We start from the raw sequence: 72,089 nt of genomic DNA, 5'->3' as shown, positions 1-72,089 counted from the left end.
ATGACGGCGCCGCGGCACAGCGAGCCGCGGATGCGCCGTCGGCCCCATGGCCGCCGCAAGGCGCCAGGACCGGCGGCGCACCCGCGCCTCACCAAACCGCGGATGAGGAAGCTGCGCTAAGGGCCGAGAACAAGAGCCACCAGAGCCGGGCTTTGGCGGCCGAACCCGACGCCGGACGGCGGCCGGGCTCCGGCTCACCCGCACCCGCCATGGCGGGGCATGAGGGGTGGCCGTGGAGCGCCGCAACCTGCTGGTGAAGGGCCGGCGCCTCGCCGGGGCATCGACCAGGGGCCCCTTCATGAGAAAAAGAAAGGGCGCCATGAGAGACCGGCTACCGCTTTTCTCGGCGCAAAGAGAGGAGTCGGCCGCTGCTATGGTTGAAAGAAGGGGAGGAGGAAATGGAAATGAGCTAGGGTTTCCCGTGAGATCCGGCCGCCCTTATTTATACCAGCAAAAATCACTCCTGTCCGTCAGATTAAGGGTTTGGAGATCTAATGGCTCAGATCATCCGGTCGTTGGGGGAGAGCCGCGCCGGGCCGAATCGGCGGCCCAGCCATTGGCTGTTGGGCCCGCAGCCCAGGCGGGTGAAGGGGAAGTCAGTTTCATCCCGCATCCTCTTCATTTTATGGCTTATTCATTTCTAAATTGCATTTTCAGTGTATTTTAGTTTAAATTCATATGAGCATTGAAATGAATTTAATTTTTAGCATGTTTGCAATGAAAATTATGAGAATTTATGAGTTACTATTCTGAGTAAATGAAACCAACGTGAATTTTATTCAGAATTGTTAAGTTTATTTTGAGCATTTATTTAATTTCTGACCAACGTTGTTATTAAATAATTGCCATGAGATGTTAAGTTTAAATTTAAGTTTATTTTGCTTCTGCCCAACGGTGATGCAAAATTAAGTTTCCGCTGCGTTCATTATGCTAAGTTTATTTTGTCTCTGCCCAACGGTGATGCAAAATATTATTCATGGGTTAAATAAGTGTGTTTAATTTGTTTCTGCCCAACGGTGATGCAAATTACTTTGTTTATGTTTTAATCTGGCCAACCCTGATTAGTTCATTTATTTATTTGTGTTGTCATTACTGATTAACTCTGTTTATTTTGTTTATACTCAGATCCTACTCCTGCCAGCATCATAGCATATGTCTGTGGAGAAGCTTACTGGCGATAACTTTGCCAAATGGAGCCGTGAGATCCAGCTCATTCTGGTGATGATGGATAAGGATCACTCCATGAGAGACAGAGCTCCTGTAGCACAAGTTGCACAAGGGACTGCTGACACATCCCTTGCTGAGCGCACTGCTGCTTATGAGAAGGAGAAAGAGTGCTATGAGCGCTCTGATAGAGTGGCTCTCATGGTGATGGATTTGACCATCACACCCACAATCAGGAGAGCCCTTGAGAAGGAGCCTAAGAGTGCCAAGAGCTTCATGACGAGCATTGAGGAGTACTTTAAGGGCTCTGAAAAGGCCGCCTCCAGTACTATCCTATTCCAGCTCATGGGGGCTAGGTACAATGGGCAAGGCAATGTCAAAGAGCAAATTATGGGTATGGTCAACATGAGGGATAAGCTTAAGGACCTGGATTGCCCCCTTAATGATGCTACATTGCATCACCATGTTATGCTCTCACTCCCACCAGCCTTTGAGACCTTCAAGGTAAACTACAATGGCAATGATCAGAAGTGGGACATAACCACTCTCATAGCTAAGTGTGCCCAAGAGGAACAAAGGCTTCGCACTCAGAACCCTGATTTTGTTAACCATGTTATACAAGGTGGTCGTAGGAACAACAACAGGGTCTCTCGCTCCAAGAAGGATAAGAAGGGTAAGAAACCCTATGATGCTCCTAAGCAAGATGGCTCCTCCTCCTCTAAGCCCATCAAGTGCTTCCACTGTGGCAAAGAAGGCCACATCACGAAGGACTGTGAGGAGTTCAAGAAGTGGTGCATTAAGAAAGGTAATGATGACATTATTTCTTTAGTCGATGAGTCCTTTTATGCATATTTTCCCATAAGTACTTGGTGGATTGACTCAGGTGCCACTGTTTATGTTACTAATTCCCCATAGGGATTGTCTGGCGCGCGGACTATAAGAAGGAGTTGAAGCAGAAGTGGAGGCCATTGGGACTCTTCAGTTAGAGCTTCACGGCGGCTTCACACTTCATCTCTTAGATGTCCTTTATGTTCCATCCATTCAGAGAAACTTAATTTCTGTTTCTAAATTAGATCGTGATGGATTTTCATGCACATTTCGGAACAATAGATATGTAATAAGATATGGTGGTTACTTGATTTGTTATCCACCTTTACATGATGAGCTTTATTTATTGTCCTTAAGTAATATCTCTGTGATGAATGTAGGCGATATCAACCATAAGCATAAGAGAGGTAATGAGACTTCGTCGAAATTATGGCACTCGCGTTTAGGCCATATTTCAAAGAGGAGAATGGAGCGTCTCATTAGAGAAGAGATACTCCCACAATTAGACTTCTCTGGCTTAGATCAATGCGTTGATTGTATTAAGGGAAAATTTGCAAAACAAATTAAAAAGGATGGAGCTAAGCGTAGTTCAGGATTATTAGAATTAATTCACACTGACATCTGCGGTCCATTTAATGTAAGATCAGTGGATGGATTTAGTTACTTCATTGCATTCACTGATGATTTCTCCCGTTATGGTTATATTTACCCTATAAGAGAAAAGTCTGAAGCACTTGATAAGTTTAAAATCTTCAAAGCTGAAGTAGAAAATCAGCATGAGTTGAAGATTAAAGTGGTAAGATCAGACAGAGGGGGCGAATATTATGGGAGACATGCCATATATGGACAAATCCCCGGTCCCTTTGCTAAGTTCCTTCAAGAAAATGGAATAGTAGCTCAGTATTCCATTCCTGGCGAACCTCAACAAAATGGTGTTGCTGAGAGAAGAAACCGCACCCTAATGAACATGGTGCGCAGTATGCTTAGCAACTCTACACTGCCAGTGAGTCTATGGATGGAAGCGCTAAAGACTGCCACACACATAAGTAATCGTGTTCCTAGTAAATCAGTCCCTAAGACTCCTTATGAACTTTGGACTGGTAGGAAACCCAGCATGAATTATATGCTTGTCTGGAGTTGTGCAGCAGAGGCAAAATTATTTAACCCATCTCTTGGAAAATTAGATCCTAAGACAGAAAGCTGCTACTTCATTGGTTATCCGAAAAAATCAAAGGGATATAAATTTTATTGTCCTAAGGGTATCACTAAGTTTGTTGAGACAAGACATGCTGTCTTCTTAGAGGAAAATAGATGTGCTGAGCCTAGGCAAATTGATCTTGAGGAAATGCGGACTCATGACCCCATTCCGAGATGACTCAAAATTATTATGTGCCTATGACTCAATTTACAACATCACCTCAGGTAGCTGTTCCTCCAGAAGTTGTTGCGGAGAGAACAACTGCTATTAGTGAGCATGAGGATGTGCCTGTAAATAATGAGCATCAAAATGAAATTGTGGCAGAACCTGTTGAGCAACCACAGGATCAGACTGCTGATGGGACACAGGAGGCACAACAAGAGCACATAGCTGAGCCTGTTCCTATAGTAGAACCACAACCTCTAAGAAGATTGACACTAGAAAGGAAATCAACTATCTCAGAGGACTTCGTGTATATGAGTGAAGGACACGATATGGGGAAGGTTGATGATCCTAACTCGTTTAAGGAAGCGATGAGTAGTGAATACTCCCACAAGTGGATTGAGGCCATGGAATAAGAGCTGAAATCCATGAGCACAAATAAGGTATCAGACTTAGTAGAAATTCCTGAAGGAGCTAAGAAAGTAGGTTGTAAGTGGGTCTACAAAACTATGTATGAATCCAAAGGGAAAATCGAACGGTTCAAAGCAAGACTTGTGCTAAGGGATTCACACAGAGAGAAGGAATCGATTACACAGAAACGTTCTCGCCTGTCCCAAAGAAAGACTCGTTCAGAATTGTTATGGCTCTAGTAGCACATTTCGATCTCGAGTTACATCAAATGGACATTAAGACTGCGTTCCTTAACGGTGATTTGCATGAGAATGTATACATGGCGCAACCGGAAGGTTTCGTTATGGAAGGCAAAGAACAGTTAGGATGCAAACTAAAGAAATCCATTTATGGATTAAACAAGCATCCAGACAATGGTACCTTATGTTTGATGAAGTCATTAAGAAATCAGGCTTCGTCGAAAATGTAGTAGACAGCTGCATATACATTAAGATCAAGGGGAGCTCTTTTATTATCCTCGTACTTTACGTGGATGACATCCTATTAGCTAGTAGTGATAAAAACTTGCTATATGAGACAAAAGGTTTTCTCTCATTGAACTTTGATATGAAGGATCTTGGTGATGCCTCTTATGTTCTAGGCATTGAGTTACACCGAGACAGGTCCAAGGGTGCATTAGGACTATCTCAAAAGGCTTATATAGAGAAAGTTCTTAAAAGATATAATATGCACAAATGTTTAGGCACAACTGCTCCAGTTGTTAAGGGGGATAAGTTTGGGCAATTCAAAGTCCCAGGAATCAACTAGAAATTGATCAAATGAGAACGATTCCATATGCTTCAGCTGTCGGAAGCCTTGTGTATGCACAAGTGTGCACACGCCCTGACTTAGCATTTATTACTGGGATGCTTGGCAGATTTCAGTCTAATCCAGGAATGGACCACTGGAAGGCAGTTAAGAAAGTTCTGTGTTATTTGTAGAGCACTAAGGAATACATGCTCACATATAAGAAAACTGAGAATTTAGAAGTAGTTGGCTATTCAGACGCCGACTTTGCAAGTTGTGTTGACACTAAGAAGTCGACATCAGGTTATGTCTTCATGCTTGCAAATGGAGCGATTTCATGGAAAAGCTCTAAGCAATCGCTTACAGCAGCATCTAGGATGCAAGCTGAGTTCGTGGCATGTTATGAAGCTGTCGGGCAAGCTGTGTGGCTCAAGGGTTTTATTCCCAGACTAAGAGTGGTGGAAAGCATAAGTAAACCACTGAGATTATACTGCGATAATAAAGCTGCAGTCTTCTATGCTAACAATAATAAATCGAGTGGCGCTACCAAGCACATCGAGATTAAGTATTTTGTTGTGAATGATAGAATCCAAGATCATACTATTGAGTTAGAGCATATAAGTACTAAGGAAATGCTCGCAGATCCACTATTGAAAGGCTTACCTCCCAATAATTTTCATGAACTTATTGCCGGCATGGGATTATCGGATAGCCTGTGATCTTGGAACAAGAGGGTCATGAGACAACCATCTGCCATTAGGATGAGTAGTTTGTGTACTGTGGATAACTGTGTAACAATGGGATTAATTCACTATTGTGACACACTGTCTCTTTACACAATTCTACTTTAAGTATGGCTTTAGTTATCGGCCTTTACACCAATGGGGAGAATGATGGAATTTTCGGTGGTCAGAAACGCCGATAAGAAAGAGAAACGGGAAAGGATAAGAAGTCCGAAAGAAAGCCTGTTAAGCGCCATGATCGGGGGCCCAACTAGCCCATGGTTGTGACCCCAGGTCACCAGCGCCATATAAAATAGGGGTGGGGGCCGGCACTTTTGACACAGTGAAAAAAACTAGTCTAAGGCCAAACCCTAACCCCTACAGCCGCCCAATCTATGGCGGCGCTGGAGTTACCTGAAGGTCACCACCGCGCCGCCGCCGTCCTCCCTTCGCGGCGGGGACAGTGCCGTTGGAGGCCGGAAGGACGCCGGTACCCGCCGCGAACTTCCTCGACTCCGGCGAGTACGACTACTTCGACTCCGGCCAGTACTACTACGCCGTCCACTCCGCCAACCAAGATGGCCAGCGCGTCTGCTACGAACCCGATGCCGCTGCTCCCTGATCTAGATCTAACTCTCTCATGTATTTAATTACGGGTTGTGCTTACTTGAGTAGATATAGATCCTGTAAATTTAAGTTCTAAGTCATGTTTAGTTCCTAAGAGTAGGAATAATTAACTACGTGCTTATCCTGGATCAAGATTCCGTAAAATATATGTAGACGAATCATAGCAACAGTACAACCTACACGTGACACATATTTCTAGTCATCAGGAAAATCGTTCATAATGACAGTATCATGTTCTCTTGCTTCCTAAGTTATTAGTTGATCTGATCATAGGTACAAATCGTGCATAGTTTATGACTGAGTGCTTTGTTTTTTTAGTCTTGAAAACAGTATCAAACATGTGGTCCAACGTGTAATTGCACACATATTTGCATTGCTTTCATAGTTTTCTCCCGGTCAACACGAATCTCTGGTTATTATTGATCCATGATGACAGTATCATACCACTGTTACAGTAATATGTAGAGTCGTCAACTGAATCCTTTGTTACATACTGACAGTCACTGCTGCATAAAGCATTTTTAGGGCCGGTCCAAATTAAACTGCATTGGCAGGGGCAGGCGATGGTTGTTACACCCCATATTTTTTTAATTTTAGGATGTGATTAAGCAACACAAATTAGTACAACATTTTTTTTATTTTAAAATTTTCCCAACATCTAATTAATTACTCAAAGAAAACATCTATATTAATAAGCAGAATATTTAGTGCCGGAATAATAATTATTTTCTGTAATTAATTAATACATAAATGATTGTTGCTTTCATGTTGTTATATTTTTTTTATTTATTTGGGTGCGCGTGCGGCATAGAGATTTATCCCAATTTTATTTTTAGAATTAAATTCTTTTCCTAGATCCTTATTTGTTTTTCCTAGTTGAGAAAAAAATTTAATTTCTTTTTCATCCTTTTTCCCTTTTTTTCTCCTTTTCTTTCTCTGCGGCTGCAGTCCTCCCTCGGTTCCTTCTCTTCACAGGTCAATCCTGTCTCTTTTCTCCCCTGCTAGCCCAGCCTCTTTCTTCATCTATTGGGTTGTTTCCTTGCTGGCCAACTTGGATGTCATAAGTTTTCAAAGGTAGTTTCTTTTAGGTGATATTTTGATCGATGGTGAAATTTCAAGTTCAAAGAGCACAAAGAAAAAAAAAAGAAAAAAACATGCACATGCATGTGGGCACACATGCATTGCATCAACAATGAGAGAACTGAATAAGTAGCAAGTTGCCCCTTTTTCTTAACTAACTGAACGAGTATTTGCTAATGAAGCAATGTAAAAGCTCACTTGTTCAAGTCAAAGGAAAAGTGGTATGATTTACTAGTCATACAACAAATATTAATGGACTAGATGAGATAATTTAGCTGGAAAATTCTTTTTAGTTCAATAGCTGTCTAGAAGCATTACTTTTGTCCTCCTTTCTCTATGGAGCTCAGGGGTAGTGGCCTTGAGCCCCTGCCCCTCTAGAACCATCCTAAAGGAGTTTCAAGGTAGGTGAAGAGACTAACCTCTCTGTACTAGAACAATAACAGGCGATGGATACCTGGACGTAACTTATAGATCATCAATTTGTAGAATAATATGGATATATACACATCTGCATGTATGGAATGCATTGACACTGAGAGGACTGAATAAAAAAGTTAGCAAGTTGCAGGGCAGGAAAATGCAAGTTACCCCTTAATAACTAACTCTTCCAAATTGTTGATCAAGCAACAATAATACAACTCACTCTTCAATTCATTAAAAATAGTGGCATAGTTTCATGATACAATAAATGTTAATACATGATGAGAGGATTCAGCCCCAACACTCAATATGCAGTTTAATAGCTATCTAGAAGCACTCTTCGTTCTCTCATTTCTCCATTAAGCTCAAGGTAGGGGGGCTTGTGCCTCCTCCCCCTCTAGACCAGTTCCTAAAGCAATTTCAAGGTAGGTGACAAGTTCCAAGTTTATGGAATCTACACTAGAGTAATTCAGCCATATATATATATATATATATATATATATATATATATATATATATATATATATATATATATATATATATATATATATATATATATATATATATAGGCGCAACCTGTAGGTAATTCAGCCATGAACTGCGTATTGGTGGTTGGGCCAATGGTCTTTCTACAGAAGATAAATTTCTCCAACCACATGGTTAGGAAGGCTGTGTGTTCTATGCTATTGATGCCTATCAACCCTATCATCATATGGTGCTTGATGTAGTCTTTACAGCCACTAACACGCTTTGTTTCTAGCTGATGAGAAGGCTTAACTAAAATTAAACTTTAAGCAGAATCTATGGCCAATATGTTCAGGCCTGTTAACATGATGACATCGGCCAAAGTGGGAGTCATTGGTCCATGGCCGAATAGGAATGCATTAAGTGTATCTGATCAGAAATGTGGAGCTGCAATGAGCATAGACTCATTCTAACCATGTTTGACAAAGAAAGGCCAATGCATTGGCCGATATCACATTCTCCATCCTAGGGTTTCATTTGGCCAAGATCTAAAGGTGTGGTTCCAGTCTGATGGATCCATATTGGAATACTTTGAATAGGATACGACCTATTTCTAAGTTGATTAAGTTGGTAGGATCGGGATTTCCCATGGGTCCGAGATAGTAGAGATCTGGCATATCTTCTATATCAATGGTGACTCTATCCCTGACATTCTACAAATGCAAAGAAAAAGTGGGATTCTGTGAGGATGTGAAAAAGGGGAATGGCAAAGAAAGCAGAGAAATGAACAGTAAGTTTCAACGGTAAGTTTCGTACCTCAGGGATATTGCTGAAAGAAGCCATGGAGATGGACAGGATTTGGATCATAGATGTTGGAGGAGAACTCCGCGGCTACAAGAGAGCTGCTAGATCTGCTTGGAAGGGGATGATCCAAGGGCCGATACGGAGTAGATCTGTTCTTGAGGAGAGAGCAGGCTCGAAGGTGAATGGCAGCAAAGCAAAGGGGTTGCTGAGAGCTAGGCTTTATAGTTTTGGGTTCAAGGGCAGAAGTGTTATTGGATGTGTCGCCCTCCTAAGCCTAAGAGAAGGTTTGAATACAGTGTGCACACAAGTGGAAGAGGGAAGGCAATCGTGGCACAAGAATTTTGGAACAAAATATTTTTAATCCGAAATTGGGGGGGGGGCATGTGTTGATACCATTTTTTGAAAATGTGTCAAAGAGATTGGCCGATGCCGAAGCAGAAGGAGCAGAAGCAAGCAAATAGGCCGATGTGGCATTGTAGCTGATGGGGGTGAAAATTGGGCTGATGGATATGCCAGCAATGTATCCTGTCAAGTCTTAGAGTTGTTTGTTTTAGAAGATTTATTTCTTTGTGGTCAAGTTGTAATTTGTTGTCATCGACCAGGAGTCGTAGCTTAGGCTATAAATAGCAGATCTCAGCGTTTTTGTAAAGGACGATCAACCACATCAAACAAAACCTTTACTTTATTTCTCATTTACTTTTTTGTCAGTGACTTCGCCAAACCCTAGTTGCAGTATATTTTCTTTTTACGAGCTCTTCCCGACTAGCACTGCATCGGTTTCGATCTTTAGCTTGTTAGTAAGTTTCGAGTCAAGTAACATAGATAGGCCCAAGGTTGACGACACATTGCTTCTTCCTCTATCTATTTTTCTTAAATTATCGAATATCTTAGATCTTAGGTTAGCAGCGTATCGCTTTTATCTAGATTTAATTTATTCACTAATTATTGATATTAGCTTGACCTTGTTAGATTAATCCGCTTATTCTAGCTTGTTTTTAGCTTTTATTACAAGTTATCCAGCTTAGATCTTTCACATCTTTTGGCTTCCTATCGTGATCTCATCACCATAGCCGATTGGATCTGAATCTCTCATCATCATAGCCGATTGGATCTGAATCTAAGTGTTGTTTACAAGCTTTGTTAAGCAATTAACACTGTTCGCACGATCCCATCTGCTGCTTCCTAGCCGATCTCCTGTTTATCTATATCAACTCTCTAGCCGATATTCTTGTGGAGTGATTCGGAACACCAGCAGACGCATTCCGGTATTTAATTTTTATGATCCCTTGTCAATTACAGGTCAAATTGACTGGCACGCCAAGCACCTACGTGACGCTAAATGGATTATGTACTATGGAATGAAGCAGATCTCCCAGGTCCTAGCATGTGGTGGTGCAAAGATCCGATCGATAGATTTTTGCATCAACACGAGCAGAACATCAAACTTGCAGATCTGGAAGCATGCCTGTCAGGACTGAGGCGTAGCGTGTGTTGATCTTTGGGCCTAGCCCATTAAGTCTAAGCCCAGTTGTGAGTCTTGATTTCATCTCAAGCATGGACTAAAATGAGTCTTGATTTCATATATGGCTTACCTGGGTCTGGTGGTTATGATGTCATCTCAGTGGTTATTGATAAATTCACCAAATATGCTCATTTTGTTCCATTGAGTCATCCTTACACTGCTCCGTCTATGGCCTAAGCTTATTTCAACAATATTTACAAGTTGCATGGTCTTCCTGAAACAATAATTTTAGACAATGATAGAGTGCTTACATGCAAACTATGGCAGGAATTGTTGAAACTTTCAGACACCCAGATGTTAATGAGTTTAACCTATCATCCTCAGACTGATGGCTAGATTGTGAGGTTGAATCAGTGTCTAGAAGCTTTTTCTTCACTGCATAGTAAACTCCTGCCCCCAAACAATGGTTTAAGTGGTTGCCTTTAGCAGAGTTTTGTTACAACACATCTTAATCATACTGCTCTGGGCCACTCTCCTTTTCAAGTCCTGTATGGGCATACTCCTAGACAATTGGGTATCACTGGTCCACAAGCTTGCACTGTTCCTGACTTAGCTCAGTGGTTGAAGGATAGAGAACTTTTGACAAAGCTTGTTCGGTAACAGTTACTTAGAGCCCAGCAAAGGATGACAGCCCAAGCAGACGAAGCCAGAATTGAGAGATTCTTCAATAAGGGTGAAATGGTTTATTTAAAATTGCAACCTCATATATCCAGTCCTCCATGGAACGAAGGAGTAACTACAAGCACTCTTTTCGGTTCTACGGCCCTTTCAAGATTCTTAAGCGGGTGCGATTTGTGGCTTATAAGCTTGAGCTTCCTCCACAAGCATAGATCCATATCTAGTGGTTCATATCTCCCAACTTAAGAAACATGTGCCTCCCCAGCTTGCACTGAGCACTGATCTGTCTTCAGTGGCTACTAATCCACTGACTGATGTGCTGCCGGTTCAGATCATTGACCTTGTGTTGGTGCCCAAAGGAGGAGCTACTGCTGCTTACTTTATATTTGTGTGAAATGGGGAGATTCAGCCACATGTATTATCACTCTTGAAGGTGAACATGACTTTTGCTGTTGTTTCCTTGGTGCTGCAGCTTGGGGACAGGCTGTGTATCAAGAGGAGGGGAGTGTCGTTTCATCAAAAAAGAGAGGAGGGGAGTGTCAGGACTGAGGCGTAGCGTGTGCTGATCTTTGAGCCTGGCTCGTTAAGTCTGAGCCTAGTTGTGGCCCGTAACTAGAGGGACTATAAAGGAAAGGGAGGGGAAGGCATGAAGGAAAGGGAGGGGAAGGCCTAAACGGTCATGTAACCAAGCAACCATTCTGAACCTCATGAATAAACCTATCCTCCCCTCGGCTCCTTCTGAGTTCTTCCATTTCTATCCCAAATTCTGAGGGACCGAAACTGGCGACCAGAGGGGGGGGGTGAATGGGAGCCGATCAAAATTTCTTTCGAAATCGATCCGTCGGCCTATATCCCAAAAATCACCGCAAGCCCTCAACCTAAGGTATGAGAGAATAGCTATGGACTAGCTATCTCACAGCAGCACACCCTAGGAAACTTCGCGGAAGCAAAACGGGAAAACTCCCCAAACAGCAGCACTGCTGAGTCAGACCGGTCTGACCGCTAGCACAGACCGGTCAGACCGGTTGGGCTGGAAATTGAATTTCCAGACCAGTCAGACCGGTTACCCAGACCGGTCAGACCGGTCGCTCCCAGACAGCCCGCAACCAAAGCTTCAAATGGCAAATCTCGAGCAAACAAAGTCTAAATCCAACGAAACTTGGAGGATACCTTCACACCTGTCCCGTGAACATATCCCCAAGAGATCTCTCCCAAAAGATTAAAGAATCTTGAGAATTCGGGGGAAGATCAAAGTTGATTGGGGTTTTCTCAAGAACACAAAAACTCCAATTCGTGAGAACTCATGATTCCAGGGGGTTTGGCACTAGGCTAGATGCATCGGAATCATCACAAAGAGTTCAACAAACCACGAATTCAAAGGGTTGTCTCCTCCAAACACAAAACACACCAAAAGAGGAGAATTCGAACCCAAAACGCAAGAGAGGAGGGAGAGGACGAGTACTCAGCACACAAAGGTGAATCTCAAACGAATTTCATTCATTAATCTCAGAGGAATTCACCTATACAAAGGCTAGAGCCTACCACACCATCATCCACCCTCTAAATTGGAGAGATTAGCTATAATCTAACCTTCCTTTGCATTGGAGACCTTGGCCCTAACCTAGAGCAGGGGGAAGGGGAAGGAAAAACCGAAAAGGACTCAAGAGACTCGAAGCCCACGACCTGGAGAAGGGGAGACTTAAATACTCAGCTGCCGCGGCCAGACCGGTCAGATCGGTCCATGGGACCGGTCAGACCGGTCGGGTCTGCAGCAGCCCGCTGTATAGACTCAATCGACGGCGGAGTTTCTTTCTTCGACTCGAAGTCTTTGCTGCGATGCCGCCACGTCGATGAAGTTCTGGTCCGCGGTTTTGGAGGGTCCGCGAAACCCGGGTAGTTGGCCAGTTTTGAGAAAACCGCCAAAACTTCACGCGCGGGAAGATTCCCGCCTCCACGCCGTGGCCCTAGACGCCGTTCCCGTCTCGGCCTTCTGACGGCCCTAGACGCCGCCCGACGCCCGTCACCTCCTCGCCCGCAGCGAGGCCCTAGACGCCGTCGACGCCCGTCGCCTCCGTCAGTCCCGAGACCGACGCCGGTGCCTCCACGACTTGGCTTCTTCAACCGCCGTCCGCCTGCTTGGTTTTGTGGCGCAAACCAAGAAACCCGCCTTCCATCGCCGCTTGCGCCCTCGATCCAGGAATGGACGCCACAGCTGCCGCTCGGCCCGAGCTCCTCCACGGCAACTCTCCGTCGACACTCGACGCTCTTGTACCTGCAATCCAAAGACCAAGCGCACGATCACACCACACGGTTGACAATTCACTCATCACAAGCAGGATAGAGTACTCTCGTTCCTCAATCTCCCCCTTGATGAGTGCATTGCCAACACACCACCTGAAAATAGAGAAGTGATAAAATAGAAACAAGAAAGTGAAGAACTCAAGCAAGTGACACAAAGCTCAGAAAGGCAAAACCAGTCACTTACTCAAGCACAGATCGATTCCCTAAGACAAGGGCAACGGCTCGACGCAATCAATCAAAAGCCAAAACATGACTCCTCAAAGACAGAGGTAACGCTCGATGCAGTCTTGCTGGAAGAGGAAGGAAAACGAGGAAAACTCAAGAGCCAGAAACAAAGCAGACACTCCCCAAGCAAAGCTTTTCCCTCTCACAAGTGCAACTCTCCCAAAATTATGCACTCTCTCTCCTCAAGCAAAGCTTTTCCCTCTCACAAGTGCAACTCTCCTAAAATGATGCACTCTCAAAGCCCTGTGCACAACAAGTTTTTCAAAAATCAAACAAGTCTCCCCCTTGTTCGATCACTTCTCCCAAAAATTCTTCCCCTTGTTGGCACATGCACACATCAAGCCTAAACAAACCTAAAGCTCCCCCTGAAGCTGAGACTCCCCCTGAACAGATGCTATGCAATGAATGCAATGCAGGAGGTGTAAGTGAAAGCATTCAGGGATACAAGGATATGAGCAACATCTAGTCACAAGCACGTGTGCATCCATAAACAAGACCTGCATCTAGCTCAACAGGGTATATCAAATCAGTCTAGAGCTAGGCAAGTTCAGTTTAGGAGAAATAAAAGCATCACCCATGATCTAGCACTAACAAGTAGGGAAAGGAAAGCAGTGCTAATCATACTCATACAGGTGAACCAAAATAGCCAAAGCATGTTGTAAACATTCATTTTTCAATCAAATTATATCAAGCAATTCTTAATGCCAGGGGTTGAAAGCTTGTCATGCTTTACTTAGCAACGTGGCCAAGCCTATGCCAAAGACAATCAGAAGCTTAAGACACTCGTTTCAGTCATGCACAGCCTTGCCCGGGTTCTCACAAGTGCAAAGTGAGCCGTCCCGAAAACTCGATCAGTGCGACAAGCAATCCCACCTGGATCTTTTCAATCCATTTCAAGAACAGTTCAAGCAATTTTATCAAATTTAGATCATTTCAAGTATGAATTGCTGAACGAAAGGCTACACTAGCATGAATAAGATAGCAAAGCATATCAACACGCCCTAACATGCTAGTAGCCAAGACAGGGTGATCATGTTTTCAGATTTTCTAATCAAAATAGCTTAACTCAGATGATGTCATATACACAGTGGAGCAAGCTATACATGATCAAATTTATCAACTCACACTAGCATGCACTAGAAGATCATAGCAATGTATACAAGAATGCTAGTGCAAGTGAGACAATGCAAAATGCAAACATGTACAATGCATATGCACAGTGCAACTACCAAACCTAGAAAACTAAGAGAAGAACAAACAAGACCTACAAAGCTAACCAAAGAAAAGTTAGCGATCAAAAGGGGTAACAAACCCCAAGCTCCCCTCGCAAGCGAGCAAAAGTGTCCTGCTCTAGCGGTTTGGTGAGGATATCTGCGGTTTGCCTCTCTAAAGGGACATGGATCAGGTCTATGTGTCCTCTCTCATGATTATCTCACAGGAAATGGAATCTGATATCTATGTGCTTGGTTCTGGAGTGTAGGACAGGGTTCTTTGCAATGCTAATAGCAGACATGTTGTCTATGAAAATGGGAACTCTATCATAACTCAGTCCATAATCCTGCAAGGTTTGTCTCATCCATAGGATCTGGGAGTGAGGGACCGAAACTGGCGACCAGAGAGGGGGCGGGTGAATGGGAGCAACAGCTAGCAGCGGCAACATACTCAGCTTCTGTAGAGGAAAGCGCTACGCTAGCCTGCTTGCGAGAGGACCAAGACACTAAAGATGTACCGAGAAATTGACAAGTGCCGGATGTCGACTTGCGATCCAACCGACACCCACTGAAATTGGCATCAGAAAAGCCAACCAAAACCAGAGAAGAATCCGCAGAGTACCAAAGACCAAATTCAGGGGTGAATTTCAGATACCTGAAGATGCGTTTCACCACCTGCCTGTGGGAGGTGCGTGGAGAAGCCTGGTACCGCGCACAAAGGCCGACGCCGAACTGAATGTCCGGCCGCGTCGCCGTCAGGTACAGGAGAGAGCCGATCATGCTCCTGTACTCGTTCTGGTTCACTGCCTCACCATCCAAATCCTCATCAAGCGCCGTCGTAGTGCTGATCGGAGTCGGCTGAGGAGACAAGTCGCTCATGTCAAACTTCCGCAGCAAGTCCATAGTGTACTTGGCTTGATGGATGAATGTGCCCTGAGGAGTTTGCTTGATCTGCAGCCCGAGGAAGAACTGTAGCTCACCCATCATGCTCATCTCGAACTCCCTGGACATCTGCTCAGAAAACTTGAAGACAAGAGCGTGAGAAGTGCCACCAAAGATAATATCATCCACGTAAATCTGAACTAATAGAAAATCAGTGCCAGACCGCATGAGGAACAATATTTTATCCACACATCCCATTTTAAAACCCTGAGTCAGCAAAAAAGTTTTCAGTCTATCATACCAAGCTCTAGGCGCCTGTTTCAAACCATAAAGTGTTTTCTGAAGTTCATAAACACGGTTTGGAAACTTGGGATTTTCGAAACCAAGGGATTGTTTCACATAAACCTCTTCTTCGATAAAACCATTTAAGAAGGCAGATTTAACGTCCATTTGGAAAACTTTAAAACCCTTGGAAGCAGCAAATGCAAGAAAGATCCGAATAGCTTCCAAACGAGCAACTAGGGCAAAAGTTTCCTCAAAATAAATCCCTTCTTTTTGGCAAAACCCCTGGGTAACAAGACGAGCCTTGTTTCGAACAACCAACCCATCCTCACCCTGCTTGTTTTTTGAAAACCCACTTCATTCCGATGGGATTACAAGCAGGTGGAGGCTCGACTAAAACCCAAACTTGGTTTCTTTCAAAATTTTCAAGTTCCTCATGCATGACATTGACCCAAATAGAATCAGAAAGAGCGTGTCCAATATCTTGGGGCTCAAAAGAGGCAACAAACGCTGAATGAGCAAAGCCAGCGATACTTGTTACCTTGGACCTGGTGACTCGCTCGTTGAGATCACCTAGCATCTGTTGAGGTGGATGACGACGCTGAATGTGCCGCGGTGCTTCCCTTGTTGAAGTCACCTCCTCCTCAACCAAATCTGGTGTCTCCTCTGGTGTAGCTGGTGAAGCCTGAGTCACCTGCTCGATCGGCCCCCGTGAAGTAGACGTAGTCGGATCGGGGCCGTCGTCATCGTCCGAGCTCGTGGCAGAGACGGCTGGGTCCACAGCATGCGTGGTAGCCTCAGCATCGCCCTCCGCAGCTTCTTCCTCCTCATCTTCAAAGATGGAGGTGCCGAGCTCATCCACTCCTGCAACTTCAAAGACAGAAGAATTGCACGGTGCAGTCTCGTCAAAAGTGACTTCACAAGTCTCTCTGACGATGTTAGTATCAACAATCAGCACACGATACGCTCTAGAGTGAGAAGCAAAACCGATAAAAATGCCGTTAGACGAGCGAGACTCAAACTTATCAAGATTTCCATCTTTCAGCACAAAGCACCGACAACTGAAAACTCTGAGATGGTCAACACGGGGTTGGCATCCAAATCGCAACTCATAAGAGGTCCTATGCATGAAAGCACGCAAGAAAATACGGTTGGACACGTAACAAGCGGTGTTAACCGCCTCAGCCCAGTATTTGCGAGGAGTCCTATGCTCATCGAGCATTGTCCTCGCTATCTCAACCAGCGTTCGATTCTTCCGCTCTACAACTCCATTCTGCTGTGGAGTGTAGGGAGAAGAATACTGGTGTTCAAGCCCTTGATCACTGCAAAAGGCGTCAAAATGAGCGTTTTTGAATTCTGTGCCATTATCACTGCGAATCGCTAGCATGGTCTGGGGTAGCTCATTTTTCAACCTCAAGATCAAGTCTCGAACAAACTCAAAAGCCTCATCCTTGGTTCTCATGAAAAAGATCCAAGAATAGCGAGAGAAGTCGTCCACGATCACAAGAACGTACCACTTCCCACCAACAGACATCACCCTAGAAGGACCAACTGTGTCCATGTGTAGCAACTCTCCAGGGTGAGCAGTCGTCACCTGATTAACAGGCGGGTGTGAAGTTGCAATCATCTTCTCGTGGCGACACGGATGGCAAACAAGGTCCTTTTCAAACTTCAATTTGGGAAATCCTCGGATTAGGCCAAGTGAGCTAAGTCTCGACAACAAATCGAAGCTCAAATGTCCGAGTCTCCTATGCCACTTCCACAAATCAGAAGAAGGACCAACCAACAAACAACGAGAAGGGCCAAGAGGAGTTCTAGAGAAGTCAACCAAGAAAACCAGATCGTGAGGTGTAATCCGGCAAACCAAATCTCCTCTAGAATCCAAAACATGCGAACAACCCTCCTTGAAGCGAACCTCAAACCCCTCATCAGGAAGTTGTGAAACAGAGAGAAAATTGAACCCAAGGTTCGAAACCAAAGCAACCTCTCTCAGGGTAAAGCGATCAGAAACTCGAACAGCGCCAAGTCCATGTACCTTTCCTCTTCCATTATCCCCGAACACAATGTACTCCTTTGAGCGCATCGGGGTGAGGCTGGAGAACCATTTGGCATTCCCGGTCATATGGCGCGAACAACCGGAGTCCATGATCCACCTGTTCTCCAAGCCTCCAACCTGCACATCAGTAGTGAGATAAAGGGTGAGCAAATGTCTCAACACTGGGGTTCGCAAAGTGAGAAGCAAACCAGTGTCGAGCCATTTGCTCTACAGAAGGGTTAGCAAAGCCAGGCAAAGCATATCCCTCGTCCCGTCTACCACGTGACTGACGAACACCACCGTGAGGAAAGCGTGGTGCCTCGAAACCTCCTCCAAAGTCTTGGTCCCGTGGTCCATAGCCGTATTGAAAACGACCAGGAGCACGACCGGCAAAGTGACCACCCGCTGGAGCACGGTAACCACCACCGTCTCCCTGACCTCCACCTACACGGCGCGCCCTAACATCTTGCCTACCACCACGCCGAGGAGGACCATGCACCCGAGCAGAGTACATGTCCGCGTTCTGTCTCTCCTGCTCACGCCTCACAGCTCACATCCTTCTGAAGCAAAACTCCTCCAGGTGACCTTCTCTGTCACAGAACTCGCAGTTGTACCTCATCTCTCTCTTGGGAGGTGGAGGCCTAGCCTGCGGACGGGGAGGAGCAGCCCTCTTCTTCTGGGCAACCTGAGCTGCGGTAGCAGGGAGCGTGTCGAGGGGATTCCTCAGCTCATTGAGCTTTGGAACCCAAACCTGCTTCTGTGGAGGTGCTTTTTGTGGTTCTTTCAGCACACCATCCACGGGGTCAATAAGTGAAGGCTGCGTGCTCGTGCTAGCAGTGTTTAGAGCACTTGGAGCTCCAGCAGCCTTGCCGATCTTACCATACAACCTGTCAAAGTCTGACTTCGTGTAGGTGTAACCGACCCCAAAGCCATCACCACGCTTGAACTGCTTAATCATCATGCCCAACTGCGGCTCACCAGCAGAAACCCAACTAAGAATCGCCCTAAGATAGGTATTCTCATTCTCCAAGTTGGCTTTCTCTACCGCAAGATTATCCAAATCAGAGATCAAACCAGGGCAAACAGAGCAGTCAATAGGTGGGCTAGACTCCACGACCTTAGTCTTCCCTAAAGACTTAACCAAGGCGTTCTTCTCATCTAGCTCCGACCTTAATGTGGGACAAAGCTTACAAGCACCAAGCAGAACAGGCCTAGACCTAAGCTCCTCTAGCTCACACACAACAGTAGCAAACTTTGACTGTAAAGAAGCTAGATCAGCCTTAAAGATAGGACACTCATCACATTCAAGCACATCACTAACAATGGGAGCGTCCTTAACCAGTTCAAGTTCATGCTTGGCCTTAACGAGCACATGAGACACGTCAGCAAGTGAAGTCTTAGCAACATCTAAGTTCGCAACGTTCTCATCATGCTTGGCACGGAGAGCAACAAGATTGTTCATGTGAGATATGCAGCCAGGGCACTCATCCTCACCAGATTTCTCCCTAGCACAAGCCATCTCAGCCCTAAGCTTTCTACGCTCTCTAGCTGCTTCCTTAAGCTGCCTTTTCTGGTTGTCGAGAGCGTCGTACAACTCCCTAACCTCTGTATCTAGCAGATCGATCGTGGAGTTTACCTCTGAATCACTCTCCGATCCAGGAGAAGAGTCGGCGTGCGTCGGTGTAGCATGTCCACCTGAAGACACACGAGCACCATCGGCTTCGCCGGCCATGGTGCAGAAACCCTTGCGCCGACCGACAGCCAAGCACAGGCCGATGAAGCCGGTGGCTTCCTTGTCCCGCTTCTTCTTCTTCTTGTCGTCGTCATCGGAGGTCGGTGAAGAAGAGCGGTCGGTGTCGGAGCTCTTGTCGAGGTCGCTGAACTGCGCCAGAAAGGCCTTCTCCCGCTTCTTGGCCTTGTACTGGAAGCGCTTCTTGAGTGACTCCTTGTCGAAGCGTCCTCCCCGGTCACGACTGCGGTGCTTGTGGCACCGACGCTCCTTGTTGGAGCCTCCCTCATCTGCACTTCTAGGTGGAAAGGCTTCAGTTCAAGCAGCTTCTGCTCTTGGACCCACCTGTTGAACCCTCTTCGGCCGCGCACAACATGACCCAGTTCTTGAGCATCCCAACGACGGATCGCCATAGTATTTTGCAAGCCTAACTAAAGTCTATTCTGAAAATACGTGATTCCTTAGCTTCCAAATGCACCAAAGAGCCGCAGAACTAATCATGTTAAAGATTGGTGTTTCTTTTCACATAGCCATAACTTAGCTAGAGATTCAAAGTCAATAATCTTCCAAACCTGCCTAGCTACTGTGCAAGCAAAAAAATAGATGCGGGGTGCTTTCATGTTCAGAACAAAACAAATAGCATTTATCCTCAAAATCTAAGCAAAGATCTCGCTTTTATTTATACTGTGCAAATAAAAATACAAGCTAGATTTCGTTTAAAAAAAAGCTAGATCTTTGCTTACACTTTTCCCCTTCACTTGCTTTCATTTGATCAACAATCTCTTAATACGATTCGTGCACCAAAAGGTGGCACGACATCGTGCCACGTCACCAAAAAAAATCATGGCCGTCGATCCGTCGACCAACGGCCGGCGGCTGGGCGAGCCCCTCCTCCCCGCGGCCTGCTCCTCGCGGCCGCTGGCCGAGGCCACCCCCGCATGCGCCGGCCGCCGCCTCCCGCCGGCTTCCGCCGCACGCCCTGCGAGCTGGCCGCCACCGCAAGCCACCCGGGCGCCTGCAGCTCGCAGCCGGCCTCGCACGCCGCCGGCTGTCCTCGGCTCCGCCGCCAGGAGAGCGCAGGGGAATGGGGAGCGCCCCCACGAGCCGCCCGCGCGCCTCGGGGCCTCGGCCGCCGCTAGCCCGAGCTCCGGTCGCCTGCTCTCGGCTTGCTCCCCCCGGATCCGACCGCCGCAGGAGAGAGAGGGAGAGGAGGGAGAGAAAGGGCGGCCACACGCCGAGGCCCGTACGTCGCCGCCGCGAGCTCGTCGCCGTCGCTCGTGACCTCGCTGAGCTCGAGGCCGCGTGGGCAGAGCTCGAGGCCACGCCGCCGCGCCAGGCAGGCCGAGCTCGAGGCCACGCCGCCGCAGCGAGGTCCGGGCCGCTCGAGGCTGCGCGCTCGCGGATGGAGAGGAAGGGGGCGAGGTAGGCCGGGGCGGCGCGGCGCTCGCAGCCGAGGCTGCGCGCTCGCGGATGGAGAGGAAGGGGGCGAGGTGGGCCGGGGCGGCGCGGTGCTCGCAGCCGAGGAGGGAGGAGGGCCGGGGCGGCGCGGCCTCGTGCCGCCACTGCCGCTACCTCCATGGCCGGAGATGGAGGCGCCGGTCGGGAGGGAGGAGACGCCGCGCCCCGCGCGGATCCTGCCGTGCGGGAGCTCCAGGGCTGCGTCCAGGCGACCTCGAGGCTGCCACCGCCGCCATGGCCCCGCGCGGACCAGCGCGCCCCTGGCATGCGCGCACGAGCTGGTGGCAGGCCGGACGGAGCTGAGCCCGCCGCCCTGCGCCCCGGTCGCCGCCTTCCGGCCAGCCAGCCAGCTGCGCCGGACGCCCCTGCCACCGGCGACCTGAAGCCCGCGTGCGACAGATGTGAAAAAAAAGGGCCTGAAGCCCCTGTGCGGCCTTATCCGCGTGAGAGAGAGGAGGATAGAGGCCTGGTGGGTATGGATCCAAGGGGGAAGGAGCTCAGCCAATAGGAAAGCTTCGTTTCAAAACCTGGATTGCTGATGTGGCGGGTGTGTTTCTTTGGTAGTCTTATATTATATTTTTTGATAGATAAATGAGTTCAAATGAAAAAGTAGTCAACTAGAAAGTTTTAGATCTCAATAAGCTCTACAACTTTTGTATAGAACTTATTTACATTCGAGGCCATTTAAATTTTTTAAATTTTAAAATTTGAAATCAAATTGCTTATAATATACTTTTGAAATACTAAACAATCTCAAATACAAAAGTTCACAACTACAGAGTTTTAGATTTGATTGAGCTGTATGACTTTGGTATAAACTTTTTTTGGCATATGAGATCATATAAAAAAATTTGTATTCAAAAAATACATCCACTAACTCTCTCATATACAATCACACATATACTTCTTGTGAGGTGTTTCAATTTTGTAAACATCATCACGATAAAGTGTGTGAAATCTTCTCAACTTTTTATCACAATATCCACGTGTGATACCATCACATCACGGCAAATCACTTGATTTTCAGACTTTATTTATTTTTTTAGAATTTTTAAATAATTCAGACACACGGTCGTGGTTATGTTTCATGGACAATATGTTCGATTTTTTCATTTGACAGGTATGGTCTCAAACTGGGTTAAATAGCATGAATATCATTTTCCACTCATTTTATTCTAGACTTTGATTCACTTGCGGTACAAATTTGACTTAATTCAAAAATTTACTTGCAATGAAATTATTTACTTAAATATAGCAAACAAACACAAAAATGTACCAAATTTTAATATCAAGTACCACAAGTTATATGTAGAAAGTAGAAAAAGTTTTGAGTTCGAAGGAGAAAAAAAATATTATTTTGCCGTGTGTCAAAAATAAGCACACGGCAAAGCATGGTTTTGCCGTGTGCCAAAAAAAACACGGCAAATGCTGGCTGAGCCCATCCTCCCCGCGGCCCGCTCCTCGCCGCCGCTGCTTCTTTCACAAAAGAAAACATCAACAAAATAATATACAAAATTTCATATAATACAAATAAAAATTAAAAACAGGTCACGCGCAGCAACGCTGCGCGGCCTTTCTAGTACAAATGATTTTTCCTATTTGGCATTCAGAAGCAGAGTATGATTCAAAACCACTTCTTGATTTCCTATGCCCTTCCATATGGATCGTTCAGCCAACCTGGTGAGGGACGGCTTCGGCGACAATCTTGTTGTTGTGGATGAGAAACTGTAATTAAAACTTAACAGAATACATGGAGAACATACTGATCAAAAGATACAAACTGCAACTCCTCAATTAAAGGGCAGCTGGTGAATACACGAGCTGGTTGTTATTATTTTATTATTATGATACTAGATCATTGTGTGAACATCCTAATTGCTGCATCGCATTTATGGAACTCTGTCAGTGAGACCGTGACTCTCTAAGCCACCATTCTCGCATCAGTACTTCAGCAGTTGATCTTGGCTGCACTTGGTGCAAAGGCTCCGAGTTTGTTGGTGCCGTCAGCCACACGCGCCTCAGCATCACTTTGCGCAGCAGCCATGGCTGAAACAGCAACGCAACACAGAAAGCAATCGAAGTATCAGACTTCAGAGAATTAAGTACGATTATGCAAGTATGCCTGTCTCTCGAGAAGGGAGATAGCTAGCCTCACCGGTCTTTATGATGCTGCACCGCAGGGAAGGAGAGGGCCTCCGCATGGAGGGGCTAGTGGCGCCAAGGCCATCGGACTAGCCCCTATTGACACTCAAAATTGGCACATTTAGGTTTTCTGGACAATCTGTACATACCGGTTAGACCTCTGGTACAAACCGGTCACACCGGTCTAGATAAGTTTGTCAAATTTCCAATTGGACTGCACCATTGCGTAGATCTCGTCGAGACGATCGAAATGCATATATAGAACGTCTAATTTGGAGTCCAGATGAGAAGTTATGCCTCTCGGAAGACCTGCACCCCGATCTGACCGGTCAGACCGGTCCAGGGCAGTCAGACCGGTCTGGAACGCCCAATCCGAATTAGGAGTTGTATTTTGACATGAGATTTGATAGGGTTTCAACTCTTAATGAGTACAGACCTCCCCACCCTATATATATAAAGGGCCACTGCCGATTGAGAGTAGTCCCAATCGATTCAACAACTCGTACCTTACCTTTTATCGCTAGACCCTAGATTTTCCAACCCCATCTGCTGTTCTTCGCTCGTCTCTACGGCGTTCGAGGATGTTCTGAGTGGGCTGCCGACCTCAGAGTAACCCTAGATCCACGAGCTCCGACGGGGTCTCTCCCGAGCTCGAGGTTTTAGGTTTTTGCGGTGTTCTCTGTAGAACCGGTCTGACCGGTCGCCATAACCGATCTGACCGGTCTGTGCGTAGGGAGCCCGTTGGTGAAGATCGTGTCGACGATCAATGCGCGTTCTAGCGCATTCGAGTGTGTGACCGGATTTTGCGTTAACACACTTTTTGGCGACTCCGCTGGGGATGATTAATCTGGTTATTCAAAACCGATCTAATTTACTCCCTAGAAAAGATGGGCGTCATCAGCAACCTCGACGAAGGCAACATCTCCATATCTATCGAGGAACTCAGCGAGGAGGAGCCCCAAGATTACTTGTTGGTTAGGGAGCACTTCAAAGCACAATTTTTGAAGGGATTCAAAAAATCAGCAAGGCCATGTCACGAGGGTTCAAGACTTCGTGATGCCCTCCTTCAAGCTCAAGAATAAGCAAGTCGAGGTAATAAGCAATGTAAGCATTTCATCTTCCGATTTGTTTAGCCAATTATCATCTATTACAGATCAGAAGATTGCTGATATATATATAAGCCCATGAATGATTTGCTTGATAATTTAAAGGATCAATTAGACATCATGAAAAAGGCAAATTTGTAAATGATAATTGTGCTTTCCAAACTGCTAGTTCATCGGCTACGCCAGCATCTGCTCAAGAACCATTATATGGCATGCTGACGAACTATTTTGTACGGCAAACATCACCATCGCAACTGGTACAGCCAATGTTGGCGCTCCTTAAGTATCCATTTTATCCCCTGTTTAACTTTGATAATGGCATGAATTTAATATCAAAATCACTAACCATCCTAACCTCAGCCCAATTATTGGTCGTTTTCACATTTGCACATATATTTTGGAGGCACTTCATTTTTGCAGGTTTTTGGCCAATTTTGGAGCATGAAATGACGAGGCCCAGGATCACGCGGTAACACGAAGAAAGATGAAGGTCAAAGCCCAAACAAAGGACCAAATGCCATGATGACTAGAAGCCCGTTCATGCACATCCACCCTCCAATGAAGCCCAAAGGACAAAGCCCACAAGATGAGATCAAGATACTTTGGGGCTAAGCAAAGCAAATAGATATTTAAGGAAGGATTCTCCGTCCTATCCTTTCCCATGAAGATATCTCGAAGATAATGACGTCCAACGGGGTGCAATTGTGAAAGGGATAAACTTCAGAAGACTCCAGAAGACTTGGGGAGAAAGGAGAATGCGAGGCGGCGAAAGAATTGGCCAGGGCGGCCGGCCTGGGCCCATTAGGCCAGCTGGCCTAGGGCCTTTCCAAGGTGCCTCGGCCTCCCCTTCGACCTAGGGTTTCTTGGGGCTATTTAAAGCCCCCTCCCCGAGGCTCATGCATCAAGTCATTCGGGAGACAATGCCAAGGAGCAGAGAAGATAGAGAAACACCTTTCGGAGAGCCGAGGGTCGTGCTAGTTATCTAGGGGCTTCCCTAGCCGACGTGGGAACCTTGCAAGGAAGACCACGTCGGAGTTCTGGAGCTAGGATCATCAAGATCAAGGTAGGGCCCCGGTTGTGATCTTGTGATGTACAATCATTCATGGTGAAGTTACCTGTGATTCCGAATCTTTAGCGACCATGTTCTCTCTTTCGATTTCGTTCTTTTCTTTGGGTTTGCTTCATCCTAGATCTATTATTGAGATAGATCGCTTAGCATGATCTTGCAGTCGTGGTGGCTAGAGGTTCATGGCGGAACTACCAAAGGGGGTTTGACTTGTTTATCATGCTTCGGGGTAGCTTAGTCCAAAAGGGGGTGTCGTGACAGGGCGTTGCTTCAGTAAGACGGGTTATCGAAGGATTGGATTGGAGATTTTGGTTTAAAGATGCTTTTCATTGAGATTCACATCTATCTTGCTTCACTACATTTAGCTTTGAACTAAAACATATGCATGATCTAGGTGATCTAGATTGGTTATCTCTAACTTTCTCTTGCTACCTTCGGTGTTTGCCGATTTTAGTAGATTAGATTCGTTTTACACCATCTCAACACAAAGGATTCTCTATGTTAGTAGATTGTTTCTTGTATCTTTGGTTCCGTGGATTGATAAACTTTGTGGGAATACTCTAAGGGAAAAGCTACACGATCCGTGCGCTTGCGGTATACAAATTGGGGTGCTAAGTTGCGTCAACAAGCTTTTCTGGTGCCGTTGCCGGGGAACCACCGATTTAAGATCCAATCTTACTTGCATTCGTAAATATTTCTTTTTCTTGATTTTTCTTTTTGACCTTTTTTTTGTAGATATCTTATTTTTTGTGCTAACTAAAAAAACAGATCTATTCCACGAAAATCAATCTAATATAGAGTTTGCTTTATTTTCCTTTATTTTTCTTTTATGTTTTAGATCTTGTATATTCATCTTTTAGATCCCGTATATATTTTTCTTTTTCTTTTCACTAACCCCTAACAGGAGATGGACGGGAGCCTCTCCAACAAACCCTAAAATTTTTTGGAAGATCTAGAAAAACTTTACTGGCAAAGGAGACGCGAAGCACGATCAAGGAAGTTGGAACTAGTAGATCCAAAAGATGAAGCCGACGGTTCATCGTCTTCACCTCAAGCGACTCCACCAACAAGTCCAAGGGAGGTGCCACTTCACCAAGGGATGGCGCTACCGGAGCCGGAGCGTACGATCGAAGAGCTATGCACTCCGGACGTTCGGGACTTGCCGATTCAAAACCTCGACAACATCGGAGTTCCGTTCGAGATCAAGACTTCAATCATAAGGATGGTGCAAAGCTCGCCCTTCACTGGAAAAGAAGATGCTAACCTACATCTTCAAGCGTTCCTCCAACTATGCCGCACCTTCGACATGCAAGGGATGACTCAAGATCAAATAAGAGCGAGGCTCTTTCCATTCTCTCTACTTGGGAGAGCGTTGCAATGGTTTCTTTCTCTACCGCCGCATACGGTGCAAAATTGGGAGTCCTTGATGAAGGAGTTCATGACGGAGTTCTACTCACCGGGCAAGACCCAAGTTTTGCGCAACAAGATTGCTACATTCGCGCAAGCCCCGACGGAGACTATTGCGGAAGCCTATGAGTGCTTCAACGACTACATCCGCGCCGTACCTCATCACAAGTTCTCAAGGGAGGATGTGGTCCAGAAGTTCTATCAAGGCCTCACTACTGCATCAAGGGGGATCATTGACGCATCGGCCGGAGGTTCGATCATTGAGCTCACGCCGACTCAAGTTTTCAAGCTATTCAAGAAGGTGGCGGACAATGATGCATGGGCATCATAGGGGCGCCTACAACCACTCCAAGCCGTGGGCGCTGCGAAGAGTGTATTGCAAGTGGAACGTGAAGAAGTGCTAGAAGGGAAGATCGACTCGCTCATGAGGAGGTTGGAGAAGATGGAGGTGAAAAAGAGAGAAGCCCAAGCTATTGATTTGAAGGTGGCCGAAGCAAGGTCTACATGTGAAGAATGTGGAGAGTACGGCCATGTCCAAAAGAATTGCCCGGAGGAAGCCAAGATGCTCGACTACATGAAGAAGGGAGAATGGATCCCGCAATCCAACTTCTGCTACGGGCAAGGTAGACCTCAATTTAATGCAAGCTCTTCCATTCAAAACTCAGTGCCTCTTTGTATACAATTGAAGGAGTTCATGGAGGAGCAAGGCAAGATCAACAAGGACACCATCACCAAGTTCAAGGCTATGGACAAGGTCTTGGAGAACATTGATGGCAAGGTGACGGAGGTCGGGAGCTCTAACCTTCAAGTACTCAACATGATGAAGATGCTAGAGATGCAAGTAGCCCAGCTCGTCAGACGCTTATCTAGCAACGAAGGGAAATTGCCCGGGCAACCTCACAGTCCGGAGACAGCAAAGGCAATTCAAACTCGCTCGGGAAAAGCGACCGAAGAACCCAAACACGTGGCGGGAGCAAGGAAGCCTAAGCCAAGAGTTGAAGTGAAGACCATCATCAAGGAGAAGGCACCTACTCCTACGCCGGAGATAGTCACCGAAGAGTCGGAGTTTGAGCTAGATGATAAAGACACCAAGATTCTTCCGCCAAGGCCACAATACCGTAAAGGTAAACATGAAGATGAGCATTTCGACAAATTTGTTGACGTGGTACGCAGGTTGAGCATCAACATGCCGCTCTTGGATGCTCTACAAGTTCCAACATATTCTCGCTACTTCAAAGACATCATGGGAAACAAGCACGAGATACCGCCAAGCACCGTCAAGCTAACCGAGGAGTGTAGCGCGGCAATCGTTAATGAAGCTCCTGAGAAGAAGAGGGACCCCGGATGTCCTACCATCCTGTGTTCCATTGGATCTCTTATGTTCGAAAGAGCACTTTGTGATCTCGGCGCAAGTGTGAGCGTCATGCCAAAGAACGTGTTCGAGAAGCTATGCTTACCAGAGCCAGCGCCCACCGTCATGTGCCTAGAGTTAGCGGACAATTCCGTTTGCTATCCTTTGGGAATCGCCGAAGACGTGCCTGTGAAGATTGGAGAACACTTAGTCCCCGTTGACTTTGTGATTCTCGATATGGGAGAAGGGGGCAAGGAGCCTCTCATACTTGGGAGGCCTTTCCTCAAGACCGCAAGGGGGAACATCGACGTTGGCAAGGGGGAGATCAAGTTCGACATCAATGGCACCACAAGCGATTTCAAGTTTCGTCCACGCCTCGAGTTATGCAACATGGTCAATGTCAAATATGTTCCGCCTCACCACCATGTCACAGAGGAGAAGCCAAAGAAAGAGGAGGAGCCGAATAAGAAGGAAGCGAAGAAGGAGAAAGAAGTCGTCGCGTCTATCGCGACGAAGAAGATCGCTGCACCCGTCAAGATAAAAGCTAGAAGCCCGCCTGTGAAGACCAACTAAGCCGGAGGACAAACCCGCACCAAGGGGTGTGTGGAAGTGGGTACCCAAGACTGCAGCGCCATCACCGAGCATTGGCCCGAAGTGAAGAAGAAGAAAGTCTAGCTATAGACTATAAACGAAGCGCTTTGCGGGAGGCAACCCGTTCGTCCAGTCAAGAGTAAAGCTGCCGGGAGTTCAACCCGCTCGTCAAGTCAAGAATAAGTTGTCGGGAGGACAACCCGCGAGAGGTTTGGGTAAGTGATTCGTGAATTTTTCTACGCAAGAACATGATAAACTTTTGAACAATTGGTCGTTCGGTCGAACAATTTGATTTGGATTTTATTCGCTCGGTCATTTCAATTTTGTCTCTTATTTTAAACCAATGACTTGAGCCATCCTATGATTTATTTGCCTCTTCTTGAGAAAGCCACATCCAAATTTCCATACCTATTTTTGGCGACCGTCCTCTCCATGATGGGTGGACCAAGTTGAGATAAAAATACATGAGTGGAGCCGCGCTTTGTGTATATTATTTAAATTCTTGATGCGTAGGTTCGCGCAAACATAGAGAGAATTTTCAGTTTCATTACCATAGGACTAGAATTTTTCTAACTTTATTTGTTCCCTTTTTCAAAATTTCTCTCTCATTTTGGCAAAATTAGAACCTCAACCCAAGAGCCACGGTTGAATTCGAGATTGTTCGCTATCAATTCATGAAAGTGAACGGTTCCGGTGCAACCAAAATTAATGTTGTCGGAAAATATTTTTTCGACTCACAAATGTAAAGATGTTTTGATTCCCCTCTGATTATTTATTTAAGCTCATTGCATGCTTCGAGTTAATTCTGAAATTTCAAAGTTAGAGGACGATTCAACATCTAAGCATGATTTGAAGAAGGTTTATGTGCTTGATTAACATCTATTGATCAAAGTGAGTTCACGGGAAGAGATTGTGCTCTCTACCTACCACCACATCCAAATAATCCAAAGAAGGGAGCAGCCATACATGGGAAGGACATGAAATTTTCAGCAAAGATGGCACCATGTGATGAATGATGAAGTATGGGACAAGGTGAATGACACAAAGTGAAGAAATAATATTGCAAGTGGACAACAAGGACAAGGAAGGAGTGGTGCACGGGTTTTGGATGATGCAAAGCATAAAAGATGTACTGGACAGAGGCAAGGAATCGCACCAGGAAGTCGTCAGAGAAAGATGAAGTCGAGGAGGTCCAGGAACACCCTAGGCCGGCCGGCCCCATGACCCTAGGCCGGCCGGCCTGGCCTCTTTTTATGCCCTCTGGTGCTCCCGTTTCACAAGTTTGCTCCTCACTCAATTCCTTGTTTGTGTTCTTCAAGTTCATCACCCAGAAACTTAAGCTAGAGCTCTGAAAAAATTCGTCCACCAAAATCAACTCCAAAAATCTCCGAAAATTCGCCACAAATCCTAGTTTGCTCCTCTCTTCGATATATTGTTCTCCCACCGGAAAGAAACCCCCGGTGTGTTTGTTTTTGAGTGTGTGCAGCAAAGAGTCACCATGAGTGGCTTCATGAAGTTCTTCACCGGGAGGAGAAGGACGCGTTCATCAACATCCGACGCATCGGAAAGTTCTTCGCGGAGGCACTCGGTTGCCGAGTCTCCGCGGGGCATGGAGGTAGACAACCCTGCACCGAGGAGCGACATGTTACTCCTTGGTGGGATGAGAGACCCAAGACGTTCCTCCATGAGACTCACCGAAGGCGCGCCACCTCCTCCACAGCGTTCGACAAGGTCATCAGCACCACCACCATACAATCCCAAGAAATCCGAATACAGGTTTACCATCTTGTCAGAGGAAGAAGAAGAAAGGCTCAAGTTCATAAAGGGAAGGCTGCGAGCAAACTATGATTTTGATGATGAAGCATTGGAAAAGTTGGGATTCCATCATGACATCTACAAGCTCTTGGAGAACATCGGTTGGAAACTATTTTCCGACGGTGTTACGGTTGACATGCAAGAAGAAGTGGCTTTGGAGATGTTCATGACACTAAAGAAAATAACAGAGGTGATGGATGATGAAGAAGTGCCATGTCTGAAATTTCAGCTCAAGAATGAAGAAAAAGTCATCACTTATGAAGCAATAGGGAGTTTTCTCGGGTTCAAAAGCAATGCAAGTGAAATGGTGGAAGTCAAAGATGGAGAGCTCGATGAGTTTTGGACGGAGATAGCAAAAGATGTCAATCGCCAAAGGAAGAACATAAGTAATGTGATCCTCCAAATATTCCACTCTTGGGTGAGCAAAAGAATCCTCGGGAGGATGAGAGAATCAAAGGTCACCGACCAAGAATTAAATTGGATGTATGCAGCATTGGTGAAAAAGCAAGAGATTGATCCCACCTACATCATGGTTGATAGATGGGTTTGTGAAGCATCATCCGGCACGGGAGAAGTTAGTTCGGTGTGTTATCTCACACTAATAGCCCGAGCCAAGAATCCGGAGTTAGGGGTGATCCAAAAATATTATGTCCCGGAAACAGATATAGGGATTGAACATTTGAGGCAAGGCCATTATATCGGAGGGGATGAAAAGAAGGGATTCATTATTTCCGAGACTGATATTTGCCTCCCCGATCAAAGGCTAAAATTATTCACAAGAGGAAGGACCGATTGGCGAGTTGAAAACATTGGAGCAAAGGTGAAGAAAACAAAAAGAGGAAAGTTGATTGAAGGAACATCGGCATCGGCACGACAAGAAGATTTGGAGGTAAAGCTTCCACCACCAAGTTCCGCTTATTGGAGGAATGAATTTCAAGGTGCATCAATTGGACAAGGACACCCGCAAGGATGGACGAGTCAATAGGAAGGAAACCAAGATCAAGCATGGGGGCATGGTGCGGCGGCACCCCCACCATTTAGCAACTATCACTACCCACCCCCATCATACCAATGAGAGATGCCCAACCCCTCATTTGGAGCATATTTTTTTGACCTCCCTCAACCGGAACAAGGAATGTGAATCATGGGTGCCTATGCAAGAAGAAACATGGAAGACATAGATGCCATCCGGAGGCACACAAGCCAACTAGAAGATGGAACCGTGTGAATTGCATATCAAATGGGACTACTAGGCCTAGCGCCACCGGAACAATTTGATGGAGGAGCATTTCAATAATATTATGACCAAGGATACAACGCAAGAGGCAATCAAGGAGAGTGATCGACGACAAGACCATGAATAAAATGCTCGCACGTGTGGTTTGGATTTTTCTATTTCTTTTCATTTATTTTCAGCATGTGTGCAAGCTTGTGTGTGCGTAACAATTTTCTGTTTTATTTTTCAGCATGTGTGCACTTTGTTTTCTTTTGCTTTCATCACCATGATAATTAAATGCATCACCCACGCTTTAATGTTATGGTTAGTAATGATGATAGAAAGTTTGTGCCATGTTAAAATATGATGATCGTTGCTGCCTTGTCTACTTTCTTGTGCTTGGTTTATGCATGATTAAACTAATGCTCCCTCTAACATGATCTGAAAAAATAATTAAATGCCGGCTAATTCTTTTGTGGAGGTTATGATAAATTAAGACCCATATCTTTTTTTTCTTGCTCTCTTACTTAAGCTTGTCAAGGAAAATTTAATTTGGATTTAATTTTGAACTAACCTTGTCAATGATACCTTTTGCAATTGCTCTACCCTTCTAAAAGCCTAAATGATATATCATGACAAACCATAGTGCAAGATTTATTTTCAGGTGAATTAATTTAAGATTTATCTTCTTTGGCACGTGACTAAGAAGCTGACCATTCCGTATTTTTGTGTACCTCTCTTTTGCTAGCCATTCTATCCATGCATTGTGAGTTTCTACACCAGGAACATCGCAAACCTCGCTGGATATCCACCCTTAACCAAAAACATCTTTTTGTGAAACACCTCCTTGACCACAACCTATATATTGAGTATGTATTATTATTTCGACGACAAAACAGTGGAATCAAGAGCAAATTTCAGTAAAACATAAGCTTGGGAAGCATCAAAGAGTTCGCAGCAGAAAAATCCGAAGAAGTGGAGGCCTACAGGCAGTAGGCCGGCCGGCCTGGCCCTTCTCCTCCTCTGTTGGCTTCAATATTTTACGAGGAGATGCCCCCTTGAATTCCAAAGTTGAGTCCAGAGAATTGATACGAGTTTTGTGCACTCACTCCATCAGGTTATCATCACTTCATTGCTTGAGGACAAGCAAACGTTCAAGCATGGGGGGAGGTGGAGTAAGTGCATTGTGTTGCCAACGGTTCTGAGGAGCAAAAAGAAAGAAAAAAATGAATGATGATTTAAAGCTCCTCGGTTCCTTTAGCTTCATTAAACTCCAGGTACTTTGAAGATTATTCTATACTCAATTATTCCAACCATGTGCAATCCGATAACAAGGACTTCAGCTGTGCCTTGGGATCAACCGTTGCCATTTGCACATGTCCACCATCTAAAGTGTGTGTTCCATTCTCTCCCTCTCCACAAGGAAAATTATTTTCCAATGGTCTTTTTGACGAGTCTCGGTAAACCCATAAGAAGTATTTCTTGTTTTGATAATATCTTGATTATAATATCTTTTGTTAGGACTAACCTTTCCAGAGCTCCAGATAAAACCTCACACATACATATGAGAGAAAGAAAGGAGAAAGTTCTAGCAAGATTGAGAGACAAGATGAGCTGAGAGTTTCCATGAGCAAATTGCAATGAGGTTTAAATTATTGATCTTGGTTTAGCATTACTTATGGAACTTACTTTCTTAATTCTGAGACTTGTTTAATTTTGAGAGTATGTGCTTCATAATTGTGGGGAAGTATTTAACTTGTATCTACCTTCCACATTGAAAAAGCTGGTTACAACTTGAACTATTAACTGCAAAATATTTTTGGGAGCATTGTGTTTTCTCGTGTATGATCAAGTGTAGGGATTGGACACCGAAAGGCAACACTGATTTTTTTATCAAAGACTTACTCGAGGACGAGCAAGGTTTAAGCATGGGGAGAATATTGGCGCTCCTTAAGTATCCATTTTAACCCCTGTTTAACTTTGATAATGGCATGAATTTAATATCAAAATCACTAATCATCCTAACCTCGGCCCAATTATTGGTTGTTTTCACATGTGCACATATATTTTGGAGGTACTTCATTTTTGCAGGTTTTTGGCCAATTTTGGAGCATAAAATGACGAGGCCCATGATCACGCGGTAACACGAAGAAAGATGAAGGCCAAAGCCCAAACAAAGGACCAAAGGCCATGATGACTAGAAGCCCGTTCATGCACATCCACCCTCCAATGAAGCCCAAAGGACAAAGCCCACAAGATGAGATCAAGATACTTCGGGGCTAAGCAAAGCAAATAGAGATTTAAGGAAGGATTCTCCGTCCTATCCTTTCCCATGAAGATATCTCGAAGATAATGACGTCCAATGGGGTGCAATCGTGAAAGGGATAAACTCCAGATGACTTGGGGAGAAAGGAGAACGCGAGGCAGCAAAAGAATGGGCCAGGCTGGCCGGCCTGGCCCATTAGGCTGGCCGGCCTAGGGCCTTTCCAGGGCGCCTCGGCCTCCCCTTCGATCTAGGGTTTCTCGGGGCTATTTAAAGCCCCCTCCCCAAGGCTCATGCATCAAGTCATTCGGGAGACGACGCCAAGGAGCAGAGAAGATAGAGAAACACCTTTCGGAGAGCCGAGGGTCGTGCTAGTTGTCTAGGGGCTTCCCTAGCCGATGTGGGAACCTTGCAAGGAAGACCACGTCGGAGTTCTGGAGCTAGGATCATCAAGATCAAGGTAGGGCCCCGGTTGTGATCTTGTGATGTACAATCATTCATGGTGAAGTTACATGTGATTCCGAATCTTTAGCGACCATGTTCTCTCTTTCGATTTTGTTCTTTTCTTTGGGTTTGCTTCAACCTAGATCTATTATCGAGATAGATCGCTTAGCATTATCTTGTAGTCGTGGTGGCTAGAGGTTCATGACGGAACTACCAAAGGGGGTTCGACTTGTTTATCATGCTTCAGGGGTAGCTTAGTCCAAAAGGGGGCGTCGTGACAGGGCGTTGCTTCAGTAAGACGGGTTATCGAAGGATTGGATTGGAGATGTTGGTTTAAAGATGCTTTTCATTGAGATTCACATCTATCTTGCTTCACTACATTTAGCTTTGAACTACAACATATGCATGATCTAGGTGATCTAGATTGGTTATCTCTAACTTTCTCTTGCTACCTTCGGTGTTTGCCGATTTTAGTAGATTAGATTCGTTTTACACCATCTCAACACAAATGATTCTCTATGTTAGTAGATTGTTTCTTGTATCTTTGGTTCCGTGGATTGATAAACCTTGGGGGAATACTCTAAGGGAAAAGCTACACGATCCGTGCGCTTGCGGTATACAAATTGGGGCACTAAGGAGCGTCAACAGCCAAATACGGCTGGACCGGTCAGACCGGTCCAACAGACCGGTCAGACCGGAGCGATGGTAGTCAGCCTGGTGACATCTGCGCCGATTGCATCAATTTCTAGTTCGGGTGTCCCTAGCCGAAAAAATAAATTGATGAATTTTGTGCCTTCTCACACTGCAGTGGCATGTAGCACACCGCCTACTACTCCACAGGAATCTAGTTCTCCTCACGAACCGATCCTTGATAATGTACATGGAGATTTGGGACGTGCACCAATAAGTTCGGTTCAGACGATGGCACAAGATGATCCTATAGAACATCGTCTTACTTTTGCAGCACAAGCATCCACGAGTGGTAAATGCAAAGCCGATCTTTCTAGGTTAAAAGAGGATCCGACTAGTATAATGAAAACCGAGCTCGGTGTGGATATGAGTAATTCTAGATTATACCAAAAGCCATATCCCGCTGAATTTGATTTGGTTGCTTTTCCTAATGGTTGGTGTGTTCATGATTTTGTGAAATTTAGTGGTGATGATAATAGGCCTCCTTGGGAACACATTGACCATTATCTTTTTCAATTAGGAAAAGCTAGTTTCCATAACGCTTTACGTGTTTGATTATTTTCATTATCTTTGACTGGAACCACTTTTTCTTGGTTTTCTTCATTGGCCCCAAATTCTATTCAATCTTGGAATCAGTTGGAACGTAAGTTTCATGATCATTTTGATAATGGGGACAATGAAGTTAAGCTATCGGATCTGACATCGGTTAGGCAAGGACAAGATGAGCCTGCTTCGATTACTTCCGAAGGTTTAAAGATATAAAAAACTGATGCTTCAATTTAACAGTTTCTGAAAAGGAATTGGCTGATTTGGCTTTTGATGGTTTGCGCTCTTATTTGAAAGAAAAACTCGAAGGCTTTGAGTGCCACACTGTTAATTATTTGCAAATCAAAGTCTTGGGTTTGGAGTTTAGACTCCAGAGCGCAAAAGATGCCCATAATACTCATCGGTCCATACATATTGATTCTAAATATGATTCGGACGATGAAAAAAAAGAAGTTGCTGAATTCATATGGCCATCAGAAGCTAAGCCATGTTCTTGTTCATCGCTTAAACCGATTCCAAAGAATCGGCAAGAAAAAGTTCGTTTCACATTTGATGTTTCTAAATGTGATTGTATATTTGATGAATTGTTTAAAGCGGAAACATCAAGTTGTCTCATGCCATACCGTCGCTTGAGGAGCTAAAGTGGCATGCATATTGCAAGTGGCATAATACTTTTTCTCAAAAAATCCAATCGGCCGTTAATGAAGGACGATTGGCAATGCATGAGATGAAAGATGATAAGGCATCATTTCCTGTCCATACGATTGATTTGGATAATGTCAAGATGCTCATTCGGCCGAAACAAGCCGAAGGAGCAAAAGAAAAAAATGTTATCATTGGTGAGCCAATGCCGAAGAATGTCAATGACAAAATTCTGGCCAGGAAAGTGACGATGGAGAAGACTCCTGATGGAAAGGAGTCACTGAAGATCACTGTGAAAGCCTCCAGACCCGGGGGGCAAGAAAGTTCCTCTCAAAAGACGAGTCAGCCTGCAACTCAGGCACGACCGGTCACCTCAACCGTTTAGACTAGTCAAGCAAAAAGACAGCCTAGAACTTTCAAGCCTAAGCGCCCGGAAGAAAGTACTAGGAAGGTTAATGAGTCAAAGGTGCAAGGGAGTTTTACAAAGTAGAAGGTCACCTTTGCTCAGCTACAGAACAAGTACACAAAGGCCGTTTCAAAAGATCAGCCACTAAAAAAGAACTAAGTTCACCTCCACGTCAAGGCAAGCGTTCTTCTCCTAGGGGAGAATCCAGCAAGCGTAGGGGTGATAGCACTACAGTGTTCCCTCCTCAGAAGGTGTATGCTACTATGCCGTGGGCATCACCGGCATCGGGTTTTTCTTGTCCCGCCTGGGGGCAGGAAGGAATTTGGATGTATTGTTATCCGATGTTATACCCACCATCATGTGTTTGGCAAGGTTTCACGACCAGTGCATGACCGATTGCTCTAAGCCGTGGGCATCATGTGTTTGGCAAGGTTTCACGCTGTCAAGAGAAGAAGGAGTAGAAGTTTAAGAGACTGAAGGACAAACAATTCAACCACTATAAACCAAAGGTCCCTCAGGGCAAAGTATGAAGAGTAAAAGCAGTTGACTAGCCAGCATGACCGGTCGAACCGCCTCAGGCGACCGGTCTGACCGGTACAAGCGACCGGTCTGACCACCCAGAGCAACCGGTCAGACCAGTTGAGGTTGCAGTAGAGCAAAAAGCCGAATTAGCAGTGCCTGTTTTGGTTCCTTGCAATGGAGAAACACTGCTAGCATTCTCGGTACAAGGCAATGAGGAGCTAGTGGATCATGAGGCTACGCTAAAAGCGCAGCAATATGGAGCTCAACGACATTTAAGTGCTCAAGGAGCGAAATATTGGCAAATGATAATTTACCTCATGAAGTTTCTACATGAAAGATCGGTTTGCAAGAGGCGCTCAAGACGTTGATTATGTTTTTGACGTCTTGAGGCGGTTGAAAATTTTAACATCAACAAATAAAAGCCAGATTAGAAGTTTTTCAATTCGAGCTAGAAAATTGGCAAACTGTTAGTAATAAAGCATGTTGAGGTTCCTACCTGCAAGAAAGACTTGCAGAAGTTCTTGGGCAAGGTGAATTTCTTGAGAAGATTTATATCTAACTTGTCTAGGAAGATCGATACTTTTACTCCTATCCTTCGGTTAAGGAATGAAACCGAATTTACTTGGGGGGGGGCAAAACAGCAAGAGGCCTTTGAAAAGATCAAGGTTTGTTTGTCTTCACTGCCTGTGCACAAGGCGCCTAGGAGAGGGGTTCCTCTCAGGTTTTATGTGGCTGCTGAAGACAAGGTCATTGGGACTATTTTGACTCAAGAAATCGAAGACAATGAGTATGTCATCACTTATATAAGCCGACGACTTATTGATGCGGAGACAAGGTATACTTTTATTGAGAAGTTATGCTTGTCTCTCTATTATACTTGTACCAAATTGAGACATTATCTACTATCTAGTACTTGCACAGTGGTGTGTCAAACCGATGTAATCAATCATATGTTACAAAAGCCGATTTTGAGTAATAGAATCGGCAAGTGGGCTTATGCTTTAGATTAATATGATTTGGGTTGTGGACCTTTGAGATCTATGAGAGGCCAAATCATAGCGGATTTTATTGTTGAGCATCGGATTAATGATGAGCATGATTTGGAAGTCGGCTATATTACTTGCACACCATGGGAATTATATTTCGATGGATCGGTTTGTGATGATGGTCAAGGAATTGGTGATGTTCTTATTTATCTGAATGGTGCTATTTTTGAGTTCTCAAACAATCAAAAGAAGATTGCACAAATAATCGAGTTGAGTATGAAGCGCTTTTATTTGGCTTGGAATTTTTGCAATCTATGGGCGTAAAACATATTGAAGCCTTTGGTGATTCACTTTTGGTGGTGCAGCAATTATTCAAAGTATGCTAATGATATAATGGATCTTTAAATGCATATTTTGACAAGTGCCTCGATATTATTTCTTCCTTTGATGAATTTGTTATAAGACATATACCAAGAGAAGAGAATTGTCAGGCTAACGCTCTGGCTCAGTAAACATCTGGCTAAGCAATTGTGAAGAAATATTTTCATATTCGAAAGCCGATGCAAGCAAAAGCCGAGTTGCAGGTTCTGGACGAACCGGTCCGACCAGTCGATGCAACCGGTCTGACCGCCCAGACCGGTCTGACCGGTCATGAGACCGGTCTTACCGCGCAGACTATTGGATACACCAATTCGGCTGTGTAAGGTGATTCATCACTAAAGCCGAAGATCAGGACTGGAGGGTTCCTATAATATCTTGTCTAAAGATCCTGGTCGTGGTGCAGAAAGGGATATTCGGTTTATGACACTCAAATTTGTTCTAGTCAACGATAAGCTCTATCGTTGAACAACTGAAGATTTATTTCTTAAATGTATGAGCTTGGATTAGGCCAGAGTTGCCATGAGGAAAGTTCAGGAAGACATTTGTGGTACACATCAATCGGCTCCCAAGATGAAGTGTTGTTTAAAAGAGCCAGTTTGTATTAGCTTGCCATCATGTCTGATTATTTCAAGCAGTATGAGGGGTGTGAAGAATATCAGCGGTTTGCCCGCTATGATGATACATCCTATTATCAAATCATGGTCTTTCCGAGGTTGAGGATTGGATTTCATTGTTTAAATTAATCATCCATCTTCAAAGAGGCATTGCTTCGTGTTAGTTGCTACAGATTATTTTACTAAATGGACCGAAGCAGTTCCTTTGAAGGACATGATTCACAACTGAGGTTGTATATACTCAGGCTTGTCTCATACAAGATGACATGGCCGATGTATGATATCGTCCTTGAAATCAAGACATGATTGGTGCGTAGCTGCTTCTCGTTGTTCAAGTGCATTTTTGCGCTTTGAGATATGTTTCTTGGTACGCAAGCTTTACCAAGAAACAGAAGGGCATATGTTGACACCCAAAATAGGCACGATTCAGGTTTTCTGGATAATCTGTGCATATCGGTCAGACCTCTCATACAAACCGGTCAGACCAGTCTAGGCAAGTTTGTCAAATTACCAATTGGACTGCACCATTGCGTAGATCTCATTGAGACGATCGAAATGCATATATAGAACATCCAATTTGGAGTCCGGATGAGGAAGTTATGCCTCCCGTAAGACCTGCACCCCGGTCTGACCGGTCAGACCGGGCCAGAACGCCCAATCCAAGTTAGGAGTTTTATTTTGACACAGAATTTGATAGGATTTCAACTCCTAACGGGTACAGACCTCCCCACCCTATATATATAATGGGCCACGGCCGATTGAGAGTAGTCCCAATCGACTCAACAACTCGTACCTTATCTTTTATCTCTAAACCCTCGCTTGTCCAACCCCATCTGCTGTTCTTCACTCGTCTCTACAGCGTTCGAGGATGTTCTGAGTGGTTTGCCGACCTCAGAGCAACCCTAGATCCACAAGCTCCGACGGGGTCTCTCCCGAGCTCGAGGTTTTAGGTTTTCGCGGTGTTCTCTATAGAACTGGTCAGACCGGTCGCCATAACCGGTCTGACCGGTCTGTGCGCAGGGAGCCCGTTTGTGAAGATTGTGTCGATGATCAATGCGCGTTCTAGCGCATTCGAGTATGTGACAGGATTTTGCGTCAACAGCCCCTAGGCCACCACCGCATGCGGGTCCATCGCAGCTGTATTGCCCTTGCCAATCTGAGGCACTGTGGTTCCAGGGTTGCGGCGCGTCCAACCCAAGCCGGCGGCGCTCGTAGAGCGTACGGCGAGCGGATAGGTGGCCCGCAGCGACCTCATCCAACTCCAACTTAATGCCGGCTTTGGCAGGGGCAGCCGAGGGGAATCAGAGATTTGAGGGCGCAGATTAGAAGAGGAGGTGCCACGGGTCGCGGGCCGGGGGCCGCCGCTGCCAAGGAGTCTAGCACCGAGCGGGAGCTCGATCCAAACCCCCGGCAGCAAGCGGCGGGGTGTGCGCAGGCCGACTCCCCAGCAGCGAGAGCCAGCGTGCGGTGGCCGACTTCACGATGGCGACCGGCGGCAATTCCAGCGCGGGCATAGAAACCCTGGGCACTGATGCTTTCTCGTGATAGAAAGAGATACTTGTAGCAGGTTCCCTAATCCTATTGACCTGTTGTGCACAAACACAATGTTGCATAGTGGATTGATTATCCCTGAATCATTTTAATTCAGAAGGGAATTAAAGTAGGCATGCCCGTGTGTCCACCAATACCCCACTGCACGGTATAGCCCGACGGGGTTTTGCCTGTCAGCCGGGCTAGGGCATTGCCTGGAAGGAGCTCCTCGCCGTCCAACGGACATGCGAGGTAGGTCGATGAATTGCAGTTGCAGAAATTGTTCATTGAGACAATATGTGAACTTCAAAATGGAGCACACAGAACTTCTTTCTAATATAATACTACAACTGTACATCAAGAGTGAATTGTAAAAACAGCACAAAAAAGGTACAAGACTGCATTAATGGTAATGCTGATAAACTTTCTTTTCATTTCTTGTAAAAAGAAGTGTCCTGAGTATGTGGGATTTTATTCTGTTAAAAATAGTGAATGTAGCTATGAACTACCTGTTGCACTAGGCAGGAGCCTATCAGAAGAAATTTTCGACTATCAGGGTACTACAAGACTTTATCAGGGGCTGATAAAGTGCAGATCGATTTAACATAAATACTTCAGGAATAAATTATTTATGAAACAAGTTAGTACAATTTTGGAGAGGCATATAAACAAGATAACTGCATACCTGTTCTGAAACTAATGGAATGATTACAAAGAAACATATGATATCTTTGGTGGTAACCCATCAAATTTCGAACCCAGCTTTGACAGTTGACAATGAGTTGAAAAAGTTTTTATAATATTTTCCACAACAAGGTATGAGTTGGATCAATGGATTGTCTGTCATTTGATTTACCTTGACTCTTAGTGTCTCACACACCCCTGTGCCATATGGTGTTGCTGATACTGATACCAGCAGCTTCAGATTTGCTGCGGCAGAGGTGTGCTCCGGATCAGCACCCTGTTTTTCAAGCAACGCAGGAATGCCAAGGTCAATCCTTCATCTAGATTTTTCCAACAAGCTTCCTGTCCTCAACCAGGTTGTGTCTGCATCATCTCTCTACTCCCATTTCTCTATGTGGAAGTATCTAACTAACATCGTGGTCATCCAACGGATTTTTCTTTTTGAAAAAAAAAATATGCCTGAAGAGAATCAGCACGTTTTGCCGATATGAACAGCTAAACAAGAGGTCAAACAAACTAGGTCAGAATATTCCATTCGGAACCAGGGACTAGAGATGATGGCAACAAATATTATTGAATAAACACAGCTGTTGAGAGCACTCATTTGATAACTGAACACTAGCCCAGAACAGCGCGTTGAAGTTGTTATTATACTTACATTGCAGTAGCATTCTAGCACGATCCTTTCTCCGCAGAATTCTGTTTCCACCTTTCGAAACCCACGAAATCAGCACCTATGCCGCTGCAAATTTGGAGCAGCTGCGGCAAATGTTTTTTTTAGGGTCACCGGCAGGGGGGGCATCCCCACCTGAATTTCATTCATAGGCCTTTGGAAGGCAAAACAGTACATGATCTTCAGCAATAAATACAATTGGACAAAACTGTTATCGCCATAAATTAACAGGGTTAATTAATGGGCCGAGAGCAAGTTGAGCTTAGTGCGGAAATTAAAGAAGGCTTGTGAATCGGCTATGTTACCACCAGAATTTGGTCGAAAAGGATATGGGCCGAAGCTGCCGATGGGCCTATACAGATTGTCCAGGGAAGAGGCGACTGTGGTCCTTGCCAAGAGCCGATGGGCTCTTCTTATCTGTGTGCGTCGGGAGCCAATGGGCTCTCTTTATCTGTAATCATTAGAGATAGATTAGTTTTCGTAGTGGACTAGGTTTTGTTTAACTTGGTCGTCAAGTCTACAAGACTATAAATATGTACCTTATGATATTTGTAAAAGAAGAACGTCATCACATTTTGCAAACAACAACTCTCGGCGCACCGCCACCCCTAATTCTAGGGTTTCATCCAAGTAAGCGCCATGCTGCCCTGATCGCTTCTTGCGATCAGGGCAGCGTTGTTCTTGCTTTTACCTTGGTATTACTCGTACTGAAGCGTTTTTGATGGCGAGTAGTGCTAGTTATCCTGATTTTCGTAGCATGATTTTTAGTAGATTCATCGTGCTTTTGTTGCTTATCATCTACGAACATCATGTCATCTCTGCGCGATCTTGTTTTAATCTCATACTAATTCTCGTTGCATGGAATTAGTCGCGTAGAGATGACACTCTGCTCCTTTTTTATCTAGTAGATCTAATCTGTTATGGTTAGTTCTTATACTTAAGAATTGGCATAATATCTGCTAGTTTAGGCCTTGCAAACGGGTTGGACGATTCGGCAACGTATTAGATGCTTTGCCTTGATCTTAATAGGGATTGACCCGGGAATCGGCTTTTGCTTGTTCTTAGGCCTCTTTTCTGGTCAAGGTTCGGTTATCTTTTACGCTCGTTAGGCCTAACTACGTGTAGGATGTTCCGATCTAGCAGTAAAGCTTTTACCATCGCGGATTAGATTAGCTAAATTTAATTGAAGCAGTTCTTGCAGTTATTTGCTTTATCCATTACCATCTGGATATGCAGATCCAATCTGACACCGGGACTCGATCAGCTCTTTAAGGCCGATGCAAGAGTCATCCCGGGGAGCCGACCACGGCTCGGACTAATGTTTACACGTGTCTGTGTTTGTAGGCAAATCGTCAAAAGCACGTTCGCACCCTCGTAATCGGGTATAGATCAGGTGGCACGCTTCTGGCAAACTGAAGAACAAGTGTGTCACATCTGCAATCAACTCCCACCTTCCAATCGACTTCTTGAAAAATACCAGTATCAGTACAAGTTGCGCCACCGATATGAATCGGAAGAGGAGGAGTTTGAGAACCGCATCGGGAGGACGCTGGGGAGGCGCTAGGCTATACGTGACCACCGGCATTGCCCGTTCTTCAGGTACTGTTGGAATTCCGGCATGAGCCGATTGCCTACTATCGATGATTGCTTGGAGTGCAGGCCTCGGGGACGCCAGCCAGGCGAGATGTCGGTGTTCCAGCGCTTGGGGCCCAAAGCACGTCACGACGACCATATTGAGCGGCCATCCAGGGATGATCTTGAGCTAGAAGGGGAAGATAAGTATCATCGTCCACGATGGTGTCCTAACGGGCTCAGCCGCTCACAGAAGCTAAGAGTGCAGCGCTTACGTAATCTCGAGGAGGCAGAAGCAAGGTACCTCGACGTGCTGAGGAAAGCGCGTCCGGATCTCGCGGAGCAAGTCAGGCAGCTGCGAAGGGTGGAAAGGCACTCTCCAAGGAGGGAGTGGCGCCCCAAGCAGCCAAGAGCCGATGAAAAGCCATCGGCTGATGTGAATATGGTGTTCGTGCTCCCGTCGGAGTTTCGGGCGCCCCAACCGGAGGAATTGGCCGTCGCGCAGCTGGATCTTGGCCCACAGCCGATCATCTTCGAGAAGCCCAAGGAGAAAAGCTACAAGCACCTGAAGGGATTATATCTCAAGGGCCTCATCGACGGCAAGCCTGTGAACAGGATGTTGGTCGACACTGGCGCCGCAGTCAATCTAATGCCGTACTCAGTACTGTGCCGATTGGGGCGTTCTGCTGCTGGTCTTATCAAGACCAACATAATGCTCAATGATTTCAATGGCCAGCCGTCGGAGGCACAGGGCATCCTCAATGTGGAGTTGACAGTTGGCCGCAAGACCATCCCAACCTCGTTCTTCATCGTCAATAGTAAGAGTACGTACACAGTGCTGCTTGGGAGGGATTGGATTCACGCCAATTGTTGTGCTCCTTCCATGATGCACCAGTGTTTGGTCCAATGGGATGGCGATGAGGTGGAGGTGGTCCGTGCAGATGACTCCAGCGAGGTTTCGCTCGCAGACATGAACGCCTGGGACGCGGAGGGGCAAGAGCCGATCTCAGGGATTGCGCTGGAAGACTGTGATCGGATCGAAGCGACAAAAAATGGATTGAGGCTGGTCTTATCCACTGGCCTCACAGAATAAATACATCCTGACAAATGGAGCCTAGCAGGTTTAGAGAGGCCGGTCCCAGCGACCGGCCCCAAAAAATAGACAATTCTTGTTTTGAGTCGAAACTGTTACATTGCGGACAGACTTTAGCCTACTCTGGCAGTTGGTTAATTAATGAACATTCAATTTCGAGGGGTAATATAGAGACGGCCGGTCCATGCGGTCGGCCGAAAATTTTCTTTTGTCATCTCCCCGTATTTGCTGTCGACATGGCAGATGATGACGAGTCGCCTGCGTCCACAGTCGATTTTACATGCGACGGCAAGTTGGGGTACAGGTTTACATCAGCTGACGATTTGGAGGAAGTTTATATCGGTCCCGGTGATAAGCCGCGACCAACATTTATCAACAAGAAGCTAGACCCGAGCCTGTGTGAGCCGATGATAGCATTGTTGAAGGAATACCGGGATTGTTTCGCGTGGGATTATACTGAAATGCCTAGTCTGGATAGAAGCATCGTCGAACATCAGCTCCCACTTAAGAAAGGATTTCGGCCATTTCAACAACAAGCAAGGCAGATGAAGGCTGAAGTCCTGGAGGAGGTCAAGAAAGAGGTGCAAAAGATGTTGGACGCAGGGTTCATCAGGCCATGTAGGTATGCAGAATGGATCTCCAGTGTGGTCACTGTATAGAAGAAGGATGGCCGATGGAGAGTCTGTGTGGATTTCAGAGACCTCAACAGAGCGACGCCAAAGGACGAATATCCGATGCCTGTGGCAGAAACATTGATCAATGCCGCTGCCAGTCACAAAATGCTGAGCTTTATGGATGGTAATGCCGGCTACAACCAGATCTTCATGTCCCTAGAGGATATAAGCAAGACCACGTTCAGAGTACCAGGCGTGGTCGGCTTGTTCGAGTACTTGGTTATGACCTTTGGATTGAAAAATGCCGGTGCAACGTATCAACGCGCCATGAATTCCATTTTTCATGATCTCATCGGCAAGCTGGTAGAAATCTACATTGATGATGTCGTGGTTAAGTCCACATCGACTGGGGTCCATCTGGAAGATTTGCGTAAGGTTTTGGAGCAGACTCGAAAGTTTGGGCTCAAAATGAACCCGAAGAAATGTGCCTTTGACGTATCGGCCGGTCTGTTCTTAGGATTCCTGGTACATGAGCGAGGAATCGAGATCGGCTTGAAGAGTCAAGAAGCGGTAAAGACAATGAAGCTGCCTACTACGAAGGAGTTACAGAAGCTCATCGGCAAAATCAACTTTGTCAGACGATTTATCTCCAATCTGTCTGGGCGTATCGAGCCGTTCATGGGTCTGGTGAAGATCAAGTCCAAGGATGAGTTTCACTGGGGGGCAGAACAGCAGCAGGCTCTTGATGAAATCAAGGAATATTTGTCGAAGCCTCCAGTATTGGTTCCGCCTCAACAGGACAGGCCTTTCTACGTGTACCTGTCCGTGGGTGACACTTCCATCGCCTCGGTTCTGATTCAGAAACATGATGATCAGGAGAGGGTTGTCTTCTACCTCAGCAGGCGCATGTTGGACGCCGATACCAGGTATCCTGAGATTGAAAAGCTTTGCCTTTGTTTATTCTTTACATGTACAAAGCTTCGACATATTTTGCTCTCGGCGGAAATGATCATCATATGTAAATCGGATGTCATCAAGCATATGTTGTCGGCTCCTATTCTAAAAGGCCGACTAGGAAAATGGATGTTTGCGTTATCAGAATTCGATATCCAATATCAACCTGCAAAGGCGGTCAAGGGACAGGCACTAGCAGATCTCATTGCAGACAGGGTCAACACTGACGTGTCTTCACTTTTTGTACGTGCCTGGGCCATGTTTTTCGACGGATCGGCTTGTGATGATGGGTGCGGCGTAGGAATTCTTTTGGTATCGCCTCGTGGGGCGACTTATTCTTTTTCCATCAAGGTGGCTACTCCATGCACCAATAATTTAGTAGAGTATGAGACCATTCGCAAGGGGATGGAATTACTCCTAGAAGCTGGTGCAGAAGCAGTGGAAATATTTTGGGATTCGAAACTGGTGATTTCTCAGCTCACGTAAGAATATAAATGTGAGAGCGAGCTTTTTTTCCGATATGGATGCAGTGCCGTGAGTTGATGTCACAATTCAGGTACATTAATTTCCACTGGATACGAAGGACTTTGAACAGTGAAGCCAATGACTTGGCACATATGGCTTCCGGATACAAGGAAATAGCCGATGGGGTCGATGTAGAGGTTCAGTTTCTAGAACCTGGAGACTGGAGAGCCGGTATCTTCAATTATTTGAAGGATTCGACTCGGGGGGCACCCAGAAGGATAAGACTCAAAGCTAGGAAGTATGTTCTGATAGGGGACGACATGTTCTACAGGACTTTGGAAGGACTGTTGCTTAAATGTTTGGGGCCTTCGGAGTTGAATCGGCTCTTGCATGAGGTTCATGAAGGAGCCTGCGGTACTCATCAATCGGCTCATAAGATGAAATGGCTGATTAGACGATCGGGATATTACTGGCCTACCATGCTTGAGGATTGCTTTAAATATTACAAGGGATATCAGGCATGTCAGAGATTCGGCAAGATTCAGATGGTGCCGGCATCAGTAATGAATCCTATCATTAAGCCATGGCCGTTCAGGAGTTGGGCCATGGATATGATTGGACAGATTAACCCGCCATCTAGCAAAGGTCACCAATGGGTGTTAGCTGTCACGGATTATTTCACAAAATAGGTGGAGGCGGTACCCATGAGGTCGGTGGCATCGAAAGATGTGATCAGTTTCGTTAAAGAACACATCATTCATAGGTTTGGGATTCCTCAGACCATTACGACCGATGGAGGATCGGTCTTTATATCGGAGGAATTTAGAAAGTTTGCCGATGACACGGGGTTCAAGCTGATCAGATCATCCCCATATTATGCCCAGGCTAATGGACAGGCTGAAGCATCCAACCAGAGCCTTATCAAGCTGATCAAAAGGAAGATCGATGAATATCCTAGGCGCTAGCATGAGGTGTTGTCAGAGGCTTTGTGGGCATATCATATTTCGTGTCACAGATCCATCAAGACATCACCATACCATCTGGTCTACGGTCAAGACGCTGTGTTGCCATGGGAGATCACGGCCGGATCAAGGCGTGTTGAGTTTCAGAATGATCTATCGGCTGAAGAGTATGCAGCTTTGATGAGCAATAATGTGGAGGATCTTACAGAGCTAAGACTTTGGTCACTTGAGAAGATCAAGGAAAACAAGGCTAAAGTTGCTCGTGCATACAACAAAAAGGTCAAGCCGAAAGAATTCTAGGTTGGAGACCTAGTTTGGGAGGCAGTGCTACCATTGGGAACTAAAGACAGGAAGTATGGTAAGTGGTCTCCTACTTAGCATGGACCGTACAAGGTTGATCAGGTCCTGCCTGGAAATGCGTACATGCTTGAAGAATTAGATGGTTTCAAGTTTCCTGTAGCCGTCAATGGCCAACACCTCAAGAAATATTTTCCGAGCATGTGGGAAGGCGACTAACAAGAGCCGATGAGATCCATCTGGCTGCATTATAAAAGGCCAACATGTTGAGTTGGCCAGTAAAAAAAAGAGATAGGCCAACAAATTGAGTTGGCCTGTAAAAAAATAATAATAAAAGTGAGAGAGGCCAACACGTTGAGTTGGCCAGTAAAAAAAAGAGCAGGATCTATTATATCGACCAATTGTTGAGAGCATCGGGAAGCTACAAGAGATCACCAACAAAGTACCGATGCCGCCAACACCACTGATACCGGTATGATGAGCAAACTTTATTTCTTACTGCAAAATACTTGGGAATTTTGAATTTAAATAGCTTAGCTCCTCAGTGATATGCTAAATTCCTACCAGAGCCATATATACACATTTAAAACCTTTATACATATGTTGCTTGTGTTTGCATTGAGCATTGTCAAATTCTTTGTGATCCTTGTGAGATTCGCTTCATATTTCCAAGATCAAGATCACGTACACTCCATGTACCCAATCACTCATATGCTGACTTCTACACTGGAAGTTACGCAAGTATATGCCTTCCATCCATAAAAATGCTCCATTCCTTTTTTGACAGAACTCTTTATATTCATCATGTAGAAAGATTTGGGCTATGTAAAAAAGAAGAAAAAATATAAATGTCCGTGCCCCAAAAAGCATGAGAAGAAAAAAAAAGAAAGAAAAATGAAAGACAGCTCATATCTCAGCAAAAGATAAAAGGGAGAGTTCTGCAAAAGGGGGATGCGAGTTCCAGCCACAAAAATTCCACACACATGCACATCTTGATCTGATTGTATGACTTTCTTTCTCTATTGGATCCGGTCTTTGACTTTGCAACATGTGCGGCCCGAGTATGCTACCTCTTTATTCCCTACCCTGAACTCCACAAAAAGCCATACTAGAGATAGGGAGAAAGGAGGCAATATAATGCTTTGGTGAGGAATCATACACATTGAGCGATTTGAGAGAATCATTTGAGGAGTGAAGTTATTTTCTGTTCAAAAGATCCAATTTATTTAGCAGGAGGAGTAAAGTTGATTCGTCTTTTTGCGTCGGCTATGAGTAAAGCATCAGCTATCAGAAGAGCAGCATCAGAAGAGCCGAGGCGCTGAGTCTATCATGCAGATTGAAGCGTCGACTATACAAAGTTTCAAAGCATTCATACTTTGAAACTTGGGGGGCATGTGTTATCACCATAAATTAATAGGGTTAATTAATGGGCCGAGAGCAAGTTGGGCTTAGTGCGGAAATTAAAGAAGGCTAGTGAATCGGCTGTGTTACCACTAGAATTTGGTCGAGAAGGATATGGGCCGAAGCTGCCAATGGGCCTATACAGATTGTCCTAGGAAGAGGCTATTGTGGTCCATGCCAAGAGCCGATGGGCTCTTCTTATCTGTGTGCGTCGGGAGCCAATGGGCTCTCTTTATCTGTAATCATTAGAGATAGATTAGTTTTCGTATTGGACTAGATTTTGTTTAAATTGGTCATCAAGTCTACAAGACTATAATTATGTACCCTATGACATTTGTAAAAGAAGAACGTCATCACGTTTTGCAAACAACAACTCTCGGTGCACCGCCACCCCTAATTCTAGGGTTTCATCCAAGTAAGCGCCATGCTGCCCTGATCGCTTCTTGCGATCAGGGCAGCGTTGTTCTTGCTTTTACCTTGGTATTACTCGTACTGAAGCGTTTTTGATGGCGAGTAGTGCTAGTTATCTTGATTTTCATAGCATGATTTTTAGTAGATTCATCGTGCTTTTGTTGCTTATCATCTACGAACATCCTGTCATCTCTGCGCGATCATGTTTTAATCTCATACTAATTCTCGTTGCATGGAATTAGTCGCGTAGAGATGACACTCGGCTCCTTTTTTATCTAGTAGATCTAATATGTTATGGTTAGTTCTTATACTTAAGAATTGGCGTAATATCTGCTAGTTTAGGCCTTGCAAACGGGTTGGACGATCCGGCAACGTATTAGATGCTTTGCTTTGATCTTAATAGGGATTGATCCGGGAATCGGCTTTCGCTTGTTCTTAGGCCTCTTTTCTGGTCAAGGTTCGGTTATCTTTTACGCTCGTTAGGCCTAACTACGTGTAGGATGTTCCGATCTAGCAGTGAAGCTTTTACCGTCGTGGATTAGATTAGCTATATTTAATTGAAGCAGTTCTTGTAGTTATTTGTTTTATCCATTACCATCTGGATATGCAGATCCAATCTGACACCGGGACTCGATCGGCTCTTTAAGGCCGATGCAAGAGTCATCCCGGGGAGCCGACCACGGCTCGGACTAATGTTTACACGTGTCTGTGTTTGTAGGCAAATCATCAAAGGCACGTTCGCACCCTCCTGATCGGGTATAGATCAGGTGGCACGCCCTGCATCTCCGGAAGCGACGGCGTGTGCCAGGATCTGGGCCGTTGACCGTGGGACCGGTGCCAGCCAGCGTCCCGGCAGCCTCCCGGCTCCTCGTGTTGCCTGTCACTACTCGCCGGTGGGTTCTGACCGACAACAAAGACACAACAAAGAAGGAAAGAAATGCGGACATGCAATTCAGAGGACATGACATAGACACAGGTTAGTAAGACAACTACCGATCACCAATTTGAGCTTCCACCAAAACAACATACTTGCTAAATAACGCCTTGGCCATTTCACATCCACACCACCTCTCGTAGCTACGCCACTCCATTGTCACCCTCCATCTGAGGGTTAGGCCAACGGAATGGGGACTAAAGGTGATGGAAGGCGTGCAAGCCAAAGGTTACTAGACACGACAATCTTCCTTTTTGAAGCGGATGGTTACACCTTTTGAAGAAAACATCCAGGCTCCATGTCTCGCCATCCAACGCCATACATGGGGAGGAATCCTTGTAGGGGAATGGTCGAGGAGATGGATCACCACCTGGCATAAGATTGATGCACCACCAGCAGGAAGAGCGCCGACGAAGCAGAGGCGCCCAATGGAAGACACTCACAGAACCACAGCAGTAGCTAACAACCGGTATCAATCTGGTCCAAGAAGTGTAGCACAACGGAGAAGCAGATGAACCCCAAGCTTTCATGGTCGGTCGAGGACCCTGACAGACCGTGCGAAGGCGAAACACCCCCCTGCGCGCCGGGCGCAAAACTTCCACTACACGGTAACAGCTGCCACAGAATGGACCGCGCCAGCTACCATGGAAAAGGTGCGGGAGTCGCAAGACAACGCCTCCATGGAGGGGAACGGCGCCCGCAAGCGTCTTCATTGTCACTGGTTATTGGAAACTAGAGATAGCATTCGCCGGCGAATCCCGGAACACCCGCCCACAGGGAGCTATGCCAACGCACGGCAAGGAGCGAGCAGCAGAGCTCCACCGCACAAGCACACGCCGGCCACAAGCCATCGTCCGCAGCAGGACATCATTCCAGCAGGCACCAGCAGCAAGCGTGGCCTCACCCCGTGCAGCAGTGGTCACCAGCCCCGGCGGTAGGAGCCATGACCGCTGCGCACGCCAGACACCACAACCAGGGATCTCCACCATGGGAGAAGCTTGATCTAGGCTTCTAGAGCATGGATCTGAGCAAAGGATGCACAGATGTGAACAGCCCCCACGTAGAGCTGAGCTTCAACAAAATAGGAGAGGGAGAAGAGGGGAGGAGCTATGAGCGGGAGCGAACTTCGGCCCCGCCGTGGCCGCCACTGCCGCACTGGCACTGGCCGGCGGCGGCGGCCGGAGATGGTGGCTGGTGGGGAGGTTTGGGGAGGTGAGTGGAGGAGCCCGTCCCGTTGCCCCGGGAGACGACGCGGAGGGGACGGGGTCCCGTTGTCCACTCAGGCCCACTTGTCAGCGGGACTGGACTCATCCGTGATGTGAGGGACTAGCTGACTGTGCGGCAAATGTTGTGCTTGTGCACATGATAACCAAGCAAAATCAGAGGCCTATATATACCCCTCCACTCCACTGCCACGCTCCATATCACATCCAAGCATCCATAACATAATTCCTTTGGTCCTCAGAGATCAAAACAGCAGAGTTAAGCATTGTCATCTAGTTTAATCCATTATTAGTGAGGTTTAGTAGCTTGCCTTTGAGAGGAAGAGCAAAAGTGCCACATGGATGCGGCTGCAGGTACAGTCCCACCGTTGCGGACAAGTAAGAGCAACAAGATTTCCATCATCATTTCCCCAAGGGCTGCAAGCTCCAAGGTCATGCCATTTGAGTTGATCGTGTTGACGTAAAATTTGGTCAACACACCGACTATGCTAGAACGCACGGGTTGCAAACGGATCGAATCGCTATGGGACTGTGCAGATCAGTCAGACCGGTTCAGCAATCCGGTCAGGTTGGATTCTTAGGGTTTGGCCACGAGAGGGATAACTATCACACTTATGTGGTGAAAGACGGCGAGGTTTACGAGCAAACCAGCAAAGGATAACAAACGCGCTTACGTGATAAAGAACGACTAGTTTACAAGCAAACTAGCAAAGGCCGTCGAAACTCTCGCCCGGGAGGGCCCGTCAGAGCATGTGAAAGATGTCTAGGCCCCTAAGTGGGTTTTGGTGTTTGATAACAAAACAAACGTACGTTTAATATTGTGTTTTAGCATGTGTGCAGGTGCCAAGGTTGAACAGGTGAAACAAATGGTGAAGCACATCCCCCTAAAAAGGAAATGAAAATGGTGTTTTGGAATTGACTCAAGGATTATTATTTTATTTTAAATTTGAGTATAGAAACGCCGTACTATCAAGAGGGACTTTGATCTGCAGATTGTGACTTGGATCTAGTGCTCAAGAAACCCATGCAAACCCAGTGAGCCACAAAAACCACTCAAAAATCTTACACAAGTCAGTTTTGAGTAAGCCTGCTGCTGAACCCGGAGTGTCCGGGTTTCAGCCCGGAATGTCCGGGCATACTCCCCGGAGTATTCGGAGGAATACCCGGACTCTCCGGGTAACCCTTGGACAACGACTTGTTTTCAAAGTGAGGAGTATAGATACCCCTCCATACCCCTTCAGCCAAATTCTCTTGCTCTCTTTCGAATTGAACTGGCTAAGAACCCTAGAAGAGCTCTCTCACTCCCTCCCCTTTGATTCTTGAGTGATTTCTTTGAGGGATTCAAGTGAGAGTCTTGCAAGAGAGAAGATTTGTGCTAGTGATCCTCTATTCCTACTCTTGAGCACTAGTTCTTCGTCAAGCTGGTGGATTCAAGTTTGTTACTCTTGGAGCATTGAGCTCCTAGATGGCTAGGCGTGCTCGTGAGTGCTCAAGCTGATTTGTGAGCTCCATGGAAAGTTTGTACTCTCCATTCCTCTTGGAGGAACCCATAGTAAGTGACCTTGGGCTTGAGCGTTGGTCTCATCCTTGGGTGAGGAGCATAGGGGTTCTTGAGCTCCGTCTGTTGAACTCTTCCTCAATGGAGATGTAGCACCTTTGGGTGTGAACTTCGGGAAACAAATCGCTATCTCCTTGTCTCTATATTACTGGAAGTTATTGGTCATTTGCTTGTGAGACTAACTTGCTAGGGTTTGAGCTCAATCTACTCATATACATGTTTCTAGCGTGATCTATCTTGTGTAAAACACTTAGAAGGAATCCCTGGTACCTACAAATTTACTCGATCTGAATTTCATACATAGTTACTTTAGTTTGTGTATTTTACGTTGCTTACTCGGACTCTCCAGGGTTTAGACCCGGAAACTCCGGACATCACGTCTGGAGTATCCGGACCCAAACCTGGACTATCTGGGCTTATTGTGTTCTGACCATGTTCAAAGTGTTTTAAGTTTTCAAGTATGCCTATTCACCCCCTAGGCATCTTTTGATCCTCTCAATTGGTATCAGAGCTTGGATCTCCATCTAGAGCTTAACCGCTCGGAGAAACAAGATGTCGGGTGAAGAATCTCCAAAGGCTCCCGTCAATCCGACAGATGAAGAGAACAAGAACAAGACCGGGGGTGGGAAGCCTGAAGATGGAAAGCAATCCTCATCAAGTGGATCAAAGGGAAAGAAGAACAAGAATCAAAATGATAATGAAGATTAATCGAAATCAAGTGATGATGAGATTTCATATCGTGAGTGGATAGCATGGAGGAAGGAGCACAAATTGAAAAGCAAGAAGAAGAAATCAAGCTCCAAGATCTTGATTGAATCAAGTGATGACTCGGACTCCGATCACAAGAGAAGATCCTTCCGCACATCTAGCAAGAGTAGCTCATCAAAGGAGAAAAGAAAAGCTGAGTATCATCGCGTTTTCCATGATTACACTTTTCAGCTTCCTAGTGATCATAGTGCATCAATTCACATGGGAAAGCCCCCCCTTATTTTGATGGAATGAGCTACAATCAATGGAAGACAAAGATATTTGGTTACTTAAATATAATTCACAAAGATCTTTGAAAGGTTGTGGAAGTTGGGTGTGAGATTCCGGATGAAGATGAAACTCAAACACTAGTTCAACAATATGTATTGGAAAGGAATTTCCAAGCATTGAATATTCTTCATACTTACGTGAGTCCAGAAGAATTTGACAAGATTAAGGATGCTCCTACCACCAAGGATGCTTGGGACACATTGCAAGTCAATCATCAAGGCTCAAGAAAAGTCCGTGAATCAAGAATGAAGACTTTGGAAGATGAGCTAAGTCTTTTCTCCATGATGAAGGATGAAAGTGTCAAGGAAATGTACAACCATATGAAGAAGATCACAAATCAAATAAAGTCAATTGGTGGTGACAAGTGGGGTGACCAAGAACATTTTAGGTTTGATATATTTTATTTATTTGATACATGTAAAGAATTCAAATCGATTCCTTTAAAATACAGATGAACCGGCAATGGATGTACAATGTTGACCGACGTTCTAACGAATTCATTGAAGGCTTGCATTATTTTTTGTCTGTGGCTGAGGCAAACAAGAAGAATGGTTTTATGTGCTGCCCATGTGGTAATTGCAAGAATAACAAGGATTACTCCTCTTCAAGAATCCAACACAGCCACATTTTCGCAAATGGTTTCATGGAGAAGTATGTTTGTTGGATGAAGCACGGAGAACAGGGGGTTACCATGGAAGACAATGAAGAAGAAGATTTTGACGACCACTTTTCCGGGAATGTTGGATTCGATGCATTCGATGACGATATTCCCATGGAAGAGCCCGAAGTAGATGTAGCAGAAGATGATCCCAGCGACGATCTGGGGCAGGCATTGCACAATGTGCAGGCAGACTGTGAGAGTGAAACGGAGAGGTTGAAGTTCCAGAAGATGTTAGAGGACCACCGTAAGTTGTTGTATCCAGATTGTGAAAATAGATTGAAGAAGCTTGGCACCACCTTGGAGTTGCTGCAATGGAAGGCGACAAATGGTGTATCCGTCAAGGGATTTGGTGAATTACTGAAACTTGTTAAAAAATACTTCCTAAGGACAATGAATTGCCTACCACAATGTATGAAGCCAAACAACTTGTTTGCCCTCTAGGATTGGAAGTGCAAAAGATACATGCATGCCCCAACGACTGCATCCTCTATCGAGGCGAGTACGATAATTTGGATGCATGTCCCGTATGCAGTGCATTGCGTTATAAGATTAGAAAATATGATCCTGGCGATGTCGAGGGGGAGAGTCCCCGGAAGAGAGTTCCTACGAACGTCATGTGGTATTCGCCTATAATACCACATTTGAAGCGTCTGTTTAGAAATAAAGATAATGCTAAGTTAATACGATGACACAAAAAGGAACGCAAGCAAGACTCGATGTTGAGACACCCCGCTGATGGGTCGCAGTGGAGAAAAATAGATAGAACGTACCCTGAATTTGATTTGGATGCGAGAAACATAAGGTTCGGTTTGAGTACGGATGGCATGAATCTTTTTGGTGAGATGAGCAGTGGTCATAGCACTTGGCATGTGACTCTTTGTATGTACAATCTTCCACCATAGCTCTGCATGAAACAAAATTTCATCATGAAGCCAGTGCTTATCCCGGGCCCAAAGCAGCTTGGAAATGACATTGATTTGTACCTAAGACCATTGGTCGAAGAACTCTTATTGCTCTGGGGCGATGAAGGTGTACGGACGTGGGATGAATACAAATAGGAAAACTTCAACCTACGAGCATTGCTGTTCGTAACAATCAATGACTGGCCTGCTCTTAGTAACTTGTCAGGACATTCGAACAAAGAATATAAAGCATGCACACACTATTTAGATGATACCGATAATATATGGTTGACTCACTGTAAGAAGGTTGTATACATGGATCATCGTCGGTTTCTTCCCATCAGGCATCCAATACGAAAGAAGGGCAAGCATTTCAAAGGCCAAGCAGACCACCGAACAAAACCGATGCACCGTAGTGGTAAAGACGTCTTCGACATGGTAAAACATCTAGAAGTTATTTTTGGAAAGGGACCTGGTAGCCAACCTGTTCCGAACGAAAATGGAATGGCGCCCATGTAAAAGAAGAAATCTATATTTTGGGAGCTACCATATTGGGAAGTCTTAGACGTTCGTCATGCAATTGATGTGATGCACCTCACGAAGAATCTTTGCGTCAACCTGATAACATTCTTGGGAGTTTACGAAAAGACAAAAGATACACTAGAAGCACATCAAGAATTGCAATGTATGGAAGAACGAGATGCCTTACATCCACAAGAGCGAGATAATGGACGAGAATACATAAGTCATGCCAGCTATACTCTTAGCAAGGAAGAGAAGGAAAGCATGTTTGACTGCTTGAGCAGTATAAAGGTTCTATCTAGATACTCATCCAATATAAAAGGAATCCTAAATTTGGCAGAGAAGAAATTTACAAATCTCAAGTCCCATGATTGCCACGTTCTTATGACCGAACTTCTTCCGGTTGTGCTGCGGGGGATTCTGCCTGATAACGTCCAGTTAACCATCGTGAAGCTATGTGCCTTCCTCAACACAGTTTCTCAGAAGGTAATTGACCCGGACAATTTGATAAAGCTGCAAAACGATGTGGTGCAATGCCTTATTGGCTTTGAGCTGATATTTCCACCATCTTTCTTCAACATCATGACACATCTTCTAGTGCACCTTATGAAAGAGATTGATATCCTCAGACCAGTGTTTCTACACAACATGTTCCCATTTGAAAGGTTCATGGGGGTACTCAAGAAATGTGTTCGTAATCGAGCTCGTCCAGAAGGAAGCATCGCCAGTGCCTACCGAACTGAGGAGGTCATTGACTTTTGTGTTGATTTTATTGATGACCTTAAACAGATTGGGGTCCTTGAATCGCGATATGAGGGGAGACTAAATGGAAAGGGTACATTCGAAAAGAAATCTTATATCTGCACAGATGATTTCTCATTCAAGAAAGCACATTATGCGGTTCTTCAACAATCATCCTTGGTTGACCCGTATATCGAGGAACACAAGAAGATTCTGCTCTCCAAATTCCCGAAAAAGTCTAAGGCATGGATTACACATGAGCACATGAACACTATCGGCAGACGGTTGCGGAAGCATCTAATGCATAACTTGGATCTAAGTGAACAACTGTTCTTATTGGCTAGGGGACTATCTTGGAATATCTTAACATACCAAGGGTACGAGATAAATGGAAACACATTTTATACAATAGCCCAAGATAAAAAGAGTACCAACCAAAATAGCGGTGTTCGTATGGATGCCATGGACAATAATAGAAAAAAGGACACATATTACGGCTACATTGAAGAGATATGGGAGCTGGATTACGGTCCCAACTTCAAGGTGCCTCTATTTTGTTGCTAATGGGTTAAGCTATCTGGAGGTGGGGTAACAAAAGATGAGTATGGAATGACAATAGTTGATCTCAACAATCTTGGGTATAGAGACGAGCCGTTTGTCCTAGCCCAGGATGTCACTCAGGTTTTCTACATTAAAGACATGTCCAGCAAGCCAAAGAAGGGGATAAACAATTAAAAGGATGAGCCTAAGCGACACATAGTTCTATCAGAGAAGAGAAACATTATTGGAGTGGAGGACAAGACAGACTTGTCAGAAGAATATAATAACTTTGTTGCCATTCCACTTTTCGAAGTAAATGCTGATCCATGCATCCTGCTAGTCAATGATGATGCTCCATACTTGCGCCGTGATCATAATCAAGGGACATTTCTCAAGAGAAAATCTGTTACCGCTAATTTTTCATGTACTTAAATCATTTTCTATTATTATATACAAAAATAATGACAACTCGAATACTTTTATTATATATGTATTGTACTATTATTCTTTATGTGTTATATATATATATATTATTTTTATAGTTTTCACTTAATTATCAGACTCAAGTATAATTTTCATACAATAATATGGATTACTCAACTAATTTTATTTATTTCATGAAATTACATTCACATTAACACACTATACTCTCTCACTAACACACACAATCTCACTAACACCCACACTATCTCACAAACTCACACACTACTCATTAATGTCATGAAATTGCTTAGTTTTATGTAAAACTCACTTTTTAAACGTTAATATCGTGACAGAACCCACTTTCTGTCGAAAAGTAAAAGTTTGAAAAAATTTATTCACCTAATATATTTTTGCATGGTCAAAATAAAAAATATGATTTCAAAAAAATTAGATATTTCGTTGACCCAATCACTTGAATGAAAATTAAACATTTTTGTTGCATGTATCAAGTCTATATAGAGATAAGAAATTTTGTTCCATAATTTTTGGAACCATAATTTTTATAACTGAATTAACAAATGAAAGCCTATTTTAAAAGAGAAGTAAAAAGAATAAAAAATAAACAAAATATTTGGCGGGAATGAGGAAAAACGGTCCCCTTTTGTCCCGGGTGGTAGATCCACCTGGGGCTAAAGGTGGGCCGCGGGCTGGGAATTTTCCCGGCCCGCCTAAAAACACGTTTTGTCCCGGGTGGAGCCACGATCCGGGACAAAAGGCCCTTTTGTCCCAGGTGGTGGCTTCACCTGGGACAAAAGACACCCCTTTTGTCCCGGGTGAAGCCACCACCCAGGACAAAAGGGCCCTTTGTCCCGGGTCGTGGCTCCACCCAGGACAAAAGCCCCCCTAATATATCTCCCTTCTTCCTCCACCTTCCCCCCAACACTTGGTCAGTTTTTGATCTGCGCCCTTTGCCGCCGCTGTCCCCTGCTCCCACCGCCTCCTGCTCGCCGCCGTCGTCGTCCCCGAGCGTCGCCTACCTCCGCCGCAAGAGGAAGCGCCGCCCGAGCTCCGCTGCCCCACCGCGCGGTGTCGTCCCCGTTCGAGCTCCTCCCCGCGAGCGCCGTCGTCCGCCATCGCCGGCCCCCGCCCGCGAGCCCATCGTTCCTGAGCGCCGCCAACCTCATGCCGCAGCGAGCCCCGTGCCCTCCCTAAGCGCGCCGTCGTCCTCCTCTTCCAGGGCCCGACGCCGCGCGCCGCCATGTCGTCGTCCTCCTCCCGACCTCCGCCTCCGGTAGGACCGCCTGGCCCACGCCTCGGCAGTCGCCTGTGCGCCTCCGGGTCGCCCCGCCGTTGCCTGTGCGCGCTCTCGCTGTACGTGCGCCGCGCGCCGCCTTGGCCCTATTGGCAGCCCGGTCATGCACTATCAGCCGGCGCCGCCCCCTAACCCTAATGTCTATTTTTTACTGAAATTTGAAAATATGGATTACATGAGTTCAAATTTGTTTACAAATTATGCTGTAACATATTGATTATTTGTTAATTTATTTAATTGTGATGACAATTAGAGTGAAATCATAATTATTGATGACAATTAGAGTGAAATCATAATTGTTTAAAATATAGATTATTTGGTAACTTGTTAATTACTTTTGAAATTATATTATTTAGAGTGACATCATAATTTGTTGTGTAAATTTGAAAACATATTGGTATATGAATGTGAATATGAGTTCATGTTATTTAGAATGAAATCAAAATTATATATTTAATTTTTAAATGTATGTATGTGTATATATGTTTGTATGTGTGTGTAAAGTGTGTTTAAATTTATGTAGGCACGGACGTCCGATCGATCATTACCAAGCACTAAACCATCCGCCCCCTTCTCGACCGCGTTCATCGACCTTCAACCCTCGCCAACATCTAAATGTAACATATATTTGATAGAACATTATTTAGTGAAATTATTGATAGAATTTCATGTATTTCCTGGACTCTGAAATTTTGTGTACATACTATATATTAGGCAGGAACAAGGCAGTAATTTATGCGCATACTATGTATGCGAGAACATCCATGGTCTGGTAGGTCCTCCAAGGGCCTTGGCAGATTGGGAGGAGGAAGTAAGTAAAAAGCTTGTTAATGTTTGAACTCGTATTTTAATTAGTCGAAATTAATTATCTCTCTTTTCCATAGGTCGAGAAGATGCGCGATAAACTCATACCGGAGGAAAAGATTATGGCGATTCAAGAACAACTGTCCGGATTTATTGTTGAGCAAGTCCTCGATCCAAAAGGCGAATTCTACTATGATGAACAATCTCACATTAACAATCGCAGCAAATATGATAATATACGCGTATATATGCAATTAAGAACGAATATACCTATGTAAATATATGTGTGTGTATGTATTATATATCTATTTATGAGTATGTATGTATTATATATATATATATATATATATATATATATATATATATATATATATATATATATGACACCGCTATTCAGTACCCTGGGTATGGAATGGTTATTCCATACCCGAGCCCACCTCCCACGCTGTGCTCGCGCGTCCGCTCACCTCCCATCCGGCTCCGTTTTTATTCTTCGCTGTGCCTATCCGGTTTCACCGCATAGTGGCTGTCGTGGTTTCCATTTTTTTATTCCAAGGTATAGTTTTTCTTCGCCCACTCTGCCTGTCAAATTTCACCGTGTAGGCTGGGTAGGCATGCAGTTGCGTTTTTTGCCAGCACGTATGATGGGCCTGACGTGGCTGATAAAACTAACGGCGTGTCACTTGTATTGTTTCTCAACCGTGGCCATCAATAGTTCAATACATCAGTAGCCAATTAGGCATACAACTAGGCAGATAGCAAAGTTTAATAAAAACAGAGTCACCAAACTACAAATATTGAGGTTTTACACACGTGCTCTGAAACAGCTTAACATTTGCACAACATTGACAAGTCATCCGAGTAGGTTTTTAAGTAAGGTTTTTACACATTATGAACATTAAACTACTTTTATAGTCCAATACTGGACAGTTGCACTTGAAATTTTTTTACGGTAAAAGTTCAGTACAAAATCTTGAATCCCCATATATGCATAACTGCATCCGAGGGTCTTTTGCATGTGGCATGTGCAGTTATGATCATCTGGCATCATCTGCCGCCATAGTTTATTCTGAGGCGAAAGATCTTCAGCACAGCTTGATCAGAACACCCACCTGTAAATAAGATCCCTGAACACAATCTTATATAATTAGTATAATGGATAGCTCAGAAAGAGAGAAAAAATCCAAACAGTAGAAATGTGGAGCTGATTTTAGGATAACTGTGTTGAAACCTGATAAGAATTGATATCAATTTTGATGTACTTCAGAATTTACAGAATGCATAGTCATGTTGAAGTATTAGAACTTGAGCGATAACTGGACTAGTCTGGGACCAGGTTCTAAGAGCAGAGCTAGGTAGCTAGCAAATGTAAAAAAGAATTTACATGTACCAGAAATTTCTTAATTTAATGGCAAAGGAAAGGACTGACTACACTAAGTAAAAGGCTATGAACAGCACAAAGGAAGTGCTTCAATTCTGCACATTCTTCTCCATATAAGACATACAAAGAATGAATTATGAAGTAGGTTGACTAGAATATAGTGACAAACCTAAGCTGAAAAACTCCTTCATGAACCACACAAGAGGCCAACAAATCCAGTTACTATGCAATTTTTCTACTGATAAAGAATTTTTTTAATATGAAACTACTGAAAGTGTAAATCAATTAAACAGGTTAAGCATGCCTGTGTCTCAGGAAAGATCAAGTATTCATAAAGCGACCAATCATCAACAACTGAGAGCTCACCTCTCATGCTTGAAACTGAGCTGCTGAAGGGGCGTGCACCATGAGCATCTGAAGTCGTGGACAGGAGGTGCAACAGAATATGCTCCTTGTGTCCTCAGACTACCCACAAGTGAGGGAGATAAACTGACAATAGGGAAACCATTTATGGTATTTTGGAAAGAAACGAAATGTGGATATGCCTCACATATTAAATTACTGCTTATATAGTTTACTAATGCACTCAAATCTTATATAGGCAGATACAAAACATGGATAAGGCTCACCAAGCTGCATCTCACTTAGTAGTTCAGATGGCAAACCATGGAATCAACACTGTGAACTACTAGTAATAAGTAAGAAAAATATTAATCCCAAGGAATAATTAATTCACATGTCATTGCCAAGCTAACTTCCTAGAACTATGCAGCAGAAACAAAATTGGTGCGGACTATTCGTGCAATATATCAGACCACATTATACCAGTTTTAATTTTCTTTTCTAGCATGTCAACTGAAGAGTCGTAGTCTAAAATTGGAAAGCAAAGGACACAAATTATTTAACGGAACTAGAATGAACATGGCAAGATAATTGTTGTATCTCCAAATAACTGAAAACTGAAGCTTTTTGATCAATTTGTGCACTAACAGCGTGTTTGGCACGCGATGTGAAAGGGATTTTTAAGCTTCCATTCCCCATCCCGCTAAAACTTGTATTCCCACCAAACAAACATGATTTTTTTAAGCTCTCACATTTAAACTTCCATTCCATTCCACTAATTACCTCCAGCCAAACAAGCCGTGATATTAATCCATCAAAACATATGGCTAATCTAGCACTATCATCAGGTGCACAAATCTGCAGAGAAAAGTACCTAAGCCTAAAGTTCAATGTATGTAAATTAAGAAGAGAGAAACTGACAGCAGGATTTCAGAAAGCTAAACAAAGTCTAGTTCAGTTACCAAAGCCATGAGATCAACAATCTAATCCACCTTTACTGCATAACTTGAAGTAGTATTAAATTTTAAAAAATAATTCCCACCACAGAGCAGTTCGCTGAACACATCTCATGCAAGAGTAAAAACAAAATGAAAGGGGGTTGAAAGGATGGTGTTGGCGATCAGCTGCTCGACGGAGGGTGTTCTACAGGCTGTATTCAGATTGGAGGCAGTTAAGGCTGGGGACGCTCATTGCCCCTAGCTCGTTGGTAAGGGACGTGCGTAGGCAGCATGATATCTCATGAAGAAACTCAAATGATCAGCAGTTCAGATTGGGCACATCAACATTTAACAACAAAATTATATGAGGAATCCAAAATTCACAAAGTTCACTATGTGGAGAAGAAGCTACGGAGCCTTGATTGAATGGGCAACCAAAGGAGATTTGGCCAGATCCAAAATGGCAACTCGTCGCCACAAGGTAGATGACGAATCAAGAAGATATGCATGTTCCCTTTGGCTCACGGGGATTACTAACATCTACTAACGACACAAATAATCATCACATACGTGTGAAATAAAGCAAAACCATGGGAATAGGGTGGAGGCGATGAGAGGGCACTTTGCACACAGGGGATAAAACCTCTGAAGAAATGCAAGCTTGAGGAGATGGTGAGGAAGTTGAGCTCCTGCAGGTCGCCGTCGTCGTTGCGTCCTTGCCCCATCCCGCAGGAGGTAGCGAGTCGAAAGAAGGAGCACTCCATCCTGGTGACCAAATCGAAGGAACCACCACCCACATCCCGATCTGAAGCTAGGTCGCCTTGAATGCGAGGATGCGCAGTGCTGGCCTGGCGGCGGGCGGCACCTATCATCGGATCTGACTGGCGGGCGGCGGCGGCGGGTCGCAGGACGGGCGGGCGGCGGCAACAGCGGGTCGCAGGACGGGGACGGCGATGGCGACGGGAGAAGCAGAACGCGAAACAGACGGAAGGATTAATGGGAGATCGTGGGCGGCGACCCAAGAAAAAAAAATGAAACGAGCGTGGGGTGGGTCGAGCGGGCCCGAGGGACGCCAGGTCGGTGGAGGTAGAGGGTGGCTCGGGTATGGAATAGCTTATTCCGTACCTAGGGTGCTAAATAGAGTTATTATATATATATATATTAGTGGAGATCATACAAATTGAATTCCAATACATAAGTTTAATTGAAATGCAAAAGTATAATTGAAATAGAAAAAGAATTGAGAAAAAAATAGAAAAAAAGGACCTTTTGTAACACCAACCGGGACAAAAGGGTGCGCCAGCCACGTGGCGCTGGTAGCCCCTTTTGTCCCGGTTGCCAGACCCGGGACAAAAAGTGGCATTCCCGGTTGGGAAACCGGGACAAAAAGGATTTCCCAACCGGGACAAATCGCCTGTTCTGTAATAGTGAATGGCACGTGCAAGGCAAGGTGCCGTCGCCATTGGAGCAAATAATATTTCCGGTTGTGAACAAATAATATTTATTTAATATAATTTTTTTCATATATTGAAATTTATTACCAGCATTAATACAATTACCAAGATATTATGTGTACAAAAATAATTATTTTTCTAAAACTAAGTTAAATATGTTATATTATGTTTGCTGCCTTCATGTTGATTGCAATTGGTGTTTATAAGTGTGAAAAGCTGTTAAACTGTGCTTATTACACAACGTTGATTAAATTTTTCTTGAAATTATCCAGGTTTTTCTAGCAATTATCCCATTTTCCTAAAGCTAAGTTCATTTTATTTGGAGCTTCTAGAAATCCGTTTCATGTGCTTCAAGTATTTTGTTTGGATACCTCATGTCCCACGAGGCCTTTGGGAAAACTTCCATGGAATTTTAGAATCTTTTTCACACCCAAGCCTATAACCAGCCATTACTGATCGAGATCTAGAAAATCCAGATGAACATTACGACGACGTCAGTGCTGACGAACGGTTACCAGCACCGTACCGGACGCACACGGCACACACATGGGCTGCACAAATAAAGCGCTGTAACCAGAACGAAACCAATTTTTCTTGCTACTCCGGTCTCGAACGTCAACAAGCACTAGTCCAAGCCCGTGTACGTGTGCGTGTATGTGTGTATATAGACACACACACCCCCACGCATGTCACGCACACTACGGCAGGAACTTAATAGAAGGGCCAGTTGAAGGCCGGCAGGATATGGCAGGAGACGAAGAGCTTACGCTGCTCGGGCTGTGGGCAAGCCCGTTCGTGATCAGAGCGCGCATCGCGCTCAACCTGAAAGGCCTCAGCTACGGCTACACCGAGGAGAGCCTCTACGACAAGAGCGACCTCCTCGTCAGGTCTAACCCAGTGCACAAGAAAGTGCCCGTCCTCATCCACAACGGCAAGCCCGTCTGCGAGTCTCAAAACATCGTGTCGTACGTCGACGAGGTTTTCCCTGGCAGCGGCCAGTCCATCCTCCCCTCCGATCCATATGATCGCGCCGTTGCTCGCTTCTGGGCCTCCTACGTCGATGACAAGGTATGTATGTGCTGGAATATACTCCCTCCATTCCAAATTATAACTCTTTTTTGTTTTGTTTTAAAGCAAACTTTTCTACAGTAATAGAGTAGTAACTAACTAACTAACCGATGATGCATGCATCCATGGCAGTTGTACAGCACGTGGGTGCCCGTCTTCAGGGGCAGCACAAGCAAGGAGAGGGTGGAGGCGGCGACACGGGTCATCGCCGTCCTGGAGACGTTCGAGCAGCGAGCGTTCGGAGAGTGCTCGCGCTCCAATGGCGGCCGGGCCATGGCGGCGTTCTTCGGAGGGGACAGCGTTGGGCTCGTGGATGTCGTGCTCGGCAGCCTCCTTGGGTGGTTGCAGGCCACCGAGGCCATCTGCGGGGTCAAGGTCATCGACGCCGCCAGGACGCCGCTCGTGGCAGCATGGGCGGAGCGATTCCGCGCCATCGACGGCGTCAAGGAGGTGATACCGGATGTGGCGAGGCTAGTGGAGTATAACAAGGTGAGGCGGGCTCGCCTTGGGCTGCCGTTGCTGCTGCCGTCTGTTGAGTTGCTGCAGTAACAAGCTAGCTACTCCTATCCTTAATTGATCAGTACGTGATGCGCCTGGTGATCGAGTGCAGCTCCTATCTTTATTTGAAGCCCGGTCAAACAAAATCACGTGCAGAAATGGACGTCAAAACGAAACTACTGCAGCAGCGGAGGCATACAAAATATATACTTCTTTGATTTTTTTTGCGAAAGAATATACTTTTTTGATTTAACTATGAATATATGTATTACGTGGCATGCATGAGCTACGCACGTCTGGTTTTCGTTTTATATTTTAAGCTGGCACATTGGTATTTGCAATCGATTGGTTAGATCATAGGTGACGTTTTATTTATGTCAAAAAAAACCAAAATTTGATCATGTTTTCACATTTTGTGCATCATCACGTGATGAAAATTTGTTCGTCACCTATCCGCTCGCACAAGTGTAGCTGCTCCTTCCTTGACATATGCCATGCTATCTATGCTAGTTCCGCATAATTTATGTCATGCAAGGAAGATGAAGCTTTAATTTTAGCCGGTAAGGGATTAGTCTCTCTCTCTCTCTCTGTTTTAATTTTTGTACTGCTTTAATTTTAGTTGGAGTATTACATAAAACCAAATACCCTCAAACTCAGTAACTAAGAAACGATACATAAGCTAACTAAGACAACTCTGGCCCTTCAGAGGCCAACTTTCTAGCAGTCACTTCTAGCTTGATCTCTTGCAGCACCTCTGCTAGCTGGTGCCTTCTGTTTTTGTTCAAACACTCTTCTATTCCTTTCCTTCCACAAATTCCAGGCACAATAGATCATCATCGCTGCTTTGGTCTTTCTTGTCTGCTTGGGCAGCTGTGCGAGCTCTTTTTGCCACCAATCAACGATCTCAAGGCCATTTTCCGGAGGCCGAACTAGTTGCTACGTCCAAACTTCCATTTTCTCCCACACTAGCTTTGCGAAGTTACAATGCAGTACTAGATGCTCAGCTGTCTCCTGTTCCTGGTTACAAAGAGGGCACAGTGGATTGCACGGCCATTGCCTCGCCAAAAGTTTGTCCGCCGTCAGTATCTTGGACTGCACCAAAAGCCAAGCGAAGAACTTGTGTTTGACTTCCGATTCCGCCTTCCAAATGGACTGCCCATTGAACTGACTGTATGACGTGCATTATTTTAAGCTGACTTCGCTGTGTATTCACCATGCTCTGTCCACTTCCAGGTTATGCTGTCCGGCTGATCGTTGAACTGAACTTCTTGAACTATATCCCATAGTTTTACAAAGTTGGTCATTTCTGTCACTGTCTGCATTCTCCACAAACCTCTAATCCAGTTCTGGTTTTGCACCTCTTCCTTTACTGTTTTGTTCTTCCTCCAAGCAAGTTTGAACGGGTCAGGAGAAACATCCATTGGTGCCTGGCCCTGCACCCAGGAGGATTGCCAAAAACTAGCCTTTGTTCCCTCACCTAGAATAACCACAGTACTTGCACGAAAGAGTTGCCTGTCTGTTGCATTCACCGGTGGTTGTGTTCCTACCCATGGTTTTTCTGGTGGAACCCATTCATACCACAACCATCTTCATCACCTCAATGTACTCTTGCTCTTCCGTGCACCACATGGAGCACCCATGACTCTGCCCGGACTCCTCGGGTCCCTCAGTCCAAAGCCTACTCGTGTTCACCCTTCACCGCCCTTGGTCCATCGGCATGAACCTTTTGCTTGACCTTCACCACATATCATCGACCGCCACGTCGCATCGTACGCCTGCACATCACGAGCTAAGAGATACATCAAATTCATACAATATTGTCAATCACTCATCATCCAAGAGTGACCACAATTAATGTTACTTCTCATCGGCCTAGTTTGGGCGCAGTCCGCTAGATGTTTAAAGTATTTTCGGCCCTGAAAGGCTCACGAGTCGTATCAATCTAACATCACCATCATCTATATGACCTGGGGTGTCAAAAATCTATATGACCTGTCACAGGCCGTGGCCCATATCATCAGCAACAAACGGTGGCCTCAAGGCCCATTGTGCTGCGCAAGTCTCATCACCTCTCTTCCAGTTTCCGTGGCCGCCGCGTCGCCGTCGCTGGCCGCCCTCCTTCTGCCGGCTGGGCGGAAGGAGACCACCGGGGTTTTGGAGGCTCCCGAAGACGGAATTTGCTCTTCCCGTTCCATCTTGTCTGCTCAGGCTGACAAATCCCGCGCTGTGCACTGTCCAAGGAGGGAGGGGACAACGCAATGGAAGGTATGTGTGTATATATACACACACTAGGTAAATATGTACATGCGTTGCTACAAATAAAGTTGGTATACAAGTATCGGATATGTATAATTACACGTGCGTTAATTTATAGGGATCTACGTGATCTGAGTCGTGGATGCATGGAGGACTGATCCGACTCGCATACGAGATGGACTAAGGCCCGCTTGTCAATGTGACAAAGCAGACCAAATTTAAAAATTTAAGTGGAAACCTTACGTGCTTTAGAAATAGGTATACATATATATCATTCACTGCTCTATTGGTTCGTTGCTGTAGCGCCCAGTTAGCTTTGTTTTGGTGGTAATTGAGAAGGAGGGAGGCCAACGTGTGAAGGATGATTCATTGCCTTCCTTGCAGCTGTGTGCTGACCTGGTGCTGAATTTGTTTTCTGTGCTATTAGCTCACATCCAATTTTACTCTACTTGGGGTTCACAGGCCGCATGGAGGTGTGTACTTCTCGCGCGTGTGTGTATCCTGTGTCCCTAGAGATAAACTTATTTTTCTAAAATAAGCCCAACTTCATAAAGGATGTTATCCAGTGCCAACTTTTATCCAATGTTGAGGTTGTTTTCTGAACATGAAATTCAATGGAGTCAATAGGATGTTACTTTCAGGGATAGACCTTTGTCTGTACCGTGGGTAAGGATTCGAGGGGGTTAAGCGGGCTACAAAAAAGTTGGAGTAGAGGTGAACCGAGCCAGATCTGGGAGAAGGGGAGGGAGTAGAGGGAGTAGAATCTGTACCGCGGGAGCCAGATCTGGGGCTACAATATATATACACATATACGTACATCCCCTTTTATTATACTATGTAAATCCTGAAACCCTCCTTCAACTCTCACTGGTCCATCTTACCCCCTCAACGCCCCTAGAGTCCATTTTTCCTCCATCCCTTCTGTTTTCATACGGTGAACAGAGCACCGGTTCTTCTCTTCTTTGCACCATGGTCCCCCACCCTGACCTCCTCCTTCCCACGTGAGCACTTGTGCCCACGGTAGGTACGTTTGAGTTTTACCTTTAACATCTACACTAAGATTTTCTTGAAGCATCTTAGCTAAATCATTTTTGCCTTGAGTTATTACTGACTTATAAAATCAGATTGTGCATTTGGCTGTGGCGTACTAAATGTATCTGCTGGTTAGCAACGTTGTTGACAGGAACATCAAACATTGGTCTACCTCATCATCTATTCTGTAAACGCTGCAAATATCGGTCAAAAACTTCTTTAGGTACAGGACCGATAGGGACCCCAGCACCTTGCCTAGGAATAGGTGTTGTGCTATGTGCAAAAGTGCAATAAAGAAGTATGAAATGTTCTAGTTCATCAATTTGTCCATCTTTAGCTAAATTGGGGATGCTGAGGACCAATGGTGATCACCTTTAGATGATGAGTGATTAATAATGTTACGTGCATTTGATGTTTCTCTTGGCTCGTGATGTACACGTGTAGGATGCGACGTGACGGCCGATGGCACGTGGTGAAGGGCGAGCTCCAGCTTGGATGCGATGGACCATGCGGTGATGACAAGCAAGCAAAAGACTTGGCGCCGATGCATCATATGGTGGTGAAGGACAAGTGGAGCCTTGGCGCCGAGGGACCCGAGGAGTTCGGGCGGATTCATGGACGGTCCACATGGTGCGCGATTAGAGCAAGAGTATATGGAAGGTGAGATGGTGATGAAGACGGCGTCGATCAAGTCAAGGAAGAAGGCGATGGCAAGCTCGAGTAGGCTGCCCGTGCGGCGGGAACGCGAAAGACTTGAAGGCGTCAAAGCTTGGCGAAGGCCGGACATGCGTCAACATCGGAGGTGGCAGGTTTGCCGGTTTGGGCCTCAAAACCGGACGTCGGCGGGTTTCTCGGTTTGGGCCTCAAAACTGGGTGGCGACGAGTCGGAGGATGCGTGGCACCATCGCAAAGCTTGCATCGAGACGAAGCGAAGTCGCGAAGGCGCCAGGTCCGTCCGATGCTCAGAGAAATATTTGGACGGTTTGACCCTTAAGTGGTATTTGAGTTGTATACTTCACGTAAGGACGTTTTGGTCTTTTGGCCAGCGTCTATATATATGTGGAGGGGGCTGTTGTGGCCAGCCCACCTCTTTGCATCTCTTTTGGTGGAGATTATCTCATTTGTTTTGTGAGAGAGATTTAGGGTTAAAGAGAGGGATAGTGGAGTGGCTTTTTGTTTGAGGTTTTTGATCTATGTTTTGATTAGGCTAGGAGTGACTTGTAATAGGACCTCGAGATTTAATCTAAAGATCAAATCCGTGTTCTTTTGTTTCATCCCGAGCGTTTAGCTCTAAATCTTGTGAAATTTGTTAGGAACTTTTGTTGCTAGGCTCCTTGTGAATATTTTTACTGTGATCCCCTTCAAGTCCCTCACGAATTTGGCCCGAATTTGTGTTTTCCCCATATTGTTCTTCATGGAGGGGTTTCGGTTTTCTTCCAAATCCAAGATTGTTACTTGAGGTTTTTGGATCTTATTCCTAGATCTGTTGGCTCTTACGGCTGTGCTTCTTTGATCCGATTCTTGTTTGAATCCGTTGAGTTTTGCGGAAGTACTTTTGATTTGAAGGTTGAGCTTTGTTCTTCGAGTTCGTCTAAGTTCTTCCTTGAAAGGACCGGTGGCACGCTCTAGCCTAAGAGGGGGAGGGGGTGAATTAGGCAAACTAAAAACTTAGACCTATGGCTCCAACTATTTGCACAAAATTAAACTAAAACATGCTATCTAGAGGTGCAACTATGGTTGTTCTAGTGTGAAACCCCTATCCCAAAAGAGTTTAACAACCTATAGTCTTTCCTATCAAGAAACTACTCTATGAAAGTAAAGGCACATAAATTGCTAGTATGAAATGCGGAAGCTTAAAGAGCGGGATAGGAGAAAACAAACTCTCGACGCGGGTGTTTATCCCGTGGTTCGGTTAGCCACAAAGGCACACCTACATCCACGTTGTTGTAGCACTCACTAAGAGTATTGCTACTTGGCCACCAAGTCTCTTCCGTGAACACAATCACGGTCACCTTGGCCCCGGGTTCCACAAAGGATGGGGGTCTCCACGTCCCCCCGCACAAAGTTGTCGTCGCCGCTCCACACCAAGTCAGAGGGTCAATGATGTTGCCGGCGAGCTTCACAGCTCCAAGGGGCCGGCGCACCAAGCTCTTCTTTTGGTTCACTAGAGAACCACAGCACAAGGGCTCAAGGCCTTGCAATCTCACTCACTAAGAGCTAATCATTTATACAACACTCTCAAAGTGTGCTAAGGGCTAATGATATGAACACTAAGCTCTTGGATGGCTTGGAGTGGTTCTTGGGTGTGTATGTGAATTCCTTGAACTCCAGCAAACTTCAAATGGCCGGGGGATGCCATATATATAGGCCTCCAAGTCGTGGAGCCGTTGCTCCAATTGTCAGCAGAAATCTGCGTACCATTGGATGAACCGATGCTTCTGCCATGGATGGCGTCGGTTCATCCGGTCACTCTAAGCAACTGAAGTAGCCATTGGCTTCACTGACACAGTTGCAGCGACTCCAGGACCATCGGTTAGACCGATGCTTAGGGCGTCGGTTCAACCGGTCACACACAGCAACCGGACTAGCCATTGGGCCTCCCTCTTCTGCTGACGTCAATGCACCGATGCTATGCTCCGATGCCTCGCCGGTTCAACCGGTGCTGAAGACTTGGCTCCTGCGCGCTTG

At 45.3% G+C, this 72,089-nt stretch overlaps 1 protein-coding gene and 1 long non-coding RNA gene across 2 annotated transcripts; one reads left to right on the top strand and one right to left on the bottom strand.

Annotated features, from left to right (window-relative positions):
* Nucleotides 1–61,180: 61,180 nt before the first annotated feature.
* LOC120679070 lies at nt 61,181–64,111 on the bottom strand. The gene is made up of 2 exons (XR_005676958.1): nt 62,180–64,111; nt 61,181–61,559 (listed from the first exon to the last, which is right to left on the bottom strand). It is a non-coding gene; the product is annotated as an uncharacterized LOC120679070 (long non-coding RNA).
* Nucleotides 64,112–65,171: 1,060 nt separating this feature from the next.
* On the top strand, nt 65,172–66,456 carry LOC120679069 (probable glutathione S-transferase GSTU6). Its single transcript, XM_039960564.1, has 2 exons — nt 65,172–65,615; nt 65,748–66,456. Exons 1-2 carry the CDS (start codon nt 65,202–65,204, stop codon nt 66,162–66,164), a joined length of 831 nt encoding a protein of 276 aa, XP_039816498.1. The 5' UTR covers nt 65,172–65,201; the 3' UTR covers nt 66,165–66,456.
* Nucleotides 66,457–72,089: the final 5,633 nt, after the last annotated feature.

Source organism: Panicum virgatum, chromosome 6N (assembly GCF_016808335.1).
Source record: "Panicum virgatum strain AP13 chromosome 6N, P.virgatum_v5, whole genome shotgun sequence".
Taxonomy (NCBI): Eukaryota; Viridiplantae; Streptophyta; class Magnoliopsida; order Poales; family Poaceae; genus Panicum; species Panicum virgatum.
This window is presented reverse-complemented; position numbering and strand designations above follow the sequence as displayed.

Bases quoted from the DNA above. Each gene is read 5' to 3' on its own strand.
- LOC120679069 (XM_039960564.1), top strand. From the start codon at position 65,202: ATGTGTGTATATAGACACACACACCCCCACGCATGTCACGCACACTAC. The intron at 65,616-65,747 runs GTATGTATGTGC...CATCCATGGCAG, and splicing joins CCTCCTACGTCGATGACAAG to TTGTACAGCACGTGGGTGCC.